This window comes from Chaetodon trifascialis, chromosome 12 (assembly GCF_039877785.1).
Source record: "Chaetodon trifascialis isolate fChaTrf1 chromosome 12, fChaTrf1.hap1, whole genome shotgun sequence".
Classification (NCBI taxonomy): domain Eukaryota; kingdom Metazoa; phylum Chordata; class Actinopteri; order Chaetodontiformes; family Chaetodontidae; genus Chaetodon; species Chaetodon trifascialis.
Window position 1 is genome coordinate 15,436,239 of NC_092067.1, and position 69,501 is coordinate 15,505,739.

The following is a 69,501-nucleotide window of genomic DNA, read 5'->3' on the forward strand; positions in this document are numbered from 1 at the left end:
AGATTAGTCTTTGTATAATAATAAAATAACATATTTCATGCATAGCGTAGCATTTGAGGGGTGATTTTGTATAGAATTGACTTGCATCCTTGTTCTTGATTGTTGCCTGTGGAAAAATACCAGTGCAGCGCAGTACACATTCCTAAGCGTTTCTGGAAGAAGGGGTTAAGATGCTAGTGGCAAAACTACAATCAGAAAATACTCCAATAAAAGTTCAATTATTGCACTGAAAATAAAAAGTGATATACAATGGGTATATATGGGTGTGTGGGACCTTGAACTAAATGTGCTTCTATTCACCTTTGAATAAACTTCCTTAAAGAATTTGATAACAATATTACATTGATATAAAGATGCACAAATGCAGCACCTTTTTACAAACTGCTCGATTATCAGAAACGTTTAACAAGAGGAAACAGCGCAGTTGCATGTTTGCAGGCCTTGCTGTACATGCAGAAAACCTTCCTACTCTGTTCAAATACTGACACCTAGTGGCCAGTTTCTATTCCGTTTGAGTTTCGGCTTAAAGAAACGAAAGTGAAAGAGTTGCATTTCCCAACACAGTGAATCATCTGTTTCTGCTGCCGGCAGCTCTTTAACTCCAACTGTCGAACAGTATTTCCAGTGTTATCTATCAGACGGGTCATGATGGCATCTGAGGACGAGGTCAACGTGTGTCTCATTGAGGACTTTAGGCCGAGGCTGCGAGAGCTTATTGTGGTGCAGCAGGTTCTGAATTATGTACATTTTATCGAAATCGACCAGAAGGACCGGATCAGACAAAAAGAGGCGAACGAGGGCAACAATGTGGCTGCGGATCTGCTAATTAGCGCAGTCATCAAGAAGCCGCACAGCCCCGGCTGGTTCAGGGCGTTTGTGGACGCTTTGTTGCAATCAGGTTGTGGATACGCAGCGGACGTCGTTCAGGCCAATCTGCCAGCACCTGAGGTGGAGGCACAGAATGACTACTGTGTTAAGCTCATTCAGCTGCTGTCTCCCAGCCTAGTGGACATGAAGACTGAAGATGTGCGTGTCCACTGTCTGTCCCATGGCCTGCTGACTGTCGCTGACGCTGAAATAGTAAGTACCACGTTTCTTTTGGAGCAAATCAGCACCTCAGCATGATCCAAGAGAGTGGCCACAGTGTGCATTTACAATAACTGTGGAGTACAACTTGTCAAAACATACAGTTTGTGTACTTTTTTGCCAGTTCACCTCGCCCATGTACATTCATCCCTCACTGTCACTGTCAACATAAATACCTGCACACTCTAAATTTCAATGTATTATCTCATCATTCATTGAAAACACTTTATATTATATTTGTCACTACTTAGCTTATTATTGAGTCTTTTGAGGGAGGGTGTCTCTTTTTTGTACTCCGTGAGCTGTGTGTCCTTTTTCTTATGCAAGTACATTGAGTTCAGTGTTTAAACCGGAGTCAAATTCCTTGTATGTACACTTACTTTGCCACTAAAGTACTGGCAAATACTGATTCTGATCAAACCGAAACTTTAGCTCCGAAAGATGTATTTTCGATCTCTGACCACAAGATGGCAGACAAATGCACACAACTGCGAGCGGGGCCCTGCACTTCACTTTCATTGCATAACCAGTCTACTCCAGTTATTGTGCTCTTTATCCAGATTGAAACCACAACAACAAACAAAGGACGCGCTAGTGGAGCCAGTGAACTTCTGAGGAGGATCGTGAGACGTCGGCCAGGATGGTTTTCAAAATTTCTCGATGTTCTGCGTGAAACTGGACACCAGCACCTGTACGAGCTGACTGGAGGCTCACCTGACTGTGGCAAGCAAGGTGACTAATTATACTGGAGCACACCTCCATCATGAGGAAAGCCATAAATAATGTCTACAGAGTGTTCACAGTATCTTTATTAACACAGGGATTATTGATTAGAGTAACTTCCAATGTCTGATTTATTTATTTCCTCCTAGGTTCAGATGAGAAACTGCCTTCACTGAACAATCAACCTACAGGAAGCGAAGCTGCCACAGAGGAGAGTCCAGAAGAAGCTGAAGGCTGTGACAGCCCACAGTTTCTAGACATCAAAATAAGGGAGAACCCTCAGGATGAAGCCGCAGGTCTGACAGAGCACCTCTGTTCAACATGTGCAGTATCTATAGATATGAGTAATAACAGCTAGCAGGTACACAGTGGTTCTGTGTCTCAGGTTTTCATTTACGTTCAAGCATACAGTGGTTTGGTTTCTCTGTGATTTAGATAGCCAGCCAACAGATTTGCTGCTTTATTTAGATTTCGGTTTCAGTGCCAGGTGTCAGTAGGTCATCTTATAAATATTAGGCCTTAAAAGACAAGAAATAGTCTTAAATTTTAAAATCTTTTTGTCAAAGTGAGTCAAGCTGTTCTGCGTGACAGTCTACACCCCTGATGTTACAAATCTTTAAACCCACCACTGAACCCAATACTGTCTTTTTACTTTATATTTACCCATTGGCAAAATGTAGATTGAACTAATAACCATATTCCTACATAAAGCTTAGGTCTGCTCCCATCTTTCTGCTTGAATAAGAGAAAGACGATATGCCTAAAAATCAGTCTTCAATTTGGTAAAAAGATAATCTCGAAAAAGTCTTAAAGAGGATTAAGTCTAGGGGTCTGATGCCTGTAGACGTCCTGTATGAAGCACTTGTTGAGCACTTTATTGTTTATGATTTGGGGACACTTGCATCATGTTACATATGATCTGTTCTTTCTGGACCAGTTTATTTAAGTAGTGTGCATGATGAAATTTAATCTGTGATATTTTTGCTAATAAAAGCTAAAGAAAAAAAACAATGAACAAGATTAATAATCATCTGCCTTTCTTGGTATCTTTTCAGACCTGTATGCAGCAGCGAGCCCTGAATCCACAGCTCCGCCTAACAACACGGAGGCTTCACAACCAAGTGGGACTGATTCACTCTCACTCACCCTTGATACTGTTTATGTTGAAGAATTTAAAGTATGTTAGTAATCTAAAAAGCTTGGTCTTGTCCTGCCTTGGCAGACCACACACAAAAACCAAACTCGCGTCATATCAAGAAAAATGTACACTGAACCTGTAGATGCCCTTTAGTTTTATAAAGGCAGAATGAGCGCGTTTGGAAGGTGTTGCAAGTGGAGCATTTCTCCATCCTGCATGCTCGACACCAAAGAATATGTTCCATGTGTGCACCATGATGAACCACATAGAGGTCACAGAGGACACAGCACAGCCAGCTCTTGAAATGAAAACCACATGCTGACTCTATAATCTAAAGTAATGTATAGGAAAAGTTTACTTCAAGTCGGTGTGGAGTGGGGGCCTTCCTTTACACCTCTAGGCTTATATCACGCTTAATTTGTTAGATTATTTCAATAGCCACTGCATCAGCATCATCTCTCGTTGCACTGCACTCATATAAAGCTCCTGTCTGACATTGTGCTAACATAATAAATGATCCTTTTAGGGGTAATCAGCCCAGAGCGGAGACGTTGCTTAAAAGGAGAAGAGTGTGGACTAATGAGGCAGTGGAAATAATTATATGAAATAAAGAAACAGAGGAAGCGTCTTTTATTTTCTTAACATGAGGTTACAGTACAGTTTGTCTCATTAGTTTGAGTAATGCCACGGAGCGGACTGCTTGGCCAGAGCGCACGGTTTAAACGGAGCAGATCATATGCAGGATTGTTCCACCAGCCTGTGAAATGAGTTGCATGTGCAGAATTATTTGTGGGTCTTCTGAAATTAACCGAGCTTCACTGCACTGAATCATGATGAAAAATAAATCTGTGGGTTTTCTGTTCTTTTTAAACATAGGAGATTGAGTTTGCTTCTCTGATAAGTTTTGTGTCTGGGGACTGCTGGTATAAAGTCAGAGAGCTACGCAGGCCACTGTTTACTTCTTATTGTTGTTAAAGCTCTATCTCTCCATCAGCACAGACATGTATTTACTTCCATGTAATTGCTTGAAACAGCACTTTTAACCTCTGGCATACCAAGTCTGAGAAGGAAAATTAAAAGCTGTCTGCACTGAGGGGAAAAAAAAGAACTTTCCGGGGGTTTGAAGTCATAACCGAGCGGAAATGTAGAACTTGGAGTTGAGGGAAAAGGATAGCAGAGAGGGGGGTACATGCACATTGTGCATGGTGCCCCTTAGTCATGTTTCATCCCCGGCCTAGACAGAGCGAATGAGTCATAGTCTGATTCAAGTGGATCACAGCAAGTCTGCTGTCCTTGCAAACAGGAAAGTAAGACAAAATGGCGCCACAGTAGACATCAAGAACCAGGAACACATTACTGAAATGGACTTATGAAATGTCACACTCACAAGCAATTTGAGAAAATCTTAATGATTGATAAATACATGCAGATGTTTGGAAATATAACGATGTTTGATTATGTTCATGTTTGAGGTGGTTTAAGTGGCCGACTTTTAATGTGAGTTCCAGTTTTGTAATGAGGTCAGGAAACGTTCAGATTACACACATGTATTTGTACATGAACACTGACATCTTTTACACATATTGGTCTGCTTCTGCCAAAGTTTTCAAACCTATGCACTAATACGGTACAAGAGTGCCTCTCAGTGACATTGTAGTGTGCAGTGTTCATATCTTAACTACCAAATATCGGTCTGGTAGTTTATCGGTGCTCATCTTTATGTAGTTCAGAGTTCGCTGTGGTTTAAAATCAGTGGGTTAACAATGAAAGTGCAAAAAAACAAAGTCTGAATGTGGTGACTCCAGTGCAGATGCACAGAGGATCCTTTGCATTTTTAATAGCAGCATTAAGAAAACATCCCACCACAGGACCCGAACTGCAAACAGTGACCAGCACTGTCTCTTCCTGCTGGTAATGCTGGTAATTGTGGTTTGCTGACATGGTCAGTAAACTTTGTCTGTCTGTCTGTCCGAACCTCTGCTCTGCATTACAGATGGAACTGAGTCAGTAGCAGCAGCCAAAGGCCCAGAAAAAGCTGAAATTGTTCTTCGAGATTATCAGGCGGACGTCGCCAGACCTGCCTTGGAGGGGAAAAACATCATCATATGCCTCCCGACAGGAAGTGGTAAAACCAGAGTTGCTGTTTATATTACCAAAAAACATCTGGACGCCAGGAGGGCAGAGGGGCAATCTGGGAAAGTGGTCGTCCTGGTGAACAAGGTACTACAATCTGGTATACCTGTCCTACTGTATGGCTTTGCTCTGTTATGGTAACCTCTTCACATCCTCTTCAAACCCAAAGAAAACATTCTATCTTTCAGTCAATTTGCACATGTGGGTCAGCTCACCACAAATTACATACCATAAGGTTTAGATATTCCCCTGCACCTTGTTACCACTTGGCTCTGCATGTGATCTACTCTGCACTGGAAAAAAAAATCCCTACTTTCCCAGCTATAAAAAGGACTTGGTAGAGTTTTAGCAGTTTGAGAAAAAAGTGTTTTATGTGAGTGAAAGTGATCATAGTGTTCACTCTTTAACACAGGGAAGAACAGAATAATAGCTGCAGAAAAGGGAGTGTCTGATCCTTAAACAGTGGACAACAAGGTCTTCTAAATTATTGCACAAGCAGTTTAAACCCTGCCTTAGCTAAAGTGAAAAAAGTCCTGTCCATCGGTGCCAGACGGTCATAGTCATAACACTGCAGTTATTCTGATCATAAACAAACAAACCCTCGAATCATCAGGAGGTTTGTAGTAATAGAAAAAATGCAGACGTTTCGATTTCTCTTCGTAGGATCGACATCATTAAGTCTAATGTGCTCTTGTGTCCTGCAGATTCCTCTTGTGGAGCAGCATTATGCCGCAGAATTCCTGCCATATTTGAAGCGCATGTATAAAGTGGAGAGAGTCAGTGGAGACTCGCAGCTCAAAATCTCTTTCACAGAGATTGTGAAGAAAAATGACGTCATCATTTGCACAGCCCAGATTCTTGAGAATTACTTGGAGAGGTCTAACAAAGGAGAGGACGAAGGGGTGAACTTAAGCGGTATGATACAAAAGTTTATACTAATTAAGCACAAGAATGTAAAGAACTTTTCCTTGGCTCAACAATTTCCTTTGGGTTTAGTGAAAAAAAAAAAACGCATTCAAAATGAAATCAGGTCACAACATATCTACATTTTCTTTGAAAAAGGCTTCCTAAAACCTTTACTTAACATCTGTCCAGGCTCAAACCACAGACTCTGACAGGTATTGGAATAGAAAGCCACCCAGAGGACTCAGAACATCTCCCCAGATAATACCTGACAGGATCTTGTCAAAGTCTTCCGGCTCTGCTGTTCACTCTTGTTGGCACTCACCAGTCCAAGGTGGAATAGCCACCTCAGTGGAACATATGCTGTTTGTTGAAACGCCTGAGAGCATGTCCTTTTTTCTTTTTTTCCCAATCTCCTGCCTTCCAGGCCACACGTCTGTTCAAGCCATTAGCGTGTGGCTGATCAAATTCACATGAGAGCTTCTATCACCCACAGTACATCAAGCTGCCACTCCATACTCTTTTCCTCCAGAGATAAATTTGTATCACTCTGGTTAAACTTGTACATGTGGATGATTATAATTCACCTTACTTACACTTCTGTGAAAATACCAAAGCTATATTTGAAGTAGACCGTTTTCCAGCACATGTTATTGTGTGGCTTAAACCGCTGCGTCAGGTTCTTAGAAAAGAGCTGGTTTGTGTGGGAGGATCTCTCTTTCAGAGGGATGTTACAATATGTGAGTGACATTCACCTCTATTTATTTAAGAAAAATAAATAAATGAGACAAAAATAGCAGAGCATGGTTGAGAAAATTGCAGTGTTTCTTAAGATGTATGTAATTTTCATCCCTGGACGATAATGTCTGGGTGAGAAATGCAGAAATGTAAATGTTATTGTTTTTACAACATCAAATCAGTTGCAGTTATATAATCGGAACAGAAGTTGTCTCCGGGTACTTCATAGAGCGGATCTCTGTAAAATTATTTACAGGGATCCAACCATTCCCAGCATGAGCAAGCACTTGGCGACAATGGCAAGGAAAACTCCCTTTTAATAAAGCAAGCCAAGAATGAAGACACTCTGAAAACACTCACTCACTATTTCATTCTGCAGCCATCGTTACTGTGATGAACTGCAGCATTTGTTCCTCCATGCTGCTTTTCACAACTGCCATATTATCCACTTTGTATCCAGTACGTTACAATTACGAGTAGGTTTGTTGTCTTTTGCAGATCTGACGCTGATCGTTATAGATGAGTGTCACCACACTCAGAAAGGTGGCGTCTACAACCACATAATGATGCGCTACCTGAAGCAGAAGCACAAGAACCTTAAGCTGAAAAAGGAGCAGAAGCAGACCGTGCCCCTCCCTCAGATTCTGGGCCTGACTGCCTCACCAGGGGTCGGGGGAGCCACCAAAATGGAGAAAGCTGAGGAGCACATTCTGCGCGTAAATACCATCCTCAGCTCTCTTGTCTGCGCCTATATGGCAGCACATTAGCCTACATGTCCAAAATATTAGCTACACTGTGCAACACTACAGCAACTATTGAGACTACGCCCTGAAAGATCATCAAAGACATGAACTAACTTCTTGATTCAGAGTATTTTTACTGGATCAGGTTACATTCTACAGCTGCTGTTTTAATTGCGTCCACACCTATTCTGTTCACGTGCCACCATAAACCACCTCATCGTGTTTTTAGTTTCACTTTTTCATCTTTTCTTCGTCTAACTCCTACCCCAGTTTCCCTCCCTGAGTCATTTAGGATCCTGTTCATCCAGCCAAGCTGTTTCCAATGTTCCACACTGCCCCTGCACACAGGGCCGTAAAGTTTCCTACTGCCACAAAGACAGAAATTAAAAACAGCCCTTTGGCTTCAACTCTGATTCAGATATGCTGACATGTATTAGAAATACTGTGTCTCACCAAGATTGAGATGCATGATTATGATTAATAATAACACTGTAAATCTGTGTTTCTGTCATAGATTTGTGCAAACCTGGATGCTTCCAAAATCATGACAGGGAGTCTTGGGGAATTCAAAAGAGAACCAAGGAAAATAGTCGTATCTGTTGAAGACAGAAAAGAGGTACATGTGTTTAACAGGAGACGGTGTTATGACTGCTTCTTTATTAACTTGTAGTCTCATTCTTAATACAGTCCCTCTCTAGGCAATGGCATTAAGAGTGTTATATGTTTCTAAGACCAAATATGCTTTTCAGGATCCCTTTGGCGATGTAATCAAGAAAATCATGAATGCTATTCATACCCATGCGGAGCTGAGCCCCACCTGTGACCTCGGCTCTCAGAGTTATGAACAGTGGGTTGTTCAAAAAGAGCGAAAAGGTGAACGCTATTTTTTATGCTCATCTACAGGGGATACGGTCCAGTTTCCCTTTTTGAGAACAAATATACCTTACTGATCTAAAAACTTGTCTCAATCTATTTTAGCTGCAACAATGGAAGATCAGAAGGTGCGGGTCTGCGCAGAGCACCTTCGGCAGTACAGCGAGGGCCTCAACCTCAGCAACACCATTCGCATGCGTGATTCCTTCAGTTTCCTGAATAAATACCACGAGGAGGAGATAAAGAAAAAGACAACACCGGACGAGGACCAGATCATACAAATCACAGATACCGAGAGATTCCTCTTCAATTTGTTTAAAGGTACTGACTTCTTGTGTTTCCAAGAAAACTGAAACAAGTTCTTGACTTTATTGTCGTGACCGCGACTGTTATGTGTCGCAGCATTGTAACGCAATAGATCAGTTATTTGCTTATTTTCTTTCTGGCCAAGAGTTCCATGAAAAGATCAATGTAACTCTAATATCTGTTTGTTGAATATATATAAGGCTAGCTGCTGGTTAGGTAAGCTTAGCATGTAGACTGGAAACAGCTAGCCTGACTGTGTCCAAAGGTAACAAAACATTATTGTTCATAAGCAACAAACAAGATACAGTGTCAGGTAGAAGTGCTCGTAGGTGGATTTTGGCTAGCTCTTCCCCTGTTTTTTTCCCGTCTTTTTACTAAGCTAAGCTACCAGCTGCTTGCTGATCTACATTTAACAGACATAAGAGCGGCATCATTCTTCTCATTTAACCTGAGGCAAGAAAGCATATAAGCAAATTTCCCTAAAACTTCTATGATTCTTTTAACCTTTGATATGACACACAGACGTTACCTCAGTTCTTTGACATTTATCTCTTGCAGAGAACAAGAAGGAGCTGAAGACGCTTGCAGATATTCCAGAGTATGAAAATGACAGCCTGTCAAAACTAAGAACTAAAATTCTGCAAGAGTTCAGCACCAGAGAGGCAGCCAGAGGGATCATTTTCACCAAAACACGTCGCAGTGCTATCGCTCTAAGTCAGTGGATTCAGGAAAATCCCAAGTTTGCTGACATTGGAGTGAAAGCCTCGTATGTCATTGGAGGAGGAGACCAGAGCGTTGTTAAACCAATGACCTCTGTGAGTGCAAATTACATTACAAACTAAACTGCAGTACATTTGCCACCAGCATCCTGCACACTTCAAGTCCAATTCACTGAATCTTCTTGATGTACACTTCTTTTAATCAGGCAGAGCGTGAGGATGTGCTGACCAAATTCAGCAAAGGTGAAGTCAACTTGCTGATTGCTACCACAGTGGCAGAGGAAGGTTTGGATATACCAGAGTGCAATTTTGTTATCCGATATGGCCTCGTGACCAATGAGATCGCTATGATTCAGGTTAGTGACATCAGTTGTCTAATGACCAATGACCTGTGGTTTGTGTAAACGATGATTACTTCTGTGTCCTGTAATGAAGGCAAGCGCTAGACTGTGTTACAGTAAAGTATCAAAGTGGCTTCTTACCATTGACTCTACCTCTATCTCTTGAAGGCTCAAGGCAGAGGAAGAGCTGAGGGCAGCAGTTACACCCTGGTCGAGGTGAAGAACTCTGGGGTGGCTGAAAAGGAGTGTGTAAATGAGTACCGCAAGGGCATGATGGACAAAGCCATCGACAGAATCAGAACCTTAGAGCAAAAGAACTACGACAAACGGGTATGTTCACTTCCAACCTCTCCTGACGGCTAAACCCACAATGCTGCAAGATTGTTCCCAGTGATGGTTTTTCTTTCCTTTCCTCAGATCATTGAGTTTCAGATTCAGGCTATAATGGAGGAGAAGGTGAGAATGAAGAAGAAGAAAGAGAAGGATGTGAGGAATGAGAACCCATCCGAGGTGAAGTTCAGCTGCAGGGGCTGCAACAAACATGTCTGCACCGGTGAAGACATCGAGATCATCGAGAACATGCACAGAGTCAATGTTACATCACAATTCTGGTACCAGTTTCAATTCAGTAGAGTTTTATTATTCTGAACCTTTTGTATACGATATAATAACTATATAATACTGTTTTTTATTTTTTTACAGTGAACTTTTCATTCAGAGAGAAAACACAACTCTTCAGCAGCGACTTCTCGATTATGAGACCAACGGAAGCATAGCATGCAAAGACTGCGGACGGGTACGTGCATTTCAGGATTTTTAGTTCTGTTTTTATTTGTTTATGTGTTTTTTAGGTGGGATTGTTTCAAGAAAGTTTAGTTTTTCGTCTAAATTTTAAAGAAATAGTTTTGGGATAGATTTTGATTTTGGGAAACACGCTTATTTGCTTTCTTGCCAAGAGGGAGATAACAGGATTGATACCACTTTCATGTGTGTCCATTCAGTACAAAGCTGCAGCCTTGAACCTTCAGGCAGCATGGCAACATTTAGATGGAATAGCTTGTCTTTTTAAAGAGAATTTCAAAATAATGGGAAATGAGTCAAAATCAGTCATGAACACCAAAATAAATTTTTCAAAATGGGACAGAAAATGATTCAGAAAATCACATTAAATACAACTTCCTTTTCTTTATTTTAAGGCCATGACTCCAACATATAATTATTATTTAGGAGCTATTTTCCTCCCAAAAGCTTTTTAAGCTTTTTTATATTTCAGCCAAGGGCACAAATGGCATCAATGGTAAGAATTCATTTGTGTTGTCACCACTATGTCATCCCTTTTATGCTGTGACGTCTGATTCCCATTGCAGAACTGGGGTACCATGATGTTCTACCGCGGCATTGAGTGCCCCTGCCTCCACGTGAAAAACTTTGTGGTGACACTGAATGGAGGGAAGCTAAGCAAATGCACCAAGTGGAGTGAGCTCGCCGTCAAGTTTTCTGCCTTTGACTACGCTGAGCACGCGGGCCGAGTGGCTCAGAGCTCAGACGATGAAGAGCCATAATCCATCACAATGCAGATTCGCTAATGATCACCTAAACATGGATTCCTTTTCTTAACTATTTGTCTCGTACAGCATAGATTACTGCACCCATCAAACTGGTAAATGCAGTGCTTCCTTTGTCATGGTAACTGGAGTCACTGGTGGCGGATTTAAGCATGTGCTGCAAACTTGTGTCCAATGAATGCACAATATTTTTCATCATTTAACGAATGTAGAAAATTGTCAAAGTATGACTTTGTTCTGTGTTTTTTTTGTGTGTGCTAAAAACTGAATATGACTGCTGAAATGCTGTAAAAATCATAAAATGTATTTTTATACAATGATTGGGTCGGGAAAAAAAGATTTTCCTCTCAAACCCCTGCGGTCTCATGAGATGGGAGCTGCTGAGTCTGTGATAGCCCCTCAGAGCCCACCTGTCAACACACATGCAGACAAACAAGTGCTGGTGATTTTCCATTAAATCCAACTCGTAATGAGTCACTACTTTAAAGCCAGTCCGACCTGCTATTTTTAGAACATTTTTTTAAGAACTGCTTCCTCATATAGATACCTGTGTGAGGTGTTTTCCTGGTGCATGCACAAACATGCACGTTGCATTGATGACAGAATCATGAAAGTGTGCTGTATCTGTATTTTTCTTCCACTGCATTTATTTTCTAAATAAATAATCCACAGTATAATCAAAAAAAAAATCCCCTGCCTTGAGAGTGAAAAACGCTTTTATCATGACTGTTTTCTTAAGTGGAAAATACGAAAACAAAAGCATGTTGAACAGGGAGGTAAGACTCAAGCCGACTTCTCCTCCTTTCTTCTCACACTTGCTGAGTGAAAAAGCCACTTCCTAAATACCAGCAACTTGTGCGCTCTTGGAAAGTTGTGCAGGCTGCTGACTTAAGGGAGGCATCTCTGTCTGGTGTCGGACTCCTCTCAGGAATGCAGCGGGAAGTGTGTGAAGCCCGCTTCTACTAAAGTAGGACGGAGCTTTAGAGCAAAGCCATTGTTACGTGCTATTTTTGCAGGGAGAGCATGTCAACCAGGCTGCCTGTCCAAGAAGTCACTTTAAACTTCACATCATCGACTTTCGAGGATTATTAAACACTGACGGCTTCACGGCGACTTCTTCATCTTCTGCGTCATGGTCAGTAATCGATTTGCCATCAGCTCCAAAAGTGTGTGTGTGTGGGGGGGGGTTAGTTCTGAAATACCAAAGAAAAACGTGTAAATGCAGGATTACTTACTGTGGACGGAGTGGAGCTTGCTGTTAGGATAAATGGAAAGGCTGCAAAGCGAGAGGCTGCAGCGTCGGTTTGTGTTGTGTGATTTCAGAGGATGTTTTTGCCACTTTTGTGTCACCTTTCGCAGGGCTGCAGCAAGGTGCTGTGGGGGGTGATAGGGGCGGCTGTCGTCATCACGTTAATAACGATCCCTGCAGTTTATTTCAGCAGTAAGTTAACGCTCAGGCCTGTCTGTGCATGTGTTCCTCTCTGTGTGCGCTTCCTGCTGGAGTTCAGCGTGAAATAACCAGAAACAGCTTCACTTCTACAGCATTTACTCTTAACACTTTCTTTTTGCGCTTGGTTGATTCATTTCAGTCACTTTTTCTGTTTCTTGTAAGCAGGCTAATTTTTTAATCATAACTTATTGATTTGATTCAGTAACCAGCTTGTGAATGAACGAACAATGACGATGTGCTTTATAAGTTCCTCTTTTTGGGGATGATGTTTAATAGCATGCAGGTGGTGGTTCTAATAGCGCCACCGCGTGACGCACAGCTGGATGAGTGTTTTGGGTTTTCATCTCTGATTTAACATCAAACTTTTAGACTTCTGTTACAGGCAACAGGATCCAGCAAAATTAATGCATCTTATGCATCATTTCAGAATCTGGTGGTACCAAAAGGCAGTTCACCTTTGAAGATTACTTCAATGACACCATTAGGTGGAAATCCTACAATTTGTACTGGATATCAGGTACCATCTGTCAGATCACTGCTATAATGCAGGTTGTTCTTTTTGGCAGGATAATATATGAATCTTCATGTGTGCAAGTCTCTCACAAGCATATTTCTTGTCTTTTACATCTGCAGACAGGGAGTATCTGCATAAAACAAGAGATGGGAATGTCTTCCTCCACAATGTTGAAACAAAAGAGGAGTCACTATATTTGAGCAATTCAACCTTTGTAATATACACATGTTTTTCTAACAGTACACACAATTTTGTCAAGGCTAAAAATCTCAAATTTGACACTAATATTTCCATTATCGTGTTCATTGTAGGCTCAAGTGGATGCCACAGATTACATATTGTCAGGTGATTATAGATACGTTGCTTTTGAAAGCAACTACACAAAGGTGAGAAACTCCCAGTCGATGTCTGGCTTAAAGTGACAGTTCAGCCCAAAATCAAAATCCTAATCATATAATAATAATAATCATACAATTTCTATTATTATCATTATTATTATTTTTATTATTATTATTATCCTCTTACCTGTAGTGCATCTAGATTGTTTTGGTATGAGGTGACAAGTTCTGGAGATATCAGCTGTAGAGATGTCTGCCATCTCTCGAATATAATGAAATAAATGACACTTGTACTGTTGAAAGTGCCAAAATAAATAAATAAATAAAATTTGAAATTCACAGCAGCAATTTCGCTTTCCAGAAATCATGATACAGATACTCAAGATTATCCGCAAACCTTGTTGTGAGCAGTTTCATGTAGGAACTATTTTCTTTCTGCCTAACTACACCCATCAGCCTTATTACTGTGCAGAGGGAAGTCTGCATCCCCTCACCCCAGCCTGACTTTGCTATCTTGTGTAGATTAGTTAATAGCTACTGCTAGCCAAGGAGGACATTGATGTTTACATTCTATGCTAAACTTCCTTCTGCGCCGTGATATGGTTGGTGGGTGTACTTCAGTAGAAAGAAAATAATCCCTACATGAAACTGCTCACAACAAGGTGTGTGGATTATGTTCAGTAGCCAGGTCAACACAAACCGAGTGCCATTTAGCTCCATGATATTTGAGAAAAGGCAGAATGGGAGAAAAAAAACTGTGTTCTTGATTTTGGGGTGAATTGTCCCTTTAAATCTTTTGAGAAGTTTGATCAGAAAAAAAAAACTGATAACAAAAGTCTGAAAACCAGTTTTGTGTTTGCAATCTGACAGAAATGGAGACATTCATTCACAGCCTCTTACTCCATCTATGACAGGGAGAGTTCGTAAGTTGCCACGTTTTATCATGATAGTATCACTCAGAAACTGCAGGGTTTCATGAAACACATCATCTGTCATTATACGGAGACACCAAACTAATTGGCAGTGATTTACTTGATGTCACCCTAAATTATTTACATATTTCTTTCCAGAACATTCGTTATGCCTGTGAGTCTTCCAACCACCGTGCAGTACTTCTCCTGGGCCCCAACGGGAAATAAATATGTAAGTTTACCCCATGTTATCATGTACTCTTATCGTGTACAATATCACTGCTACTTCAACATCACTAGCTTTGAAATATGCTGCTTTGGTATGTGAGGCAGCATGGGATGTGTTGCATGTTGCAAGATAAATATCAGGCCCTGCAGGACTTCTGTAAACAGTGTATTTTATAAAGTAAAGATATGGATCTGAGGTATGTGTTTGTACTGTATTTGTAATTAAAATCTTCAAAAACTAGTAATACTTTTTTTTTTTTTCAGGCTTACGTCTCAGACTTCAATATTTATTTCAAATCAGATGTCACTGCTGAAAGTGTACAAGTGACCCACAATGGGAAAAAGAATGAGCTCCTAAATGGCGTCCCTGACTGGGTGTATGAGGGTAAGTGTTCACTTTTTCCAGATCTGTGTCTCAGTATGGGAGATGGTTACAGATAATTTTTTTTCTCCACAATTTCAGAGGAAGTGTTTGCATCAAATGGGGCAATATGGTGGTCAACGACTGGAAAATTCTTGGCTTGGGCAGAGTTTAATGACACAGACGTTCACAAAGTGGAGTTCTCTTGGTATGGATCTGAGCAATATCCTCAGACAGTGGCTGTTTCATACCCAAAGGTGGGACACGTATATGCTGAACTGGTAGTCAATATATATTCATATAGCACAAACAATATGTGCAGCTCCCTGTTCACAGTGTCTCCTCCAGAGTTTATCTTCCTCACCCTCTCACAATATATAATTACTTGTCAAGAATGCTACTTTCATTGTGTTTGGTGCAGGCTGGATCGACCCTTACCAAGGTGAAGCTGTTTGTGGTTGATACCACAAACCCATCCCGCCGCACACAGGTTGCGGCGCCCGCTTCGGTTGCTTCTGGGTTTGTATATTCTTTAGCTTATAGTGTCACTTAAATCAAACCGCATTGAAAACAAACCGAGGCAAATACAGCGTCCTCATGTTCTGTCTCATGTGAAAACCTTGTCACTTTCTGTTGCCTTTTGCTCAGTGATCACATTTTGTGCTCAGTGACCTGGCTTACAGACGAACGCGTCGCTGTGCAGTGGCTCACTAGAAAACAGAATTACGTGGTTGTACAGATCTATGACTTTGATGGAAGCAGCTGGAAAGAAAAACAGGTAGCTCTCACTTCTCTGGTTTACTGTCCAGTCAGGAAATCATGAGTGGTTTCATGGCGCATGTTGACTTCATGGTCATGTGAGTAAATGCTAACTAGCTGTAACAAACGTCTCTACTTTCTATAGAAATTTGAGCAAACAAGCAAGACAGGCTGGGTCGGCCATGTAAGTTTCCAAATTGCCAACATAGATCGTGAACTGTCAATTAATTGTTGTTGATTTGGTGCATGACTGTCAAATCTCACCTTTTTCCAGTACGTGCCCTTACCTCTTTTCTTCGCCGAAGATAAACTCAGTTTCTACAAAGTGATGAGTGACACTCAGGGCTATAAACATATTCATTATGTGAGAGATGTAAGTATTCTTCTATCGTATTTATGATAAATATACTGCACAGCAGCTTTCGTCACATATTTGGTGCTGTGTTATATTCACTGAGGGCGTTTTGTTAAGGGCAAAGCAACACCTATTACCTCTGGGAAGTGGGAAGTCATCTACATATCCAAATTAACAAAAGATGCCATGTGAGTGATGATGCCGTCCATTTCTAAGAAAACTACATAAACCTTAAAGAATATCAGAAAGTAAACACACGTAAATCTACCTTTTGTGAAATTCTTCCCAACAGATATTTCGTGAGTAATCAGTATGAAGGAATACCCGTAAAGAGAAATCTTTACAAGTAAGGACTTCTTCTTATCTGTGTTTTATCGCTTCATTTACATCCTCAAATAAGTTAATGTGCATGTGTGTTTGCATTCATCGACCAAAGGAAGCACAAACATTAGCTGAAGTTAATTGGGATCCTATAAATAAACAAGAGCAAAGACATAAAATACTACAACATCAGCCTGAACTGATAGGAACTGTAAGACATAACTGAGGTGCTGCTTGTTTGATTATCAGGGTTATGATTGGAGGCAGCCCGTCTGCACCTCAGTGCCTCACCTGCGGCCTGAGTAAGGACAGGTGTCAGTACAACTCAGCTTACTTCAGCTTTGACGCCTCCTACTACCGGATGGACTGCTACGGTCAGTTACCCATCCAATTCCTCTTAAACAATAAGTTATCCGAGGCCGACGCATTGGGATTATGTCTGACAGGGTGCATCTGTGAACAATAATCTGAGCTAAAACAGTCACATCTAAAGTCATACAGAAGACTTGATGCGTGCATTTTCTATTTTTGTTTCTATCAGGACCTGGTTTACCCCTCTACACACTCATGGACAACCGGGGTTCAGGTGTAGGTCCGTATACTTCACTAAATTTACAATGTCTCACGTTTTAATCCGAAAGCTACTCTTGAATTCTTTCTTACAGCTGCATCATTTTACAGTTTATTCATATTATTATCTCACAAAAATGAAGGCCATCATTTGTTTGTATTTCATCTGCATTCTTAAAAGTTCTTAAAGGTTATAAAGAGCTTTCCATGTGAAAGTAGAAATATTTTTGATCTTCAATTTTATATTAGGGTTTTTTGTACATCAGTGATTTCAAGCATGTTAACAGTGGTTGTATTATCTATTTTCAGAGCTCACCGTTCTTGAAGACAACAAGGATCTGGAAAATATTCTGTCAGAATTTCAAATGCCAACAATGCAGTATGGCACACTGAAGGTTGCAGGATTTGGTGAGCCACTACATGTTTAAAGATCACCTCCAGAATAAAAAAAAAAAAAAAAGACAGCTTTGAATGACAATTTCCACGTTGCATATTCAACCACGGCTTCCAAACTACCCTAATATCAAAAATCATCTCGGACGCACAGGTGTTAAACTGAGATTTAAAAGGAGCACAGAGGAAATGTCCCCCTTTAGTAGATGACGGTGAAACTGCCTTCTAGCGACAAACTCTGCTTGTCCATTATTGCGCACAGTGAAGCTCAAACATCCGAGTGAAGGAACAAGAAGTAAAGCACTTTTCTACCTTAAATTTAGATATATTTTATCATGTAGGGAGATTGAAATGAGGTGACTTATAACATGATATTTTATCATCTTACTGTCGCATATCTTAGAGCAGAAGAAACTAATATTTATCTGATATTGAATGAATAGAAGCGATTGCATTTTGGAAGGAGCCTTAAATATATGAAACATAAATTTGTATTTAATTTTTACCTTTTGTGCCAACAGATCTTTGGTATCAGATGATGTTGCCACCAAATTTCAAGAAGTCTAAAAAATATCCTCTTCTTATTGATGTGTAAGTAGCCAACGCTCCTCAGCGCTCCATCCTGACACAATCCAATGAACATTTGCTAACATTTGATGATACCCGCCACTGTTGACCTATGCAGGTATGGTGGCCCCTGCAGCCAGCGGGTGGACTATCGTTTCAAGCTGAACTGGGGCACGTACCTCTCCAGCTCACATGGGATTATCATTGCCAGCTTTGATGGAAGGGGAAGCGGTTACCAAGGTGATGAAATACTGCACGCAATCTACAGGCGCCTTGGGACGTTTGAAGTGGAAGATCAGATAACAGCTGTGAGGTAAAGTGTGTCTGAACATTCAGTTACCTCTGTGATAACATATGCACCCTGCTGTATGACAGGCAAAGATAATGTCTTACATTCATAAGACATGGAAGGTAATAAACATAAATGTCTGGATTACCAGACATCCAAGGGTTAGGGTTGGGTTTGTTTTTAATTGCTAATAAATGATTTCTGTGTTGCAGGAAATTCATTGACATGGGTTTCATCGACAAAGACAGAATAGCAATATGGGGATGGGTAAGTTCCCGCGTGTCTCACACACTTATTGTTTTTTTCATTCACTAAATTCAATCTATTCTGATCTTCAGTCATATGGCGGTTACGTCACTTCAATGGCCTTGGGTGCTGGAACTGGACTCTTCAAGTGTGGGATAGCAGTTGCCCCAGTAGCCAAGTGGGAATATTATGGTTGGTGCACATATATGCTGTACTATAGTTCCTCCTTTGACATCATTGCTGCAGTGCATTTAGCATTACACTGCCATGACATTACTGGGTTCACGTTACAACTGCGGTATTAATTTTTTGGTTTTCTTTTGCAGATGCTGTGTACACTGAACGCTACATGGGCACGCCCACCGACAACTCAGATTCTTACAAAGTAAATAGAACACAAGTCAGGTCGATAGCAATAATCATTTCACACTACTAGACAATTCTGCCTTGACACATGATGTTACAATACATTTTTAAAATTTCTTTTTAACAGAATTCCTCAGTGACGGCCAGAGCAAAAAACTTCAAAACAGTGGACTATCTATTGGTTCATGGCACAGCAGATGGTACGTTCAGTCACTTACACAGTCACATACAAATACTCCTCCATTTTTGAGCATGCGTTAGCCAACGGTGTACTAGGTAACACAGTAAAGCCTTGAGCAAATGGACTTGATTTGCCTTGATGGAGACTTGAGCTTTGATGTTCAGTCACGTAGTGAAAGCCCTGTCTTTCCTGTAGACAATGTCCATTTCCAGCAGGCAGCACAGATCTCCAAAGCTCTGGTGGATGAGCAAGTGGACTTTGAGGCGATGGTAAATATTGGCCGAGGGAAGTGGGAGTAATGTTGGCCTTGATGGTGTTGATTTAATGAAAGTTTCAAATAGAAAAAAACTGCTCTGTCTTTTATGCCATATTCTCACATTCTAATCTGATTTTGGTGTTAATTTCAGTGGTACACTGACAAGGATCACGCTCTCAGAGGATCAGCTTCACGTCATACATACACCCTCATGAGTCACTTCCTGCAGAAATGCCTTCTCAATCCCAAATAGATGTGAAGAATATGACAACAATTACAGTGAAAGTTACCTTTTTTCCTGATTTGTGTATATTTTATCTTACTGATCTTCTGTCAGTGTCAGGTTGAACTCTGTACATTTGTTCTTATGTGCAATGAATGTTTGATTGCTCGTACAAATGAGCATTTGTATTTTATGTGGAATTATGTAACATTTGTCAAAATATGTGACATTTAAAACATACTAAAAGCCATTGCATGCATTTGTGGTTGAAAACTTTTTTTATGTTGAGCATGGTAATGTAATGTATGGTAATGCACAGCACTGATTAGTTGTCGAGTGTTATCATTTGTGTTGCAGTCAGGTTCTAATGAAAGTGAAATAAATATTGCTTTGACATATAACAGGTCCATTATTGATTGTGTCAGAACATTGAATACAGTTAAAAAGAATTAAGTTGTGCATAATTTGTCCCTCTCAATAAAAATTCATCAAGTTTTAATATTGCCATATGAATGATTAATATTAGAAATAAAATGCAAGTACAGCTCTTCTGTCTGTCTCGACATCATTTGAAAAAATAAAATCAAAATAATTTTTGTTTCATGACAATGAGAGACATTTGAACACAGGTGCCAGTATTTGTCAGTATTTATTTGTCTAGGTAGAGGTCATGTTTGATTGTAACACCTTAAGTGGCAGCTTTTACCACTCAGATGTGTGGTTTTTAACAAAGTCAAATACATTCAGTGGACTGAGATGGAAGCTGACTAATGGGTTGAGAGTAACAGAGGATATGCCAAGGTTTCTGTGATGGGAGGGAGTCACTTGGGAGGATGCTCCTCAGCTTCACTATATAAGACTGAGCACATCAAGAGGGGACCATGAAACAGCTTCAGAAGCCAAGAGAGAACCAATCAACGCGCTTTACAATCCCTCTCCCAGACGCTCGACAGAAAGGAGCACAGGTGAGAATATTTTCACCTTCTTCCTTTCAAACAACCACGGTGTCCACAGAAGATTTCTTTTCTCTGATGCTGTACTGAAATATTCTCTCTGTGTGTTTCTCTCTCTTGCAGAAGCTCAAACGATGAATAGCGCTCACTCATTGGCTGGACTCCTGCTCCTCATCATCATCCAAAGCAGCTGGCAGGTCCCTGACCAGGACACAGACCCAAACGCTATGTAAGACTAACTCTCAGCTTTGTCTCATTCACACTGGCCTGAAACCTCCCTGAGCAAAGAAGAGAGCATTAGGCAGGTCTCACTCTAAAGAGTGTTTAGTGATCTTGATCATGCAAAAAAAAAGTGCATTTAGTTTCCTCACGGATCAATATCTTATGAAGAAACATCCAGGTTTTAACAGAATTGAAGGGTTCAGATATTTCCTTTATGTCTCAGTGTTGTAGCAGAAGAGCAAATACGCCTTTTTAAGGTTAGATAATTTTTCTTTTTGTTTAATTCATCTATTTTTTTTGTTCGTTGTTGTCCTGTTTTGCACTCAGATTATCAGCTGTTGACATGAGGGGAAAAAGCATCTAAAGCGAATTTAAACTATCTTTACATTATTTCAAAATCTTAATGAGAAAACCAGAAAGTTCATTTTAATTTGCCTTACAGGGCAGTTTGTGAGAAGTTGTGTATGATTTCATGCCTTTCTTATTGTTTTTTGTTTTTTTTTTTTCATTTTAATCTCCATAAATTTTAGTAATAACGCTGTGTTTAATAGGACTTGCAGCACTTGTTGATGCAAAACTAAATTTCTAAAAGTCTGGCATAGTGTGATTGAATCTTTTTAGTGTTCAATTTCACAAGAATCAATGAGATATTAATTTACAAAAGTGAGTGTTGATTATGAAACGAAATGAGCGACTGGTGGATGAGAATGATGGAGCAGGATGAACAGTTGTGGTGAAGACTCAAGCCAGAAGCAAGAGAGGACAGCAAAAAGACAGAAAAAAAGGGAAGAGAGGCTGGAGCATGGGAAATGTTTCACATGAGTTCGTGTCACCCTAAGCTTAATTATCTCCATTATTTCTAGGCTTTTGACTGAAAACTCCATTTTGACTGAACCCATTGAGCTCCCAAACGTGAAGAGACATTCAGAGGGAACATTTTCCAACGACTACAGTAAATACCTGGAGACAAGAAGAGCACAAGACTTTGTCCAGTGGCTAAAAAACTCAAAAAGGAACGGGTGAGTGTGCCCTTCTCCTACTGGATTTTTTCAACTTCAACTCACACTGTGAATTGCATTGTATTGTAATGTACAGCAAGTCGAGCCTGTCATATATTGAGAAAACAACAATTATGGCTTTAATTGCCTTAATACTGCAGATTGCTGGGATTTCATAAGAACCATTGTTGTGAAGTCAAAGCCCCAAATAATATCAAAATAATATAACTCTCTTAAGCCTTTTGTAATACAATTACAAATACCATTTCTGAGCCTGTATCAGTTAAATGCGCCTGTGTCTACAGGAGTCTATTTAGACGCCATGCAGACGGCACCTACACCAGTGATGTGAGCTCCTACCTGCAGGACCAGGCAGCCAAGGAGTTTGTGACTTGGCTGAAGACCGGCCGAGGCAGAAGAGAGTAACCTCAGCCAGGATAATAGCTCCCTGAATAATGCACCAATTCACACCGACTCTGTGCTATTATATGTTTCACAATCTGTACTAGCTTCTTTTTCTTGGTCATGCTATTAAATTCCCTCTGCGGGTCTTTCTTGGTTGGAGGAAATGTTGTCAAAATGCAGAAAAGTTACAGTATGTTTGAAAACATGACTCATCAATCATAAATGCTGTGTGAATTTTTCTTCAAGTATTCACAACACGAGTTTTTCACACTTCACATTTTGGCATTTTCATCCTTCTAATAGAAATTTGTAAGAAAATGTTGTGACTACTTTGTTGATCTGAAGTGCGAGTTTCAAAATTCCGTCTGTAGATAGCCTCAATTTTCTTATTATTCAGATAAAAGTCATATTTAGTTTTCAATAAAGAAACGTGTACAATCTATGAGTTCCCTCTTTAAGAAATGTAATCCATTTTGAATTATTGGATCACTCTTGGCAAGAATCTACAGCTCAATGTGCACATGAGCGTCTGCATACATGAATGTACATGAAGCTGATGTTTTAGGATCCACCTGTCCACAGAGAATTAAAGATCATGGTCGTTTTAATCAACCGTAGTTCTGAAGGGTTTTTTTTAGATCTGGCCAAGAAACCGCTGTTTCTTCTGTCATGCTCTCTTAATCCCCCTGTTTATGGAGGCTGAACAAAATCAATAAACACATCGCTCTCCGGGGAGAAATGTGCTGTGGGATTTCCACCAGGTAACGGGATGATGTGTGTCACTTGTCAGCTCATTGGAGAGGGATTTCTCAGTGATGCTCTGACAGCACACCGAGGAGGGTTAGGCTAAATGAAAGAATAAGAAATCATGTCAATCAGCTCGAACTCGTTGGGAACAATGACTGGGTCAACGCTCTTGAGTTCCTCCTGGCACTGAGACAAAACAGTAATTCACATGAGCCAGCAGCTTGACATGCTTCGGGATGTGCCGCCTCTCTAAGCTGTCATCTGTAGCACATCAGACCATCTGTTGATGACAAGAACCTCTGCCCACTTCAGTCTATTTGAAGGCCAAATCTCTGAGGATTGTCAATTGGACATTTATGATTTGCAGCACTGATGATGGGTGTTTCTCTCATGTCATCTCCCATCCAGGTATTAAATGTAGTGTGTGATCGCTCTACTTAATCACTTGACAGTTCATCTGATGTATGAGTAGAGCCTTAATAATGTGTCTTGCAGATACAATGAAAGAATTTATAGCAACTAATCTTTCAGTAATGCTGTTTAACAAGGGCACAAAAACATGCTTAATTAAAGCAAAGCTATTGCAGGAGTCAGGATGATTCAATGCATGTATTCAGTGTGCTTTACTGGGGTCCCAAGGATAATGCAATTCAATAATTATGAGAAGAATAAAAAAATTCAAGTCAAATACAATGAATACATAAAAATATCTAATTCTAATAAAAAATATATATGATAAAAATGAATTGAGAAATATAATAAATGATAATAAAACTAATCTATCAGGATGTATCACAAATTCCTGTTGCGCACCTTTAAGGAACGATGAAGTCACTATCAGTTTATGTGATTAGTTAATGCTTATGGACAGGACAGGAACAGACTGCAACAGACAGTCAGGACTACAGAAGAAAATAACTGGTGCCAACCTGCCCTCCATTCAGGACACACTACATACATGTACAGAGTCATAAAAAGGCCGGAAATCACCTTCTCCACTGTGGTAGGCGCTACAGAGCTCCACACAACCAGACACAAGAACAGCTTGTTACCACAGCTCATCACCCTGATGAGCAGTTAATCATCATAATGACACTTAAACAGTGTTAAACACTTTTTCACCTTTGCACCTTTCACTGCAATGAAACATCCACTTACCTCCACATGATAAATCACGCATGGTTTCAAATACACACTGTGGTTTAACGTGTACATATCGTCCATTACAGTCAGACAGAAACCCTCCTCACTGTATATAATTCATATCAGGAGTCAGGAACCTTTTTCCCCATCAACAGCATTTCAGTTTTTGATAGCATCCTTTGAGGACCACACTCATACTGGTTCTGTTTGGTGAGGCATCTGATGTCAGATGGTGGTGGCGGTGATGACACTCACAGCTGGTTTGGGACAGTCAGCCTTGAGAGTAGTGCAAGAGTCAGTTAAGTAGGCCATTGCATCTCAATGATGTCATGCTGTAGGCTGTCAGGCACGTCAGCTGGTTCCACATTAAACAGCTTGACAGGAGATATGTTCACTTCTTTTTGTTTACTTCTCATGTCCTGAAACCTCTCACCAAATGCCTGAAGGAGTTTTCACACTCAGCAGCATATTCAGATGTCATAGCAGGCGTGCAGTGTTTCCTGTTTCACTTGCTGCAGCTTTAATTTCACTTCAACTGCACCTCACAGTCGAAAGCAGAGAGCTGAGAAGCCAACTGGAGCTTGACGTTCAACCCCGAGAGGTACTGGGTAGTGTCCACCATGAAGGCCACATCACACACACACTTGCGATCACTGAGTTTCCACAAACGGTTTTCCTTCATCTTTATGAACTACTCCAGACAAATTGAAACTTTGGAACAATCTTACTTTGACTACAGCACCTACAAGACACGTCTTCATAAATTATCGTTTTAAATGAGGTTTCAACTTATTAGCTATTAGTGCACTCACCACAAAACTTGCCCTGTGAAGCTGGTTGTTGAGCATCCAAACTCCGCTGAAGACTGTCAGTTTTATCCAGGCGCATCTGTTGTCACAGCTCATCCAGTCTGGCATTTTTGTACCTGTAATGGCGCTTGAGCTTAGCATTCTTCATCACTAACTAACTTTAGCACGCTAGCTTGCCTTTTACGTCAACAGAAAAAAGTTTGTCCACTTCTCCGGAAAAGCGCGACACTCCCCCTCTACTTCTGCTTTGTGGACTCGCGCCATTAAGAAGTGACGTACTATCAAAGCGACGCACTCAGTGTTGCATTCAAGTCACTTTACTAACTTATGTTATTTTCTCTATTGCGCAAAAATGTTTATTTTTGGGGGTATTCATGAATTGCATCGCGGGCCAGAACCCCCCACTCTAACAAGTGTTAATTATTACTGTTTTGACTTGTGTTGTGCATGATTCTGTACCCTCATTGTAATTTTACCCAGTACACAGTATTAGAATTCAGAGTATGTGTTACAACAACAAGACAAAGAAGAGTACTCATACAAATTTATTAAGTTAAAATGATGACAAGATGTACATAATAAAATTGTGTTTCATAAGTATCTTTTAAAAATAAACCCATCCCTAGGTCATTTTAAACTCCATTGTTCAAGCTTCATTATAATCATCAGACATGTAACAGAATTGAAATGTTTTTTAGGGTGCCTTTTATATGAAGCTTTTTAATTTAGAATTCACTAAACTTTATACAACCGTGAAAACAAATTATGATATTGTTCAAATTTACATTTACAATATAAGCATTACACTGACAACAGGAGGCATAATACTGCAAGTCTCTGTTAGGCTACAAGGTATTCTGTAGCAAACATGTTCATTTTATTCCACAAAATAAAGACAGATAAATAACTTTCCACATAAACAGACTATTGACATTCTGGCAAAAAGTGCTATTGCATTTGGTTTTTAAAAGATGTACGTATATTGCCCTTTATCAATCACTCTGAAGTACTCATCCTCATCCCTCACAATCATGGGATTCAGAATAGTCCCAACTGATTGACAGACATCAGAATGTGAATTGTGCTCTTCACGTTATAGGGATTGGTACACATTTATGCATGGCTTATATGGTTATGGTAAAGGATGACCTACTTACTAGATCTTCACATTCAATTTCACATCATATGCAATGTCTATAGACAACTTCAACATTATAGAATTATAGGAAATCAGTATAGAAATAGATAAAGAATATAAGGATATGTTACGACGGTATTTCAAAATGCAAAGTATGTAACAAAATAAATACAAATTGATCCAAAGACAAAAATTTGAAATCTGTCTCTCAACAAGACCAACTTTTTACATCTCCATAGTTTACAATCATGAAGAGGCCGAACATTTATGACACATTAGACAACACAGTTATTCACTAACACACAGAGATTTACAAGACTAAACTTGAAGGATTGATAAACTGCAGCATAAAATACAGATTTGTTTACGAACACAAAGAAAGGACATGGACAAAGACACACCTCCATCTTCCTCATCTTACATTTCTCACCTTGCACAGTTGTGAAATACTGTGAGCATTGTATGGAAAGAAAGGAGAGATGTATAATTAGTAGATATACTAAGCATGTTGTCTTGTTAGAGGCAGTAATATTCTTAGTAAGATTCTTTACTTAAGTAAAAGTAGCTCTTTACCTAAGCGTACTGGTGTCCACACATAATCTATACCCAGGAATCATTGAATTTTAAGTTACTGTACATGTTCATTTCCTTTGTATTTGAGTCGAAAGGATGCTGCTTTTGTAATTCATTAAATATTTTAAATCCATTTTTCATGCCAACACAACACTAGCTAGATTAGCTAGTGGTGGAGTGGTTATGCTGTATATTCAACAATGCAATAAGTCTCACCATAATGCTTTGAGGTCTTTCTCAAACGCCTTAGCTGTTGGCATGCCAAGTATTTCCAAAAGAACCTTTGGACATTTCATCTGTGATATTGATGATGGGTATTCCTCTGTGAAAAGAGAAGCCACACACGTCAGAATTTACTCTCATCTTTACGCAACAATTTAATAAATGTAACAAATTACTTGTGAAACAAATGTAATATAACGTACTTGTACCCCTCTAATGGCACTTGCACTACTCCCTCATCTTCTGCCACTATACTCTGCTCCTCCTCCTCCTCCTGAGAGTTGAATAAAACACAGGTTAAATGCATGTGAATATTCATAAAATGCAATTCAATCAGCAGGCGTGTTGTGTTGAAACAGCACAGAGCTATTCGTTTATGAGAACAACAGCACCTCTTCAGCATCCTCAAGCTTCTTCTTCTTGCTCTCTGGCATCAGGTCATCCAGCCAGCTCAGCTCTCTCTTGGTAAAGAAACAGTCCATTAGCTTCCTGATGAACACGAGAGCCAAGACCTGCAGAATTGATACACAGGATTGAAACATCACAACAATCCTATGTCCTGATAAAGGAGGAGTTCAACGTGTTATTTTTAACACATGTCTGACACTTGAGCCCTGCTGACACTTAAATTAGCTTTGTGTTGAAACTTATGTTTGTTCCTTTGTAATGGTGCTGCAGATGATATAATTGGAGTGTTTACACACCATCATGGGAAAGACAATGGCAGCCCGAGAGGTCTTGATGACCCAGAGCAGAATCAAGCAACTGAGCTGGATGATGGTGAAGAGGTGCACCTTCCTCAGTGGTACATGTCGCAGGTAGATGAAGTCTGGCTGGTGCTTCGCTGGCATACCAAACAGTCTCACACGGTCAAACAGCTGGAGAGAATAGACAACTCTTAAACCTGCAATGACTGACTTTTTTGGCCACTTGGGGAAAGCGAAACAAGTTGTGAGCACAGTATTGACCTCAGTCTGTGGAGGTAATTCCCTGCCAAAAAATAAAAAATACAAATGAATGCAATCCAGTACGCATTCTCTTTTATCTCTAGTTTTGGTCTCCACCAACTCCTGAGAGAAATAATTTTGTCTCTTTAGCTGTTAAATGCTAAACTGTGTCCACCAGCTCGTCGCTAACTTTGTGTCCTGTTTGGTGCTGAGCAGGTAATTTTCTGTGGACTTTTAGAGCTTTTTCTTTTTATCTGATATCAGTTGCCTGCAAAAGGATTCAGATTGGACCAAACAGTAAATTTGAGGGCTGGACATTTAAACAAGGAGATGAAACTCACTATAAAGCTATAAAGGCGAGAAGAGCTGCAGACTGAGGTGATAATTCTCTGGAGGATCATCACTATGAGTAACACCTTTCACGTTGTCATTGGACACACTGTTGTCACAAAAAATATTAATCAGACCAACTTTATATTATCTACCTTCATAATGCTTTTTGAGACGAGTGACTACAATTTATGCACAAGTAATGTAAAAGATTCCTAAATGTGACAAACCCAGAGAGAATTATCATCCAACTCTGCAGCTTTTTAGCATATTTAAGGTCATCGTTTTGGCAATCTTTTCAAACAAAGAAAGCTCTTAAAAACTGACAACATGCTGCCACCCCAGCATCAAGCTGGTGCCCAACCACAAAGCTGAAAGATGTTCTGTGTCTGCCGGGTGTTACTACAACAGACTGGATCTCCTGAACAGCATAGAAGGACACCTGTGCAATAAAAATCTTTTTTTTCCCAAAAGCAATTGTCTTAATTTAAATATAATTTTCCAACCCAATAATAGAAAGTACTCCAAAGTGAAGAAAATTCAAAGTAAACAGGGCAATTAAATAAAAGTCAGGTGTTCTGTAAATGCTGGGAACACACTGGAGGCCAATTAACACTTTTTATCTGGGCAGCAAGACAATATGGAGGCGATTCCCTTTCATGGCTCGGTGAAAATTAACAGTCTACACAGATTATCCAGAACGTCTACAAATTAAAACTTAAACACACGGAAGAAAGCTGTCTGTCTAAGCCTCAGGCACGCAAATAATCTAAAAAGAAAAAAGTTTCATAATTACAACTGCAATTCCGCACAAGTCCTAAAGTATGTGGTATATGTGGTATAATGAAAATCTAATTTTGGGAGTGCAGACCACCATTCTCATGCCTGGTGTGAACATTAAGACTGAGAAACAAAAATAAGCAATAAGTAATTTACTGTGATGCAATTAACTGGCAACATCACTTACCTTTAGAAAGCTCAGACTCAGTGTCAGTCATATGAGGCAAGTGTTGTATCCTTATGTTTCCTCGTGTAAAAAAAGATGCATTAAATACAGCCAAATTCAAATCATGTTACCTGAATGCCTTTGAGAGAAGATGCTCCCATGTAGAGGAAGACTCCATACAACACAGGCATGGGAATGAACTGAAAGCAAATAGAAAATATTATGTCAGTGTCTGTTTTGTTTCAGCAGACCTGCTGCACTGCACTCAGCAATTAAACCAGGAGCATTACATGTCTTCCGGATTAATGAATAATACTGGGAGAATAACTTGGTAATTGACCTTCAGCATGGATGTCATGAAGACAGAGCAGCCCATTAGGGTGAAGATCATGAGGCCGGTAATGCGTTGCTCTCTGATGCCGAGGAACTTGGGCTGCTCCCCAGGAGCCGAGCACTCTGACTCGAGTTTCAGGCTGTTGACGTGGGTGATGGAGAGCACGGTGGCTGCTACAAACCAGGGCAAGCCCATCAGAGAGCACACACCGAGCATCACCCCCACCATAAACAGATCCAGGTGGTACCCACAGCCTTTCTGAAGGGAGAAAGCACCAGCACATTAAGATGAAACAGAGAGATTTTGAAGCACATGTCTCCAAGATGGCAAAGTTCAAAGCCAGGACATGAGAGTACCTTGAGTTTGTTCTCCTTCCTGTTGATGATGACAGCCGTGATCTGCTGATCCATGAAGATGAGGATGGTACAAAGCAGAGCTGGGACCACTGTTATGACAGCGGTCCACCAGGGGTTGGGCCCCAGCGGGTTGATGAACCAACCTCGATCATCTCTGGTTGGCTGATTTAGCAACAAAAAGATTGTCGTTCGTTACACTTAATAAGCAGCCTGTTGAAAACTGATGACGTTACTTTGCAACTTGTTTGATAAAATCTGCCAAACAATTTCTTTTGTGGACGAGCTCACCTTAAATACGCTGGGAACCTTTAGTTTAGGGGAAGGGATCCCTAAGCCGTAGTCAACTAAGACCATGGTTAGGATGGTGAAGAAAACAGCAAAGTCACTGATGATGGACCTCACCTGATGGAGTGAAAAACATGCAAAAATACCAATTCAGTGTTGAAGTTCCATTTATTTTACCCAACATTATCTCAAGCATAAAGCAGGACTACTTTTCCAATTGTCAGTTTCTGTTACGCAGTACCTATATTTGACCACTAGAGTGTCCCACTGCACTATGCTTCATTACCAAAGTCATGTTAAGCAGCTGCAGTAGCTTTGTCATCCTGCTTGGATCATAATGCTGTAAAAGCTATGATAATGTATGCAGGATAGTACCTTTGTGGGGAAGTAATTGCTGAACTTGAAGTCCTTGAGGAAGGCAGACATGAAGACGGTGGAAAAAAAGAGGATGACACACCAGAAGAGGACATCAGGAACGTAGGGCCCATGAGGGCCGCAGGCACTGCCCACAAACTCCCCTCGCTTTTCAATACAATCCTGCAACAACAGGTAGAGGGTAGATATTTATACTCATCACATGATTAGCAATAAACCAGCATCAGCAGATTCTAGGTTTCCACAAACATGGTTTATGAACATCCACAAAAAACTTAACTGAGTGCAAATTTTTTTTGCTTTTATAGTGATTTGCAATGAGTAATCCAATATAATCCAGCCCACATGCCCTTAATCTCCTCTGTTCAGCTTCCTCCATCTGGGAGAGCATGCCACTTTAAGGTGGAAAACCTAAATGTTCCCTTTTCAGTCTGTCTTTGTGGAACTCGAAAATTCCTATTAATAGGAACTATTATTATTCCTATTATGCATAAAACCATCATGACAGATCTGTCTCTTTTACTTTGGCTACTTTTCTAACCCAAGTTGCCTTGGAGGGTACCTTGACCTCCAGCGCTTCCCAGTAGATTTCTGAGGCAGTGACATTGTTGATCTCCCAATACTTCAGGGTGCCGTTGGTGGGGTCAGAAGGCTCAACACATGAACATCTGTGGAAGCACATGAACATCTGGGTGACTAAATAATCCCTCATCTGTCAGGGATTTACAGTACCTCCAAGAAATGTACTCGGTAATTATTCTCTTTTTTTTTTTTTTTACACCACTTTAAATAGCATATTGTGTGAGAGTAAGTGTCCACATACGAGTACATGGTGAGTTTGTCCAGGTTGTTGTTCTTGTTGAAGGGATAGTGCTCTCCCAGGTGGAGAAGTTTCTCCAAGGCCTCGTAGATGAAGATGATGCAGATGAGTGAGGCAAAGGCTTCCTCTGTAAATCGTGTGATGTAACAAACCAGGGAACTGGCGTCTGTAGCAACCAGCACGATGCAAAGGAAAGCTGTCCACAGACCGATACAGGATCTCAGGGACAGATAGGACAAGCCATACTCCCTAAATGGAGATAAAACTGGAATATATCACTGCGGGATGTATTTGAGTTCAAAACACATCATATATAGATTATTTAATGCTTGTAATGTGGATGATTGGAGGAAGTCATTATGACAATGAAATCAAATATATCACAACACTTAATGATCTATAGTCGGCCAGATGTTTGAGAGGTGGTTTGTCCATGATAAACATCAGATAGTGCTATCACAAAATTATGTAATGTGTAGATTAAAGTCACTGTTCATTGAGAGAGATGATTTATGTGTACAGCCACAGAAAATGAAAACATACTTGCAGAATTTGAACAATATCTTTTCAAAAACAAGCACCGGCCCTGTGCTGCCCAGAATGGTGAGGGGCTGCCCGGCAAACAGGGAATAGGCTATTCCAGTCAGTGAGGCTCCAAACAGTGACTCAATTGCACTCTGGGGAATGGGAAGGGACAGAGAGATTATCGGTGGACGGTCAGTTTAAAAATCGTAACCATATTGAGCGACAGCAGTTTGTCTGGTTAAATGTACTGAGAGGTGTGTACAGCAGTGTACAGATAGTCTCAGCAGAAGATCGCGAGCATTAAGAGGAAAGGGGAATGTGATTTACTATGCGTCCTTCTGTTGCCTCGCCCAGCAGTCCTCCAAAGGTGATGACAGGGGACATGCAGGCACAGTAGAGGAAGAGGAAAGAGGCCACACACTGTAAACTGCAAGCATCAGTGTAGTCGGACAGGTAGTGAGGTGCCTTGCGCTTGATGTCTAGAAGGAGACCACCAAACCACCTGGAAATATGAAAAAGAAGTTTCATTTCATTTATTCCTGATGTTCAACTCTTGAGTATGACAGGCCTCTATGATGGAAAAGTCTAGCTGTAAATAGACATCTCAAAGCAGGATGTTTCTATGGAAACCACTTCATAACCACAACTACAGACCAAGTTTACACACACGCAGCTACACAGCATTACAGTGTGCATTTTGCAGAGGAGTGAGATTATTCAGTTTAAGTCTGTGTACATTTAAAAAAACAATTATAATTTATTTGACATATTTTACATTTATTTACCTAAAATTGGTCCACGTGCCATTCATTATTTAATGCTCTGTGTCAACATTAATATACTTTCTATTAGACACATTTTTTGAAGCATTTAAGTACAAAGTATTTACAACATTTTTTTTAAATAACCCAGTTGAAGAAGCACATTTACAAAATCCCATATATCATTGAACTGCATTGTAGGCTCCCCCTATGCTCTTGAAATATTACAAAACATAACAACATAAGTGTAGCGTGAAGCTCTGTTAGAAGTCTAACTATGAATACATTTTCAGCAATAAAATAGTGAGTATAGTGAGTTGGCTGCATGCTGCATGAACCACTTATTTATTAAGCATAATATTTCTTCATCTCCATATAAAGACTTCACACACTCTACACTCCACGTTCTTTCCCTTTGTGATTTCCCACCTTCCAGTGCGCTGCAGTTCTGGACCCCCGTGGCCGCCACTGTCCTCTTCCTCTTCGCCCTCTACTAATCCATTTGGTAAAATGTTGCTTTTCTTCCTCTTCTCCTGTTTAACAAGCAATCCACAGCAGTTGGGTACTTTGAAATAAGTATTATAAGTATTATATTATATTAAAAGTATTATATTAATATAATAATAATAATACTTTCAAATTCTTAACAGTCAGACATCACAGAAATCTGAAAGAGAAAAGGCTAAAAGGCTAAATTCCTACTAACCTGAGAAGGTACATTCTTTGGTGGCTCTATCCGTATGGATGGGTCCCACTCTCCTGGAGGCAGGACTGTCACTTGATCAAGGAATTCATCAATCCCAGCAATCAGATCATTGCGGTCTTTAGCTTTATAGGCAACATCATGGAAAACCTGCAGACAGAAAAATATGGAAGGCCGATTAAAGCTGCATTCCCGACTCAAACCTTGACTAAGTGCAGTGCAGTGCACATGCTGCACTGTACATGCAAGCCTCATCGCTCCCATTACAACTGACATCCTTCAAGATTCATATAGAGTTTATACTTTACAGGTTGGTGGATTTTTAAATGCAGGACTGTCTGCCAACCTTAACTGCAATCAAACAGACAGGCGCAGTCAGACTTGTTTCTTTGGATGAGCTTAACTCCATGCAAACACGTGCAGAACATCCCATACAAACACAGACAGAGCCAAGGGCAGAATATTCACACTCACCAGGAAACAACAGCGTTAACCACTGACTCACAATTCCTCCCTATGAAATATGCAGTTTCATCAAATCTACTCATCCCAAAGAGTGTACAACTAAGTTTGGAATTTGTCAGAGCCCATCTTTTCGTTAGTGTCGATGGATGGCAGCCTAAATCCCAGACAAAAAGGAGGACATGAGGGCTGACTAATTGCCAAAAGCATGTCATAAAAGCTCTGAGCTGTGCTCATGCTGAGAAATGTTCCATCACTTCAGGAATTTGTTGAGTTCTGCTGGACTGTGAATTTATGCAAAGTGTCTGCAGAAAGTCTGAGTACGACATCCGGTTGACATTCAAACCAATCCGCCCTATTTAAAGCATTAATGAATAAATAAACTCTACAGCTAACATGGTAATAAGGTGTTCTTCAGTGGCTTCTCACCTCATCTGTCATTAGTGTTGCAATGGACCTTCCCATTTCATGATACTGGGGCCCTCTGCCCAAGGGCCCTAAAAGAATAAACAGAAACCTAGAGGCAAAAACAGATATTTTCTGTCAAATCTGCATCCAAACTTAGATAAATGTCAGGGTTCAGCAAGACGAATAAGACATATTTGTGGCAGATTTAGTCGAATTAGCCTGCAGTAACCTTGTGGCGATGGGGACTTCTGCCACCCCACTCAGCAGGACCGCCGGTGCAAGACGGACAAATGCCGCCACCGGCTTGTTCAGAAATTCCAGCTCTCCCACTAAAACGTTACACGCCTCAGCCCCTGCCGGGATCTTCTTCATGAAATGAAGGTCTATCTGCAAAAGGACACAAAGTGCAGTGTTAAGAGTGTCATTAAAAGACCATGACACCCTTCTCTGAGTAGCTTATCGTCTAAGCTGCTTTGACCCAGACCGTGCTTTGATAAGTAGAAAAATATCAATTATGTTCGAAAGTGCATTCTATATATGTCATTATTTCGCCCTTTAATCCTCACATTACACTCCAGATGAAATGGTTTTAGTGGATTTTTATCTAAATATAGTCTGGCTACCAAGGCTTTGTGTGTCATAGGACATAACATTCAAATAAGTCACAGATGCGTTAAAATGAAATACAGGAAGATAATTGAGACATGGATGTTAGTTTGACAAGCAGCATAAGAATTCATTAGGATGGAGTATCTTTCATTTCCTATAAGGATGATGGCTGAAAAAAGCTGACCCACAAGATGATCCCCTTACAGTAGCTATACAGCATCTGCGTTCCACTCGTCCTTAATGCAGAGGAAATGTATTGTACAGCATCTTCTGGAATATTAAAGGTGTTGCTTTTTCAGCGATAATTATGTGGAGTTGACAAGTGTTGACTGGAGTGTTGTTTGTTCCTTCATCGAGTTCATATGGCTGCAGGGCGGCTGTTCAGAACCATCCAAAAGAAAATTTTTGATATATTGATTCTTTGTGACTTTTATAAACACTGATATAGAGCTGTTTTTTTAATCCTCACAGTTAATACAGATTATTTTTATCAGTGTGCATCCAGTAAATAATAACATGCAGATTAATAAATCGCTGCTGCAGCCGTGTTGCATTAAACTGTAAAATTGGAGATAAGATGTACATATAGGAAAAAGGCTGCCGTGCATGATTTAGTGCATTCAATTCAATAGTCCACCAAGTAAGCAGAATGTGCTTTATATGCAAATGCATAGTGAAAAGTGTAAACAGTGAAACAGTTCAAATAATGATCTTGACAAAAGGTTAAAGGCATATACATTACAGGGGAGGATTTGATCTTGCTGTGTGTGGTTGTCATGTGGTTATCATCAGTGCTGAATGACTTTTATGATACTTAAAATGGTTATAATCCTAATCCCTTACTAGATGACCGTAGGAGCAAGGGATGTATTTGGGTTGCATGCCTGTCACTCAGTCACAGGATAGTGTGTGTGTGTGTGTGTGTGTGTGTGTGTGTGTGTGTGTGTGTGTGTGTGTGTGTGTGTGTGTGTGTGTGTGTGTGTGTGTGTATGTGTGTGTGTGTGTGTGTGTGTGTGTGTGTGTGTGTGTGTGTGTGTGTGTGTGTGTGTGTGTGTGTGTGCGTGCTATATTAAATCTTTATGACTTTATATTTTGTTGAGTATTCTATCTATGACAGTCATCATACAGTATTTTACATGGTGACCTATTTTTTTGCGTGTAAAATCTTACTTTGCAGTAGAGTAAAAAGTGCAATTGGACATAGAAGCGTAAAGTAGTATAAAATGGAAATAAAGAGCTAACTTTCTAAAAGAGAAACACAGTGCTGTATGTATTACAGTGCAGCTGAACAGTGTGTGTACCATACCTTGCTGAAGTCCACACAACTGTTATCTCTGCTTGCGTCCCCTTTTCCGTCTGGACCGGCTAACTGAGACTGGGAGGAGGTCATGTGATCTGGATAATCCACACAGGAGAATTATGAATCACTTCCAAAACCTTCTCAGCATTTCAGCAGCTGATGATTTCACTAAATATAATGAGGCTGACAAAGTCCACAGAATATCTCTAGAAAGGGAAATCAGGGTGAGGATCACACACAGATCACAAAGGCCGGCTTTCACAGGTGCTGCTGAGGATAAAAGCACCCAGATTTTCATCACGGTTGTTGTCTCAAAAAATCCAGGCTCATGTTAACGTGATTACTGCCAAGCTGCCTGACAGGTCTGGCCTAATTTCTGTATGCATTAAACAGCAGGGTCAAAAATTAACACTAATTATAGTGTTTAATGCGCTCACAAAGCATGACGTGGAGCTTATCTGAGATTGTTGCTTTGAAATTAGCTTGAAAATGCCACAGCAGTGAAATTAAATTGTTCATGATGTGCCACTAAGATTCCTAGTAAACTAGAAAATGATTAACAGTTTGGTGTGTTCTGCGTAACTAATTTTGTCATGTGGAGTGTTGGCAAACCTGAAGCTTATGAAATGTAGCTGGCAATGATATAGGCAAGTAATGCTTCCAATTACAAGCCAGTCCTGGACTAAATTTAGCCCAAATTTCAACCAAATAGTTCTTGTACTGTGAAGATCAACAGAAAACAAATTTGTATATTTACAGAATGTACTTTTGAACGTTGTCTTTTAATCTTAGCTCAACCACTTCAACCCAACAAAAGCAGCCTATTTCGCGTTGCCAGTATCAACACAAATCATGAGAATACTCCCCTCTACAATATGTTATTTAAGTATAAGCTGGTGAAGGGACAGGGGCATGCTGTATAAACCAGCACCTGTTGACTTCAGTGGGGCTGTGGCAGGTGGGTGGGCAGATGGTGGGTGGTGGATAGAATCGGGAATCAAGAAACGATGGGAACATACGCAAGTTCGGACCATATGCTTAAAGGACACACACACACATATTGCACAAGTATCCACACTTAAACACTGCTGACCAGATTCATAAGAGAATCCGGTAAAGCAGTGGTTCCCAACCTTTTTGACCCCCTCAGATAAAGTTATATCTACTTCCCCTTTCTCACAGTTTGCATAAAGCATGTCAACATGTTCTCACTCCAAATTCATCACATACAGAGGTTTGGTCAGGACCCCGTGGTGTCACTTTTTAAGGCACTTGGTACCCCTTGGTACATGCAGGGTAGTCCACTCAACTTCTACAGACAGTCCGTTCTCACTCCCAAAGTGAGAAAAGTCTGCCTGTGGAGGAGTTGGAGTGATTGGATGAGTCAAGCACAGATGACCAGGTCTGTGTCCCATGTGAAACCAACAGGGAAGTAAAGGAACAGATTCAGAACATACTTACTTTAAGCCAATCTGTGATCTTTTCCTAAACATAACCAAGTTGTTCTGATGCCTAAACCTAATCAAAGACCTGTCTCAGAGCATCAGCCATTGTTCTCAGCAAGCTTTATTTTGAAAGTCTGCCGTGAACTTCAGCTCTGCATGTTGAAAAATGAGGCTAAAGTGGTACCCAGTGATACCAAAGGTGCCTGACCAAGCCTCTGCATGTGCCAAGTTGGGAATGACAATGTGTTGTTGTGACCAGCTCAACCAAAGACTGATTTTTCCATCTCAATTTAGAAAAAAAGTTAATATACATGTTGCATAACAGAAATGTGTTTTCTGTTTTCCTATCCTGGTAATCATCTCCTGTCCCCTCAGATGTATCTTGCAACCTCCAGGTTGGGAACCATTGCAAATGAAGACGGTACCACCTCTTGGATTTTCTCACCATGCCTGTCCAGGTGGAGCTCTGATGCCCGTCGGCCCATGTCAGCAATGGAGCGCACGATTGGCAGGCGATTAGCCAGCTTCTTCTGGTTCTGGTGATGGTGCTGCTTCAGCAGCGTTTCCCGCACTTTCTTTCTGAGCTCATCTCCCAGTGGTGAGTATAATTCCTGGTGGTCCAAGACCATGTCTAAGATAGACACAGACATGCTATTTGGATTCATGTTAAAAAAAAAAAACAGTGCTTCAAACAAATGAAAGTACAAAGTCACAGTGTTAAGACAACAAATTTTCCTCCTCAGGTGAGATGTAAACCAAAAGGCAAGGTACAATTCAAGGAAATGTACTTAGAAATGAGTCACCAATGGAATGTTTTCTAAGTACAGAGGTTCTACGTTGCTGAAATTGAAAACAAAAAAAAACCTGTCACCTGTTGAAACTGTTACCTGCAATCTCCTCTATGGTATTAGCCCTCATGTCGAGCAGCACGGTGCTGTTGATGATGCAGCTTCGCAGCTCAAACAAGCTGTGTAGGGACAGAGTGGCTACATAGGGTTTACTCCATCGTTCTCCTCCATCCTCAACGTCCTCCTCGAACTTCAGCCACCTGTAACAGGAGTTGAGTACCAGTCAGGAGAGGAGAGGCCAGCAGACGACAAACTGGCCAGCCATCTGTTCGAGCTGCAATAACAACGCTCACATTCTGAGTCCTTCTCCCTGCACATTTAGCTCTAATACATCTTTCTCTCTCTCTCAGTTTCGCTCATTTACTCCCCTTCCTTATTGCCTCTCATCAGGGTATCACTATAAATAAAATATGTCTGATTTACCATTTTAACAGAAGACCATAATTCATCTGCTAAATAAATTCTACATCTTGATTAACGCTGACAATTATCAGAGGAAAAAAGAAACAAACAGTCGATTCTCCTCGCAATTATACCAATGAGTTGCAATTACTTAATGTAATGGGAACACAGACATTAGACACACAGCTACATCTTTCATCAGTGTAAGTGGGATCATGGGCATGGCCGGTCCATTCAATCAGAGCTTTCAGTAATCACATGCAAGTCATGATTGTTTGTAGACGCTACGTATGAGTCGTGACAGCCTGACAGTACCTGGCACTTTCCCTCCAATCAGAATCTTCTCCTTCTCTCACACAGATTTCATCCATCTCTGTGAAGAGGTCATGAGGAATATGTTCCTCATCATCATCCTCCGTGCCCAGCAGGAACTGCACTCTCTGGCTGGGAGTGTCTGGGAACGCAAAGAATTACAGTGAATGGTTGGAATACAATAAGTATCTTAAGTTAGTGAGAGATAACAGGCATAAATGCTATTTGTCTCTGCTATAATGCAAGCACATTCATGGAGATTACCATAAACAGGAGACTCCCTTCCCTCCACCAAGGTGAGGGCCCGGTTGCTCATCCTCTTCTTGTGTTTGTTTCCATGGTGACGGTGCCTGCGATGGCTGCGGTGCCTGGTACTGCCCAAGGGGACGTGGACCCCGATGTAAAGAGTCCTGTGACCTGGGGACACATCCCACACTGGTTAGAGGAGGATCAACTGCAACCTGTGTGTGTGTGCATGTGTGTGTGCGCGTGTGTGTGTGCGTGTGTGTGTGGGTGTGTGTGTCTGTGTGTGTGTGACTGAGGATAGGGTTACAGGTTAGGTAAGGTTAGGTTAGGTGTAGGGTTAAGAATAGGTAAATAGTGGTTATGGTTAGGGTTAGGGTAAGTCTCCAGGAAATGAATGTAAGTCTATGTAATGTCCCACAAGTGATAAAAACACAACATGCGTGCGTGCGTGCGTGCGTGCGTGCGTGCGTGCGTGCGTGCGTGCGTGCGTGCGTGCGTGCGTGCGTGCGTGCATGTGGTTGTGTGCGCTTTAAGAAGCTTTACAGATAATCATTATGATTTCACTGATCATGGTTTAGTACTTCTTTGTGTTACTCCATTAAGCTTTATATTATTTATTATGTGTTTCTGCTGCATCCTGAGTGTTTTTACTGTGATGAAGTGCATCACAGATAATATGTATTAATATAATACTGCTTACTGCTGCTATATAATGCACCATGCCTCAGTGAGCATCGAGTTACTACCACCTGTTACAGCTGAACAATCATTAACAAACTATCAGGATTACCTTGCCGACATAAAAATAACATTGTTGGTTTTCTCATGATGATATTTGACAATAATAGACACAAAACAACAAAGAAGCGGCTGATGGAAAAGATGATTCACAGGGATAAAAGGTTTTTATCTTTCAACAGCTCCTTTTACTGAAAAATGCATTGAAACAACCACAATTAATAATGCCTAGTTCACTTCTAAAAATATCAACAGAAAGAGCAACAAGCCACAATAATCTACCACACCACCTTCATGAAAGCACTCTCTTAGTAGCCTCCTTCATAAATAATCATGTTGGCCCCAATAAAGCATGAGATAAAATCAGATATATGCATCGTGATCGGTGCAAATAAATGTTTCTGTAATGTGTCAACTTGACACATAAAAAACATGTCCTGATATAGTCATCTTTTCCCAGACAAACAATAATAGATGAATCAATACGCGTTCAAAATGAGCTCTAACCAAAATGAAACAGTAGTGAAAAAATAGTGGTCTTCGTCAGCAGGGGCATCTGATTTTTAGTGTGAAAGTGTGAAAAGTTGCAGCGTACTGGCGATAAGTGATCTGATATGCAGAAAACATTACGACATCGTGTATGGCATGAAATTAGTGTGATCTAGTGAGATTTTAGCAGATAGTACAGTATCTATACAATCCTCTTCATGAAGGCAAAACATGAAAGCATATTGCGTGACTTGAGTGCATATGGCTATGACAAGCAAAGTGTTAACTTACACTTCAAATACATGTTGTGTAAAATTTAACGTTGCAGTTACATAATAATGAGAGATTTATGTTTGTGTCTACTGTTTGTTGTTTGTAAATTAGTGTGCATATACTCATGGCTCGCTGCTGTGTGAGATTTGTGTTGCCTGGTTGTTCGTTCAGCTATCGTTTTTACCTTCAAAATGCATGTATGCGTGTGTGTGTGTGTGTGTGTGTGTGTGTGTGTGTGTGTGTGTGTGTGTGTGTGTGTGTGTGTGTGTGCGTGTGTGTGTGTCCATGATTGTGTTTGCGCAGGTATGAAACAGCAAGGGAAAGAGAAAGACAGAGAGAGCATGTCTGTGTTTGCACTCGTACGTCAGCCCACTCAGTTCACTGCAGTATGACATGAAGATTCAGACAACCCCATACAGCACATACAGTGATCTCCACAATGATTGGTACAGCTCTGCCAAAACACTGGGTGAGATGCGTGACACAAGCAATTAATTAAGATTTTCTGGAGCCAAAAAAACATTAGTTTTTTAAGTTTAAATCCAAAACATCTTCTGAATACTGTCAGTCAAAAAGCACTGGATTAGTTACGAACAGAATTCTCATATGTTTTGCACCACTTGCACCAGTTTTTATTTGACAGTTTTGTGGTTTTCTTTGCTGTTGAGCTCTGGAAATAAGCTGCAGAGAGCCTATAATTAACCCGAGAAATACTGCATCGAGCCTTGAAACCTTTTACTGATCAAATAAAACTGTATGTTCTCAGTTAAGGTGTCATCTAGTATCTTATGGCACGTTGTTTGCTAACCTACTAAAGCAATGTGTATTAGCCCTCACACACAACAGTCATGCATAAGATGCACCCACACTTAGAGTATCTTGCTGTACATGAAGTCTATCTGCATTACGGCCATATTTGATAAATGACCATAGTGGCTTTAAAACCAAAAAGCTGTTTTGTTCTGGCCTTTAGTTACCCAAAGTCACTCAGTCGCATTGTTTGTATCTTTGTTTTGATTGTCCACCTTTTTCAGCGGTTATGAAATTATTGATGCAAACTCAGCTCACCCACAGTTTTCTAACTCCCACTTTGCTCTTCTCTTTTAAACTACGAAATAGCTGTCAAGAGGAAAGCAGCAGTTGCAAAGACAGAGTAGGCGGACTCAGCTGCACCAGCCTTTCACTGCTTGAAGCGTTTTGTTATCCAGATGCATTCAGTGTCCGTTCGTGTACCTTCCAGATCCTCCTTCTCAAAGTTGGTTCCCTGTTGGGATCGCGTTCCTCCTCTGTCCACCACAGCCTCGTCATCACCCCTCTGTTGGACACACAGATGCACACAAACGCATATTCAACATTATAATTAAACATTATTCAAAAGCACAGTCATTAATTACAGTATCTTATCAACTGCACAATGTATCCTGAACATCACATGAAATTAACTGTTTGTTGACTCAGTGTCACCTCACAGTTGAGGGCATTATGAACACATTATCCAACCAAATAGCACAGTTGGCACAGATACTAATTGCACCAAGCTTTTCATAATGGGAACAATAAATAACCCACCCACAATTAAAGATTCACTTCTGTACAAGGTGCTTCCTTTGCTCTGACCTGTACTATTTTGTTAATGGGACTTGAACTCAAAAGGTGAATGGCTGCTTGAGTTTATTTACAAAAAGTTTGATGAACTAAGTTCATATTCTCCTTAACTGGCCTTTTGCTTTTTTGTTTTCGTTTTGTTTATCCATCGTCTGCCACCCACACTTATCCAGTTACAACACTTCCAGGTACAAAGTCAATTAGCAGTTAGCAGTTAGATTTTGTGACAGCTCAACAAAAGACCTGCAGCAGGACATGCAGTTATTGCTTATAGAGGAGAAGAGCACATGGATCTGCCTGATGAGAGTCAGATCACTGCGAGAACCAACATTCTGTGGTGTGAATGTCAGCCTGCTTATGTAATACTCGTGAAAGAAGATGAGAGGGAGTAGGTGGTAAGAGGGAAAACCAACAGACATCATTATTTGTCAGTACGGGCAGAGATAAAAACTCTACTTTTCAGCATTGCGCTTCTTTGAATCCGAAGACCAAGATATTCTCATAACTCGGTATGAACGTTCACAGCTATATTGCACAGCCTAAAACAATGAATGAGCACACTAATGAGGGCGCTAGGCAGCAGAAAAGTGCCATAACCAGCATGGAGAGGCTGTGGTGGGGTAGTGTGAGGTCACAGGTCACCACTGTAATTCTTCAGTCAACGTGCAAGATGAATGTCCGTTATGGTGAAAACAGGAAAAAGCTGGAAATTTGAGGCAAATCTGTGAAGAAGTCAACAAAATCTGACTATGTTTTTTTTTTTTTTAATCTAGGTTACTATTATTTCATTGGATTAAAATTATTGATGTATGAATGTGTGAATCTGGTACATGTGGAGCTAATTTACATTATTTTCTGATGCGCAGCTTAATCCATAAGAATGTATCATCATTTATTGCTTTATTTATATTCTATATCAATAATCTCAGTCTGTAAAGTAACTAGTAATTAATGTTGTCAATGTTTTTCTTGCCTTCCAAGATGTAGTCGAGTAGAAATTTAAAGTAGCATAATATGGAAATACTCAAGTACCTCAAAATTTTACATCAGTACAGTACTCAAAGTACGTAAATGTATTTAGTTACATTCCAACACTGGGGCAAGTTATGAAGATTTTCTTAAAAAGCTAATTGCGAGCTCTGTCTATCAGATGTTTGTTGATGGGCAGGTAGACTGCAGTGGATTTGTCTGCTAAAAAAATTAGCCCTATCTGGCACTAACTCATTCAGTGGGAGACAGTCCCAGAGGGTTCCATAGAGAAGCTCAGAGAAGCAGCTGTGCACTTCTGCGCCTTGCAGAAAACATCTCACTTTTCATTTCGGTGCCCATGTTAACAAAGCAGCTGCACAGCCCGCACGAGCAGCACAGCTCGCCTATTTTTTACTTTCACATTTCTCAGCAAAAATAGACCATGACAATGATCTGCTGATAATGACGAGATATAAGGTATTCTTACCTTATCCATAATACCATGTTAACATGTTAATATGCTAAAGTTAAGCTGGCTGAGAGAAATTCAGTCACACACAACTGTGGTGCTTGATTGAAAAGTCAAAGTGTTGGACTGACGGACTCAACGCCACTGCAGAGCAATACAGGTAGTGTGGTTAAAAACAGATTGTAATGTATTTACATTTTACACTTTAAGCACTTAGCTGATAAAGATGTAATGTATATATAATTTAAGAAGGAAAATCACCACCAAAACCACCATTACTACAAACAATTATCAAACAACGTTCAGATCTACTGAACAACCTGTGAAAAATGTGACATATAAACACTGCCAATATTTAGACACGATTACTTATCGGAACTGGGCACCGTGCTGTTGTTGATTAGTGCACCAATGGTGTGGACTTAAGAGTAAAACTCATTTGGCACTGTCATTTACTGTAAATCCAAGCAGCAACAGCTGGGATTGAGAAAGCAAAACAAACATACAACTGCCTTTACTGCTGGACAGAGATCTGCAGGATCAATCCTGTCTGCTGGAAATCACAAACAGATTCAAAGCACTTACTACAGTAAGTATTTTTACCCGGAAAGCTTGCTTGATATGACCATCTTGACCGCCAGTTGACCATCAGGGCATTATGATAATGAAGGGCACTGCTGTTCACAGATGCAGTGCCACATGGGCCGACCAGGCCACAGGGCTGATGTTCATAATCTGTCTACAAATATACAGGACATGGATCAACATCCCTGCTCAGATTAAACTGCCAGTATTTGTTACGAACACACCAGCCACATAAGACCATATTAATTCTGCACTGTGCTCACATACAATGGTTACATTACTAAAAACTGCCCCACAGTTACAATCAATCACAATTTTCTACAATTGGTAACGCACATTTTTCAGTATTGACTTCACTGAGATTTCAAAACTCTTCACACAGTCTCACAACAAGTCAGTGTGGACTTAACTGTGGATCACTTTTCATTTCCTCGACACAAAATGCATTCAATGACCACAACTTTTAAAATTCATGAGCTGTTTCCTCGCTCGAACTCTGTGTAGTGACACTCCAGTTTGCACATGTTCGCATACTATTTTCAAAACCGTTAACATTTATGTTCAGACCCTGACATAACATAAAATTACTGTAAACTGGACTGCAGCTTGCTACATTCTGCAAGATCTTTATTTCTTCTACCTCTTCTTCATCTCTTCTACTTCTATTCTTTTAAGGAGCACCTGTAAAAAAAAACAATTTCCCCCGGGATCAATAAAGTCTTAAGTAGACGCATTTATTCCTAATTAGGAGCCACAACCCCAATTCCCCAAAAAGTGGGAGCATTTTTGACACATACTCAGTACAAACATCTAATGTTCTACCTCATCATCACTGATTTTTTGTAAATATCTGCTTATTGTGAATTTGATGCAGCAACTTGTTTCAAACAGGTTGGGACAGGAGCAGCAAAAGACTGAGAAAGATGCGGAATGCTCCAAAAACACCTGTTTGGAACATTCCACAGGTAAACAGGCTCATTGGTAACAGGTGAGAGTGTCATGATTGGGTACGAAAGCATCCTGGAAAGGCTCAGACACTCACAAGCAAGAATGAAGCGAGGTTCACCAGCTTGTGAAAAAGTACATGGCCAACTAGTTCAAGAACATTTCTCAAAGCACAATTGCTGAGAATGAAATAGTTAAGTCATTTCAACATGTACAATATGTAATTTCATCAAAAGATTCAGAGAATCTAGAGAAATATCTGCGCATAAGGATATTACTACATGGGCTTTAGGACACTTTGGAAAACCTTTGTCAGTAAACACATTTCGTCGCTGCGTCTACAAACACAAGTTAAGACTCTACGATACAAAGCAAAACCATATGCCAACAACATTCGTCAACATCGCCAGCTCGTGTGAGCCTGAGCTCAAAAGTGTGCTGTGGTCTGATGAGTCCATATTTTTCGTATTGTTTTTAGACATCATGTCCTCCAGGCTAAAGAGGAAACGGACCACACAGACTGTTACCAGTGCAAAGGTCAAAAGGCAGCATCTGTGATGGTGTGGGGGTGTGTTAGTGCCCATGGCATGGGTAACCTGCACACCTGTGAAGGCACCATGACTGCTGAAAGGTAAATACAGGTTTTGAAGCAACGTGTGCTGCCAGGTAGATGTCCCTGCTTATTCCAGCAAGACAATGTCAAGTCACATTCTACAGGTGTTACAGCAGCATGGCCTCATGGTAAAAGGTACCAGACCGGCCTTTCAGTTTAAAACTACAACAATTAGTGTCCTCATTTCCCAAACGATTAAAGTTTTGTTTAAAGAAAAGGTGATGATACACAGTGGTAAACATGCCCTGTTGCTGCAAATTTTGAATGAATGTACATTTACAAAAAACAATAGAGATTATCGGTTTGACCAATAAGTCTTTGCATTGTATTCAATTGAATATGGGTCCAAAAGGATTTTCAAAATGTTGCATTCTGTTTTTATTTATGTTTTTCATTGTGAGCCAACCTTTCTGGAATTGGGCTTAGATGACATGGAGAACCTATTTTCATTCCTTGATGACCTCCATGAAAGACTTGTGCCAGGTGAAGAAAGGTGGAATCCAGAAGGTTTTGTAACTGAGTGGGGAACAATGTGTAAGGTGTGTAGTTTTTCTATTGCATAACTGGAATTACTTCAGTTTCATTTAGTGGGCTTGGAATTACTCTTTGCAAAAATGTAAACCAAATAAAGCATACTGCAGCATTTCTGTGACGTACACTGTAAGGCAGCACAAACCGTCCTTTTGTTTTAATGGGATTTTGGTTTATGCTAAGCAGCTTAATTCAAAATCCGTAAAGACAAAAGTGATGTGTGATCAGTTGTAAGAAAGTGGACTCAGTGTGTAGAAATATATGTTACCAATGATAAATTGCAATATATTCTCTTCCCAGCAGGAAACCCATCTCCAAAGCAGGACTTCATATAAGTGCACCTCAAGTCCACTTCAACCAACTCCCATGATGGTTCTGTACGAAACCATATGAACAGAGTCACACGCAAAGCTGTTTGGTGGGTTTGATGTTTTTGTGCCATTTAAAAGGGGTTGATTGAACATAGAGATGCTAGGATGTAACATTAACACATAACCACGACAGATCTACTCACCAACAAAATCTTGTTACAGGACTGGCAAACTGCACAGCTGAAGTGATATCGCAGGATGTGGCACATATTTGGATCTGATCCCTACAGATGGCTGTGGCATTTTTGGAACCATCAGTGGCAGCAATATCATTAACTGCACAGGCTTTCGTGTGGCACTGTAATCCTTAAATGTTTCTGCTATAAACTTCAGCATCTCTAAGAGGACACATTAGTAGCCTACTACATTTATTTAGAGATGCTTTGAGGTGTTTTAGCTTTGCGCTCTCGCTCTGACAGACTTAATATCTGCATCCATCTTCACACTGCAAGACTGAACAGCAGTGGTCAACAGGAGGAAGCTCTTTTCCACTTTTTACTAGGATTTTACACCCATGTTGCCCTCTGTGAACCACATAGTTCCCTCAATCAAACAGTACTGTACACCAGTAAACCAGTAAGTACATCAGCCATGATGTTACAGCAGTGAAGAGGACCATCAGGTCTTGTCCTACCTGTTTTTTGAGGAGCCAAGGAGCCTCCAAGAATTCGGAATGCATGAGCTTTTCCTCTGTGTCCTCCACTGTATAATCAGTGCAACGCAGTCTGAAAGCTGAGCTCTGCAGTGTAAACTCCTGCTGCCCCGCTCACACCATGCCTGGTAGCCGCTCCTGATGCTCTTCTGTTGTGTCAAACAACTGTAATTTTGATTGAGCATCTATCGACAGAGCCACCAGTCTCTCATCGTGAGACTACAACCGTGACATCACTCCTGCTGCCCGGCAACATCTAATCAAAGACGAAGCTTGAGTCATACCGTGCCTCCTCTCTTTCCTCTTTGCAAGTATGCAAAGCAAAGCTAAAGATAAGCTTGTCATGCCGCTTGCTTGGTTACTCCATGCGTTTCTGCAGCTCCACCAGTGACTCTGTATTCTACCTGAACTCTTCTGATCTAAGAAACCTCAAAAATGTATGTTTTATGTGTTAGTTTTTAATTTTACTGCGATCCTCATAGTGACAGAAGCCAAAAAGTCCAAAGAATGTAACTCACCAAACTTCTACGCCCGACTGATGAGCCAAAGGAAGAATTGACCTGAAAGATAAAAAAAAAAGATCACTGTAGGAGGATTCATATATAAATATATGTATACAAACATAGGAATATTACATCGTAATCAATCTAGGGAGGAATCAGCCACTCAAAACACTTTCACAATAAAGGCTAACTCTCAAATGTTATTTTTAGATTCTTAAATCTTCAGTGACTTTTAAGGTCAGGTGGCGACCTCGCATTTTCAAACCCCGGCCATGTGGCTCTCAAAGCAGAACCAGAGCAGAGAAACTCTCAGTCTAAAAGCCTGTCTGTCTAAAACCTTCAGCTAAATGGAAAAATCTGTTTTGATGTGAACAGCAAATGGATAATGACAACAAATCTTCCCCAAAATGACCAAAGACCAGTGGGGACAACTAGCCCACGTGTCTCTGACAACATCCTGAGAGACTTTATTTTCTGTAAGATTTACCCGTTTCTCCAAAAAATAGTGTTGTTTTTGTGAGGATAACTGTGAGAGCTTACTGCTGCAGTATACATTTGTACAGTCTGTAACTGTGTCAGAACAGCTTGACTCCACCATACTTTTATGAAAACCTTAATCTATGTCACAGTTTCATTCCAACAATGACACAAGGTCACTTCTTCTTAATTTAGTGCATTAATGGCACATCTGCCATGACAGGGATCCTGCATACAGTACAAAGTAATGGGACATCAGTCATTCCACCAACAGCGTTTATGTTGCACAGTGAAACAGCGTCATTGCAGCATAAAAGCGGAGCCAGTCAAAATGTGCCTGCTCCGATTCAGAAAGTAACTTTCACATCACGCTTCCGAAGACTGAGTAACATTTCGGCTCACTAAAAATAGATTTCATCAATGATGCAACATCATGCTGCAAGCTGACATGCTGTCAATCATCTTTGAGAGAGCCATTTTCCATCGGTTCCTGCAGGTGAGCTGCAGTCGCTCAAAGCTCCACAGGTACTTCACCCCCCATGCATGAAGAGATATTAAACACCCTGCCTCCTGAGGAAACTGCACTTTTAACTTCATCTTTTGAACGTTACCATCACTCTTCTAGCAGAGCACAGCACATAAATTCAACTTGGCAGTCGGATGAAAAGGCTTCCTGAAATATTCATCCACATAGGTAAATATTTGTCCCCAGAGATCATTGCTCTTTACCGTCGGCAGCAGCGGCTCTATCTGAGCCCCTTGGTCCGTGGTGTCCATCTTCCCTTTCTCAGCAGTGATCAGAGAGCTGGAGCAGAGACCTCCGCTGTGTGTAATCCCGGCAGGTGTAGCAGTAAGTGAGCGACCACACAGCGGTCACATGTTTATGTTGATCGTCGCTCAGCGGCGCGGCAGTGATTTGAGCCTCTCGTGCTGTCCTCGTTCATTAAACATGCGCGTGTGCGCCGCGTCACTCATCAAGCGTTTAACCTTTGCTTCAGACGTGAGCAGACTCTCGTCTGATCAGCAAAACCAGCCATTTTTGTTCTGTGTGAAATGTTACTGGAGGTGTGCAATATGTCATTGCAAGTTATATAACAATTTCACTGCGGTTTTTATTAGACTCGGTGGGGATAAGATTACTCACGAGGACTATTTTAAGCAGAAAATGCTGCACTCCAAACTGTCCTGTCTGTCCTATTGTTTTCCCCCAGATCTTCCAAAATACCAGGTAAGAACTCGTTGGTGTGATTTCTCATAAAATCCTCTTGACGTTCACTCCCCAATTCACTGATCTTGCGTTGGAGGGTGTCCCATAAAACCTAAGCTGCTTTTCTGAGTCTTCTGTCAGCCTTCACATGAACTGAGCAGAGGTGTTGCTGCTGGATCAGCACCCCTCTGCGGATAAACACAAGACAGCTCAGAGCAAAGGCAGAAACCCAGGGATCGTCCTCAAGTTATGACATAAGAAGTGATGAAACAATAAAAAGGTCAGAGAGACACATTTAGTTTTGGGGTGTAATGGCAGAGCAATAAAAACACGCTTGTGATTTAATATACACAATAAACCCTTCTGGATGATGAGGGTCTCTAACTTTAGACCTGAAACTTCTCAGAATCTGTATCTATCAAAGTATTGCTAAAAGACTAAATATACAGGCTTTCACCCTTTGGAGGGTCCTACCCGATACATCTGGGTGTAGGATGTGTCCATGCATTAAGTCTATATAATGATGAGTGTTATTGATAAGATAAGATAAGATAAGATAAGATAAGATAAGATAAGATAAGATAAGATAAGATAAGATAAGATAAGATAAGATAAGATATAGCTTTATTAGTCCCACAGTGGGGAAATTTCAGGCATTACAGCAGCAAAAGTGGATAGCAAACATGGATAGCATGCATGAGTGTTATCTGACTTTTTCATCTGTCATATTTATTTGTCAGTCAGAGTGTTTACTGGGCTGATTAGAGCTTGTGGATTGCAGCTGAAACCCTTTTCTGGCACCGCAGTGGAGCGGCTTTTTCAACAGCAGGATTCCTTTAACTGATATAATAATAAAGTATCGCCATCTGGTGTAGCTCTCAATCCATGCTGTCCCAGTTGAATCCAGAGGCAAACCGCAGTAATTGTGATGAAGTCATAAATAGAAGTTTGTTTATTAATAAGTGATCTTCGGATTTGTCATTGCTGCCCCTGGACTGGACCCTCCTCCTGAGAGCCACATAATGAAAAGCTGTTTGATTTCAGGACCTGCATTCAGTTATCGCCATCTGCTGTTTATCCCTGGGAAGGCCTATCACGGACTGACACGCGCGCACACACACACACACACACACACACACACACACACACACACACGCTTTATGACAAGCTGAATGCCGCGCGTCTCACTGACAGCTGTGAGCTTCTCCTTCACTCTGAAATCCCAATTATGTGCACATTGAGCTTATTATGTATCAGCTTTAATTATTTTTTTAACTTAATTAATTTGATATCAGTGTTCAATAATGTTTCAAATGAAGCAATTAAAAAACAGATGATGGAGGCAGAGCATAAATACAGCTTGAATCATTCAATCAGCAATTAACCAATCAATGTGAAATTGATTTTAGTTATAACACACACACACACACACACACACACACACACACACACACACACACACACACACACACACACACACACACACACACACACACACACACACAACACACACAATGTGTCGTGAGGTTTATCCTTACCCCTGTTCTCTGCGGGTCTCTCTGGTCCACATTTTCAACACAGGCAAGACTTTCTTTTGATGTGTCACTTCCGTTGGCTGCCGAACAGAAAACTTGTCAACTTCACAGTTTTTTCGGTGTAACTATGACAAAAAAAAAAAAAAGTTTTCGCCCTCTTAGATTGGCAAACAAAGTCAGTCCAACCAAATGTTATAACAGTCCTTATTGTTGAGTCAGACTGAAATATCTAGAGTTGATTTATATTGTTAAGAACCACCTGGATCACTGTGAATTGTGACGGATATAAAAATTGCACATTGACGTATAACAGTCTGGGTCCATTCACAGGTTTTCCCATTCTTAGGTAGACTATCCAGTTTTTTGTGCCCTCGTTAATTGAACTCATTTTTTCTTCTTCTCTCTCTCTTTTTTTTTTTTTTTTTTTTTTTTTTTTTGCTGTGCCGTTTTTGCCACGTGGAAATCTCATTAAATTGACACACGAGAACATGCTCTCCAATTTAAAAAAAATAATAATGTCTCACATGAGACAGGATTGTCTCTCTTTGGCGTCATCTGATTTGGAATATTTCTAATTGATCAGTAGAATATTCTTAATTCTTAGCTCACTTTTCTTTGAAGCACCTTCACAGTGTCCTGATAAAACCGTGTTGAATTACTGGAAAGACGCTCCACGTGATGCGTTCACGGAACACAACCAAATAAATTATCTGTCTGTCCAAGCACAATTGAAATGCGAACAAATTTAAGCATGCCAGTAATTAAAAAAAAAAAATCCTTACTTGTCCTCATGATAACATCATTTATTACGTTTCAATCACATTACAGCAGATACAGAGATTTTCACAACAGCAAATCATACAGGCGATGAAAAATAAGAGGCTGCGAGAAGGAAATAAAAAAAGACTCTAAGTCTACATTACCAACATGTATAACTTATTGAACCACAGGTATCATGGATGTAGCAGTGATCAGCAACGTCATTGGTAGCCTACATCTTTGATAAAGTACAAAATACATATTTTTTTCACTGGCAGGGGTTATTATGCCAGTATATGCTACACAAGAACATTTCATGTACAGATTCTCAATATCTTTCTTTACTAACAGCTCAGGCTACTCAACAGAAGAGGGTTCGCTTTTTTAAACACTACTTAGGAATCAGATTTAATCTATTTTGTGTACATCCAATCACTATCACTAATAATTATGTACATTATATTCATAATTACAGTGTTTTCTTACTTAACAGTGTGGAAACAAGGCGCCCAACCCAGAACAGAACAGAACAGAACAGAGTATTCAGTAGTGGAAGAATTTACATTTTTTGGCCTTAAACTGCGGAGGTGACTGTCCTTTTCATCTTTTATTATTTTTTACTGATTAACCTGTAGATAGATAGATAGATAGATAGATAGATAGATAGATAGATAGATAGATAGATAGATAGATAGATAGATAGATAGATAGATAGATAGATAGATAGATAGATAGATAGATAGATAGATAGATAGATAGATAGATAGATAGATGGGCTTGTCATTGTTTTAACTGTGAGGATAGAAACTGTAATAACCAATGTCCTTTGTACAGTTTTTCTCACATTCTCTCGGTGCCAGCAGCTCTGATTTTAACGGGGACACTGTCTCTGAAACCGGCGTTGCAGAAGGTGAGATCCTTCTCCTTTTGGCCTGTTCAAAGATACCAGAATCGCTTGAATCGATGGACTTAATGGAGGACGGCGTCTCTATCCAGTTTGACTCTGATGTCATGTCTTTGGGTTTGGTCTCCTCCGTGCCGCCGATTGGTGACCGCTCCGTCGGGATGGAGTCTCCCTCCTCAGCCAGGTAGTTGGTGCCCGCTCTGCCACCGATAGAGTTAGTGGGCCAGCAGGAAAAGACCGAGCTGGATTTGCTATTCACGCCACAGTACTGCGGCGGCGTGCGTCCTCCCCAGCCTGACGGGTCTGCGTAATAGCCAAGAGGCCGGTTGGAGCAGCCTGCAGTCGGCAGGGGAAGAGCCTTCACTCCGGCCGCTGCGTAGGACAGCAAGGTGGCCGCGTTACCGGCGAAATCAGCGGCGTCGTATGCCGAGGCAGCAAAGTCCAGTCGGTTGTTGGCAGGGGTGACAAACCATCGCTGCGGGGGGGTGGCAACAGTGGGCTCCTCGGTTTGCTGCGGGGATAGCAAGCTGTTGCCGAGTGGGACGCTGCGCTCCGTGCCAGGACCAGTCCCCATGCCAGGGTGAAAGCGAGATTTGGCATAAGTGCTGACAAATTGGTCCTGCAGGAAAGAGCTAGGCATGGCATATCTCGCACCCGGCACGATCTGTGAACGCGGAGAGTCACCCGGTGATGGAGTTAGGCGGTCGATGTCGCAGCCTGTGTAGACACTGAAAAGATGGAGAGAAAAACAGAGAAACAATTCAGTTACTAAACTGCGCGCTACTTGTCTAACAATCAAAGAAATGTAGGTCATTATCCGTTTCACCAGCGACTTTATCCAGTTCATTCTCACATAAAACTCATATTTACGCAAAGTGTTTCAGAACTGGCCTGCTGCCTCATACAAATAAGACAAGCATCGACACAGGCAAAGTGTCATTGGCAAAAAGTTATCGCTTTGTTTCACATCTGAATTTTACAGATCAATATTAAAACTGATCGTTTATATGGAATTAGTTTCAGTGCAAGACAAGCCGAAGCACGTGAACGACGAATATCAATGCTGCCATCAGCAGACTATAAAGGGATCATTTTTAACGAATATTTAGGGGTTTTTTTCTTTGCAATATTCACATGACATTTCTGGCTGTTAAGTTTAAAAATCCTGTTCGATTTCAGTCAATTCAAAAGCACAAAACCATTTTTAGGACCATGTTCGATTAATTTTCGAAACCCCCTATAATATGGATAACAATTCACCGAATATTCAGCAGAATCGTAGAAGTACATGTAATATTTTTTATGAGGAAACCTGATTTTTGATTTAGACTTTTTATGGAGTGGAAAAACAGCAGCATGTTATGAAACAAAGACGCCACAATTAAGAAAATTACACTGGAATAAAAGTGCAAAAATGCTCAGAAGAAAGAAAAGCTTACGTGTCATAGTTGTCTCGAAATCCTTTAGCAAACGGATTGTGGTCAATTTTCAACTGCGTAATCTGTGGGAAAAATAAGGCCCCGATTAGAAAACAAAGGTCAACGCAAAAATAGCATTTCTTATTTAATACTGAGTCTCATTTTTTTGTGAGAAACTGGGCCAGCACGGTGAAGTCATTCCCAATCATGCAAGAATTTGAGCCTTTCTTCCCTCAGTCCCATTAAAATCCGCATCGTTTTACTTTGTTTCAATAAAAATAAGTAAAATAAATAATGTTTAAAAATGGGGAAAATTCTGCCTCTGCCTTTTTTAATAATAATGAATTTCTTAAAAATGGATAAGAGCCTTGTGCGGGGCGCGTTTGCAGCAGTGAGGAGTCAAACGTGAAGCGCTCGTACGTCGGTATTCTGGTAAGCTGTGACGGCGATGAACTGCGTTTCTGTGAAGGTGAAAGTCTGGACTCTTCCTGGTTGGCTGGTGTCCTCTGTCCCATCCTCGTTTACTTCCACCACATGGAGCCTGGGCTGGTACTTGTGGAGAGACTGGAGAACCACCATCTGGAGATTCAATGAAAGACGCGCGTCTGAGACTCAGCTTCAAACTTTGGATGGATGATTAAAAGCAGATAATAAACTCATTTAGTTCCATCTTATCATTATTGTGACTGCTGTTGCGCTGTAACTGATACAGACAGTAAGACAGCAAACTACACCAGATGGAAAATTATTATTAGGCTACGCAATAAACAAGGAAGAAAGGGGAAAAACATTGCATTCTTCCAGCTGGTATTACAGAAAAACCCATAAGAATATTTGTCGTTGAAGCATTGGATATGATGCTGTCTCACCTGTCCCGTGTTGTTGGAGGCACCTTTGTTGTTTGTGAGCTTTAGCTTTCCAAATGATATTTCTTGACGCATCCAGTGCGCACCAGTATTTGGTGAGTCCGGATGCATATAAACCCTGTTTCCTAGAAAAATGAAAAAATAAATAAATACAGATGAATGAAACACATAATAGATGGTTTATTATTTAAAATAAATTACTTTGCCAGGAAATCTTAAATCTGATTTTTAAAAAGAAAAAAAAAACACGTACTGAGGCCAAAATGTATCAAAACATACATATTACACACATATCATGGAGTTTAAAACCTCACTGTGCAATAAATAGCGGAATAAACAAATTATAATACCTATTACATTTGTGTCTGCCTTTCCACATGGCACCCACTTGCCTCCTTGAAATCGCCAGTGATTTGGATCAGCAAGTATAACATCCACAAATATATTGTAGTGCGCAGTTGGGTCAAGGCCAGAAATGTTGAAGCTTAAAAACGGGAACATTCGTCTGTGGAAGATAAAGCAGCACGGATTAAGAAAACGCCTCTTATGACTAAAAAAAGGCATACAAATCACATCAGATTCCCCGTTTTTCTCTTCAGAGCTTTCCTAGGTGTGATGCCGAGTCCGATCTCGTTTTTATTTGACGAAATATCGATTCGATGTTAATACACGTCCGTTCTGAACTTTGGAAGCAAAAGCTTGTTGATGTAGCCAGAAAATGGGCTAATTCTTTCAGGTGTGTGACAAATGAGCACTTACTGTGCGCGCACTTACCGTCCTTGCTTTGTGATGATCATCTCTGTCTGGTGCCTGTGAAACTTCAGCCACAGGGCCCTGTTGCACAGATACACCTGCGCTTTCCCCGGAACCAGTCCTGCTTGCGCCGTGGAGAACTGGTAAAAAGCACCTCCTTGGTAAGTGTGTCCATACTGTTGCGCATAAGGGTAGCCCGCAGCCGGGTAGCCTTGCGGAGACGTGTTGGTCAGAAGGCTGTTGTAAGCTCCATTCGTTATAACCGGGTGATGGGCCATATAACGGCTGGGACTTCCAATAGAGAAAGCCGGATGCGCTGGTCCATGCTGGCTCGGGTAAGGGAACATGGCACTGGGAGCTGTTGAGATTGACTGTGGCTGGGTGGATGGAGAAAAGATGCACCTTTCTCCTGCAGATCCATCGAAATTATGACGGATGTCAGAGACTCCGTGAAGATCAGGAGAGAGTTTGCCCCTCTGGACGTCCCCTGATGCGTCCTTGGAGTCGGGAAAATTGTCTGCCTCTGACTGATTCGTCATCTCCCTGGAGTTTTTTTTCAGAGGTGAACTTCTCTCCAGGTTGTCACTTGCACATATAATAGGATGGTCCTGCAACGAAAGCTCTGATCCATCGGAGCTCGAAAAGCCACTGCCCACATTCATAAATTTCTTGGAGAGATCACTCGCGGGCGAGATGCAATTCTCGACCTGCATAGCTCAATAGGAAGCCACTATTAGCTCAACATATATCACAGGCTTTTGCACACGCCTTTCCTAATCCAACACTATGAAAACGCCTTGCTATGACTTGAAGTACCGAAGGCAGCAAATTAGCCAATTGACACCATCCTGCAATCAGGAAGGGTTTTCTTTCCATCACTCTCTCTGCTTTGCTAATGAAACAAGTATCGCCATTGGTTAACTCAAGGCTGTAATTTAATTAGACAGCTCTTAATTAGAACAATCTGTGGAACGCTGTGAGCAAAGTGATTTGTTTGTAGTGTGACATGGGCCTATATTTGCTTAAAACATATGGACACCGACTCTTTCTTATCATTTTTATGAACAAAAACACCCAAAAAATAAAGATTTTTTTATTTAAAAAAAGGATGATGGTTTTAAAGATTGTTTTCTGACGGATGCAATGTCAGCTGCGTTATTTACCTATTTATCCGCGTTATTTACCTATTTATGTGCTATGAGTGCCAAAGTATGTCTGCCGAAGAAACCAAGATATATTATTAACACACCAAAAATGACAGTCCATGACAGGCAGCGCATCTGATGCCATAAAATGTTTGTGATATAGCGTGAAATCATGGCGTCCCACTGAAGATGTGTTTATGAGTCCCAGTGCTGGTTAATATTTCATGCCCTAAAGTTATGAGCCAGCAGACTGATAACAGGACTGCTGTGGCAAATGCATCTAACAGAAAGTAAAGGAAAATCTTAAGACACTAAACATGTTTGGGTCGCTGATTTAAGATTATTTTAATGGACTACAATAACAGCATTCTGTCTTTTGGCGAAGTTATTTTAAGAGTTGGAGGCTCATTAAAACTCACATTAAGCCTGACTGCTTGTACATAATGAGATCTGCAGAATGGAAAGCATTCCTCAGAAAATTATATCCAAATAAAGATCAAATTTGATGTCAGCAGGTCTCTGAGAGAACTAACAATTAGAACAAAGAGCGAAGTTTTTTGTTAGTTCAAGGATAAGAATTAAAATAGAGAAGAGAAGACCCTCAAAATGTTCCATCATTTCATTAGACATTTCCAAAACCACACCAAGTCCTCACTGAAGTGTCATGAAACTTTTGTCAGTAAGAGAAGAAGTTAAAATGACTCCCAAGTACAGAACAAACACCCTCCTGTTTAATGTACCAACAAGGTTATTACCAAGTTAACACAAACCGCTTTATAAAGGGAGTGGGTTACTATACAGTCCAACCTCTGACTGTAAGAAGCTTTTTAAAAAAAATAAAATAAAATAAAATAAAATAAAATAAATTGCACTGGATTTATGCATTTCTGATTCATTGGGCACCTGAACAATAAATTCAATACAGGTCACAACACCATCATTTGTTCAGCTGTAGTTTATGGAGATTTATTAAGTTGCATTATATTAAAACAAGCATTCAGTGTAGACAAAATATTAGAAACAATCTTTCGAGATGAAGTACAACATTACTGGCAAAGCCTCGAAAAGTGGTAATTCCCATTCGTGGGTAACTTTTGGTTTAGTTATACTGCCATTAACCAGTAAGTGTGCATTGTGCCGGTCTGAACCAGACAAGGTTAAGAGAAGCCCGATGGAGGCCTATATCAGTGGTAGGTACAGCCACCAGTTTGTATCTCTAATGAACAGCCATGAATCTCTGAAGCTAACAAGAGGGGTCATTACAGTAGGGCTATAGGGTCCAGCAATCTATTCCTGTGAAATATGCAAGCACAGGCTTGTCTGTGCCCAAGCAAAAGAGGCCACTCTCTGCTCTCCTCATTACAGGATTATGGTTCACTTCCATCGCTGATCTTTAATAAGCAACATGGGCTTGTTTTTTTCCTCCTGAACAAACCAATTGTTGAACACCCGTGCAGCAACTCAGTTTGTTTCCCCAGGTGCTTTGGTGCCTGTTTATCAGACTAAGCCCTGTCTTCCTATTGGCTCAGCTTGCTAGTGGACATCACCAAAGGCAAGGGGGGCTGAGCTGTTGTGCCCGTGGCCAGCCTTGTCCCTTGGGGAGATTCAGTGCAGGTTAGGATCTCTGCCACCAGCCTTGTAGAAACTCCCCATTGAGCAGCTGAGCTTAATGCACCAGGTCCCTAAGAACAGTATTTACGCTCTTTCTACTCCAAAATGTTTATACCTTTTAACTTCAAAATGCATGCATACATCTACAATTTGTCAGTGCATGCAGCCATATTTTAAAAGATGGTCCTAACCTGAATTGCAACAACATTAGAAAAATCCTTCAATAACCTGTGAAAATACAAAAATAAGTATGAAAAAGACAGTTTTTATAAAACTGCTTCTGCTTAGTATTGTTCATAAAACAACATGCTTTTTTTTTTCCAAGCACTGTATCACCATTTTTTATTGTTGTGCCAAAGAAATCTGCTTGCCACCTGGGTCTAATCTAATCAATGTGAATGACAAGGAGAGAAAAAGCCTGAAAGTGAGCACCAGCTTAGGGACTTTACCTAATGCCCAGCACTGTCACTTCAATGATATGATCACAGCACACAAAATGACAACAAAATTATAGCCAGCAAGGATATGGGGACATAGTGTGCTACTCCAGTCAGGTGAAATTGCTTTTTCCGACTATGAAATGGCTTGTCTCTTGTCGGATGGGTAAACATTTCCTTGTCAGGCCAGTAATAAGGAATGAGGCACACTGGGCTGAGCTAAGAGGATAGAGCCAAGGTTATTTGGGATTCATGACAGGTAGTGGCTTATATTACAGCGGCACTAAAAATTTCATGGGAATGCATTTAAGATGGCCTTTAAGTTATTTATATGTTGTTTGCCAGACGTCACATTGCAATTTCCATCAATAAATCAAAGTGAAGTATTTCTTCCCTTCTTCCTGGCTCTTTGATTAAAACAAAAACAAAAACAAAAAAAAAACAAAGCCTGTATTTATCTTAAGTCCTTAATTAACTAGCATGACTAATCTGGTCAAGTGTGGTGGTGCTTTGTGCCATGCGAACATAACTATCGCCCCCTGTGGTTTCCTGCCATCAGTGATCTGCTCTGTCAGAGGGAATCAGGGTGCTCTCTAACAGAAAAGACAGCTGGAGGCCTGCTAAGGGGCGGAGTGGACAGTTGTGGCTTTTAGACCCTTATTAGCTGTCCTCCCTGGACACACCAAGACACGCGTCTCCGCAGAAGTGCACTCCTACACCTGCTCATTATTGATGTCCTTTAAGGGTCGCCCATTGCAAACCAAACCCAAACTGTGATTCTCTACCACAAAGCTCACAGCAAATTAACCTCAGGACAGGTGATGATGATGTTCAGAGGAAAAACAAGGGCTCCTGTGCTAAGACCTGCACCAAGAGAGGACTCACCTCATACAAATATTCATACATGTGCTTCTTTATCTTCTAGCTGATTAAAAGCCAGCAGGTTATTTCTCTGTTCCTACAGTATTTACCACTTTACTACTTTCTTACTGAGGGAACAAAGTCACACTGCTTAGCCATGCATTTTAGGCTTTATTACACTCTGCAGGAATATAAATGACAGAATGACACATAATTATTATTTGAATTCTTTTTTTAATACTTTGATAGCATTTGTTTCACAGTGCATTTATTCACAGTTATTCTTTCGTGATCTCGCTGCATATCACTCAAATTCATTGCATGTTTTTTTTTTTTTTTTTTTCATTATTCAATATGCAGTTTGTTTCAAGGTCCTAACCACGGTCCTGTGCGAGCCATCATTACTTTGATATTTCCGCACCATGGTAAAGCACACGTTGTTGGAAGTTATTTTTATCTCTCTATTCTTGTCAGTTGTTTCTACATCACAGGATAATGACAGTAAGGTAATTAACACACTCCTATGGAAATAATAATTTGATGGGGGAATAAACCATGAGCTATCCATACTGTACTGCTCAATTTGAGTCCCCCCCCCCCAAAAAAAACAACAACAACAACAAAAAATAGAACAATATGAATACAGATGATGGTATGTAAAATTCACGCATAATTACAAACGTGTGAATTTTGTCTCCTACCAATTCTTGTAAGTAACACTTGTGAACTACTTTAATCCTCCGGGTACAATCCCTGAGAGTGCTGCCTACAACTGCTTCATGCTCTCTGATGTGTATTATTTGGCTTAACAAATGTTGACGATATAATGTCAGGAAGCACAAAGTTAGTGGAAAGGCTAATGTCCCTACGAAAACTTCTTTTATCACCTGCTACTGACCCGTTATCAACTGTTTGGTTTGTTGCTAGTCTCTTTAAAATTTAAAGAGCCTGTGTGACCAGAGGAGTGCAGCTGGGGTTTGTGACCATTTTGTTACTTCTGCTGCCATGCACTGTCAGACGTGTGCAAGTGAAGAACATGGCCACTGTCCCCAGTAAGCCCATGGCATGAAAAATTCAGACTAACTCTACTTTTTAAGCCATTTCTGATGAAAAGCACACAGAAATGAAACTGACTTATGCCAAATGAATATCATTGAATGGCTGTGATTGTGAGGCTGATGTTTGTAACTTTGAAATTATTTATAAAACATCAGTTCCATTTTAAGAGGAGCCATGCCATGAAGTGTGCACCTATTCCTCTGAGAATCCTCCGAGGCTTCCCGAGCACTATCAGCATAAACCTGAGCAAAGAAAACAGAAGGCTCCAATGCTGTAACTTAAGCTGTGCCTTTTGTGATGTGAGCCTTACGTTGCTTAGACAGGATGAAAATAAGTACTAATTACCCAGTCACAGCTGTGTATGGTGTAATCGATAACTAGGCTGACAGGATGCTGAATATTTAATCTAAAAACAACAACTCACAAACCTGCGATCTGATTAATCAACATCTGAGATTTGGCACCTAATACATCTCTAATTAAATCCATGACAAACTGATGACTGACCTGCAACAGAGGCATTTTTAAAATAAAGCACAAATGCTGCACAGCTCCCTTGAAATAAAGCAAAATTCTCCATTTGAAGAGAAAATATTTGGGGGAGAATAGGAGCAAACAGGCGACTGTCGTGTTACAAGAATAATCTTCATTAAAATCGCAGGCAACAACACCAGGCCAACACGCAGCTCATTGGGAATGCAGTGTGAAAAGAGAGGCCCACAGATTATCACTCTACGTAACTCATGTTTAATTTATCCTGCAGCAATATTGTCAAGAGCTCGAGCAGTCCAAAGAACTAGACGCTGATAAAAGCTGGAATAAGACGCAGGGAAGCCCAAAAATAACGCAGGCTTCGAGTAAAATGTCGCAAAATGGAGAGAACACACTTGAGAGTGGAGGCATTGGAGACATCTTTGATATGTTTAGCACAGCTTCACAGCAGTGTAATATAGCTGCTTTAGGATTGTTAATATTTCAAAAGACGACTTCTAAATGGAGTTGACGATAAAGTGTTCACACAACAAGCAGACATGATACACAGCACTTAACCTTTTGCTCTGATTTGGAGTAATTCAACAAAGACCTGCACCTTCACTACAGAGCATCGAACATCTGGGCTATACGAGCAGAAAAGCAAGAATAATCTTACATTTGACCATGAGAAGTAAACCTAAACCAATTTCTGTGTGCTGTATGGTGTGCTTTTTTCCTCCTCCTCCTCCTCCTCCTCCTCCTACTCCTACTCCTCCCCATGGCTGAGTGAAATGGAATTGCCTCTCACATTCAAAGACAGCTCTAGGAAGGTGATAATAGAGCTACTCCCTGCTGTCTGCAGGCAGGAAATAGGAAAGTGGCATATGGGGCCAGGAACCAAATAGAGAGGAAATGTGACCAGGCAAGGGAAGGAACTACAGGAAAGGTTAATGATCAGTTCTGAATTCTACAGGGAAGACGACCATGTTCCAAGTTGAGAGGAAAAATAAATGTGACATGATTTATGTCGCCGCCGCTCACATCTAGGCTGTCACAAACAAACACGTGGAAACCGGTTTATTTTCTTGACAAAACTTTGCCAATTGTATAAAGGAATAAATGCAGTGATCCACTTTTTTGGCTACATGGATGTTTAATCCAGGCAGACGCACACGTGCTACAGAACACTGGTTCAGAAATACTCAGAGAAAAGAATATATCACACAGTGCCACTGTTCCATTAGAAAGATGAGAAATACAGACAGTACCGTATAATAAGGAAAGAATCCATCTTCGCAGCCTCACTATATGCTCCAACGAGTGTGAACTACTGGCTGGTGTCCTACCGATGCCTTTATAGCAGCCGAACACGTTCTCCGGCCTGCTGCATCTGCAAGATCCGCTCTTTAAATGACCGGGAAACTACAGCGCTACTCTGGGACTAAATTAGACATTGGACACTGTACAGTGATTCATGTATGAGAAAAGAAGACACAGGGAGGAAAAAAAAGGAAAAGATAAATCATACAACGACTAAAAGCGTTTGCAGCCAACGTGAGTGAAAACATGAAAATTAGTGCCGTGGGTGCAATGCAGTGGGTGTGTTATCATTAGGGGCCATGTAGGCTGCATTAGCAGGGAGGGAATATGCTTTCAAATTTTCACCCTGTTACCACACCTTGGTTGAAAGAGTTTATGGCCTTTCACCACAAAGCTGGATTTCCACCCTTTAACTATCAGTTACATCTTTAAAGAAGGAATCAATTTTGAAGCAATTTGCACTTGGTATGAGCTGCTACTGAGTTTCTGATAACATCCATTGTAAGCTGTCTGTTAATTATCGGAGGTAGTGGGTGACACACACACACTTGAAGGAAATGTCATGTGGAATTTAGGGGTTTTGTACAAACAGCAAGACACATATACACAGAATAAAGATGACCAGCAGATTAGATACGAGTCCTGGCATATACGAAAGTCCAAACAGTGGATTCAAATATTTTGCTGACACAGATTGCTGAAGCAAACAGCTGGACACTACAGACAAAGCAGCATCACATGGGCCGGCTTTTTCCAGATCTGACAGCTAGATCATTTGAAGCTGACGAGATAACACTTAAATGCAAAGGTGACATGACAGTGTCTTCAGAGCCAGATGGATCAATACTCGGCTTGGCTCGTCAGGATCTGAGCAGTGGTTCTGCAGCCATGGTGTTTTTTTGTTGTTGTGTTTTTATTTTTTTTATGCTGCCGTTTTGAAAATAGGCTATCGCTGTCTGGCACAATGTCTGGTACGTTATCAATGAGCAGATTTCCTTTCTTATGCTGCAACTGAAATATTGATACATTCAATTTAACAAAACAGCCCAGGAGTCCAGAGGAGCCTCAGAACCTTTTACTAATTTTTTGCTAACTAAGCTAAACTATTTTTACTGACTCGAGCTCGAGGACTGATCTGCAAGGTGCGATAGGAGGAGCCACTGGCACAGCCATAAAAAGACGCATATTCAGGTGACTGAAAGCTCTGTGCAAGAAGGTTTAATCAAATTCTAAACTAAGTGGTGGCCATAAATACAAGACTGAAATGATCAATGATCCTTCAACTCGTAGTCGCAGTCAAAAGGCGCTCGAAGAAGCCCACTTTTCCAAATCGTCCCCCAGTGAGACGGCCAAGAAGTCCCGTAGATCAGTTAGAAAAACTCGGCAAGTTGCCTTGGTGACCATCCAGGCTGCACCGACTGGCACTATCTCTATTTTTTTCCCCCCTCTGCCATCCACATCTATACACTTAAATAAAAAATCAAAGTCTATCTTTCAAATATTCAACAGTCCCTCTTCCCTAGGAGAGGTAAGGAGCATTGTTGAATAATGCAGCCAGACAGGGATCTCCCAGAGCTCGGCTCTACAGGCATCGCTGAGTAGGTCTGATCCCACTTGAGTAGCATCTATCATGGTGACATCACCATTCACACAAGGAGATATGATAAGACGGTAGTACACTACTCTACTACTTGAGCCAACTCTAAAGCAGGCAGTGGTGTTACTCATTTAAACCAATCTACTGGCCATCTGTTGATGCTAAAATCATGGTCTGACTGCCATTTCTAAATCAAACACCATCAGCATGCCTTTATTGCTTTCTGCTGAATGTTAACATGTTTTGGAGAGAAAAAAAAAATTGGTAGCTTGCAAGACACTCGCATATTCTCTTTTACCTTGTGTGATTCCGGTGGGTGTGTAAACGTAAAAACCACAGGGACAAGCAAGAAAACAACATCTACATGCGGCAGCAGCAGGTCTCTACCTTGCAGATTAGGGCACTGGGAGCACTTTGCAGGGTGTTGTCACAGGTATGACGAGGGAGAATTGCGCTTGCTATCCCCAGGTTACACAAGGTGTGAACAAAATATGCAGCCAATTTGTTTTGTGCAGAATTAGAAGGGGGGGGGGGCATTACAGGAATATGCTTTGGCTCATCGGTCTCCCATTTGCTTTGGGCTTGCCGTTTACTATGTGCACCTCAGGGTTTTATTTTCTGTTTTATCAGCGCTTTAACAATCTCTGACTCGATCATAACAAATGTTCTCGGAGGTATATCTGAACACGTATGTTCCGGTTCAAATGGTTATTTTAACTGGACCGTGAGTGACATCAAATCAACAACTAAACACCGGATCCAGCATCAAAAAGAAAACCCATCCAATCCAACAAGCTCAATCAAATCACAAGGACAAAGAGAGAGTGTGAGCATTGGCACAGGAATGACTGATCTTGGGGGAATTGGCAAGACCAACAGCAAGCAAGTGTATTACATATGGCGTGCCATTTTCACAGCTTCCACAAAGAGAACACAAAAAGTGTTATATCTCACTATCTAAGACTAATAAACAACAACCCAGATATGCTGAATCTGTTTAGTACAGTAACAAAGACTTGAGGTAAACGGGGCTCGTGGAAGACTGTTTCAGCTCAGCGAGATGATGAGCCGGGCAGTCTGAGCGACGCAAAGGCAGCAAATGAAGCCGTCCTCCCACTAATTCTATGAGGTGTCAGTCAGGAAACTGGCCTGCCAGGATGACTTTCAGCTCTAATCAAGCCAGATGGTTTCTTAACACTGAATAAATGAATTGATTTGTATGTAACATCTCTAACAAGGTTCATATTATTCTACACATGACACGAAGGTGGTCAGCACAGGGAGAAGAGAGCCGCGGTCTGCTGACTTCGCTGCGAGTCTCTTCGGTCCTGCTAACATGAATGTGACTAACATCTTTGCAGTGTTTGTATGTGTTAAGTTGACAAAGTGTTAGGACAAGGCCTCTGTTGTCATAACTGTACACAGCTCACACCTCCAGTGTTATCTTCTGCGTCCTAACCCACTACCATTAGATGGATCACTTCACTTTCCCTGCGGTGTGAACTGCTATCAATTATGCTGCCATCTTTCAATTATTGTATATTGTTAAAGTACCTGCTAATGAATTGTGAAGCTAGTGTTATCATGTGATTGTACTGGGCAATAACCAGCTACTGTACACTTAGGCGCCTTTTTCAATTAGATCTGCGTGATGTTTTTTGCGATCATTAAGCACATTTGGTGTAAGAATGTCCACCTTACACTTAGCCAAAGGTGTTTCTGCAGTTGTTGTTATTAGCCAGCAGCTTCTCAGGCCTCATGCAAAGCCACTGCTGCATGTAAGAGGACTCCGAGGACAACACAGTAGTGCCCACTGCGATTTTCACGGGGGATTTTGATATTCACACCTGCACAAGGTGTTGTTTGGGAGTCTGATAAGCATGTGTGAAACCAGAGGGTTGACTAGAATGGGGACCTTCTTTGAAGGGGACAGATCTTTTTAGACATATCTATCGAGGACAGTTGTATTTTCATGTGTAACAATAAGAGGAGACAAAGCTAATCAAGCACGGTGTATCTTAGCTACCAGCCATGTGTCTAATTGAAGCTGTGCATGGCCATATGGGCATGTGCGAAAAATAGAATGTCCAACAACTACATAAGGATTGAAGCAGCACGTGGAAAAATAAAATATTTCCAACATCATTGCCAGTCTGGTTGTCAGTGGCTACGCTGCTCATGATGTGAAGGTTTATCTTGAACAATTCATACAAAATTCTGCTATGAAAGAACATTTACCGAGCGGTGTATGAGGCAAAATTATTTTCAGTGTATGAAGAAAGCACAGACCTCATCATTACAAGATCAGAGGCTGAAAAACAAAGTGCATGAGAGCTGCTCCTCCTCTCTCTACATCGGTGATGTTCAGAGGCAGCCTGTTATTGGAGGTGTTAATTGGCAAATTCAGTACAAGTCAAGAGCATGTTCCCTGTCGTCCTCGCCCAGAAAGGCTAGGTCATTAAACCGAGAATGGATTCTTTCATGCTGCCTTAACCCTTGAATTGCAAGTTACCATTCTGCAAACATCCCCATGCTCCAACACACCCCCATGTGTCAAGAAGAAAAACAACATAGGAGGATGACATCTCAAGAGCCAGACTTTCAGTCGTACAATTATTTCAAATTGGCAGTCAAATGTCTTCAAAAAGTTCAGAAGTTTACAAATGTCTGGCACTCCAACCCTCCACAAGTAAACATAAAAGTAGGCTCTGCTAGTGGAGGCTGAACAATGTGATTTTCAGAACAATGGCATCATCAGACTCCGCCGATCGGTGCTTTTGTGTTCTGTGTATTGAACGAGCCCCTCATCCGCCTGAAATGTGAGCCTCCTTTGGGGTTCTGGGTGCGATCTCACCACTGCCTCTGTCATCACTTGCTGTGACTGCCAAATCTCTGCTCCAGAAATCAGGGCTCTCAGACCAGCACTGAAACTGAAGCAAACACAATGGAGAGGGGCTGTTCTGAGACGTTGCGCAGGCAGCGATGGCTTCAACACATTTAATCGAACACAAAGTCAGCTCCACCACTTCTGCACAGAGAGCACGAGGAGCCCAACGCATGGCAAGACAACTGTGAGGTGATACTCGCAGCTCGCAACGCCATGAGAGTTGGCAGTCTCTCATGCCAACGGTGACCAGTGCACAGACAGTTGAATATGCTTCTCTCCTAAGTTGTTAATTATCGAAATGACATTGATGTGAAGAGGGCATTCTAGCCAGGTGACCTTAATCCACTTGCTATCTCTCTGTTTTGTTTCAATTTGATTAAACCCTTTAACAATCTCTTTTTTTTTCCCCACTCGTGTTATATCTTCTTGGCAATGGCACGGTCTGATAAACATTGTTTAAATATTTAGAAGAGTAATTGTTGAAAATAAAGACTTAGTGGAATGGTGCCTCATCTGTCTATTGCCTGCTGGTTATAACCTACTGAGTGGCTAATAAAGAAAAAGGTATGTTTGTTTAATAGATCTGATATATTTAAAATAGCATTAATGTTTGAATATTATATTTTAAGCACTTATTTCTTGATACTAATTAATGTCAGAAATCACACATAGACAGATATGCGATGTCTGTATAAAAGAACCATTTTATATTATATAGCATTGGCATATGCATAATTAAAGGACAAATACATGATTTTTGAACACATTAAATTCAACTATAATTACACACAACTGAAGATTTTGAGATAAAAAGTGAAAAGAAAGTGTTTTCCGTGTGTTGCAAACCCCAAAATATATGTTTTACAGCTGTGTCTCAAACTATTATGGACATTAAAAAAAAAAAACCTTCATTAGAAAACAGTGTCCAGTGGAGGTTAAAAAGCCTGACAAACAGTTCAGTGTAACCAGCTCCAATGTTTTATTTTGCTTTGGATTTTTTGGAGCTAGCACTTACATGCACAGCTGGATTATGGATTGCACATTTTATGTAATGGTACTCGCTGTCAATCAACACTGCATTCTGCAACTTTTCCATTAAATACTAATGTTTTAGGCTGTGGTTAAAAGGCATTCTTACACCACAAAATGAGTGTAGATTTTAAACAGAAATGCAGAGCTGCATCCTCCATCTTTAAACACCATTGTTGTTTAGTGACCATGCTTGTAGCCAAACATGACAGACAGTTCACTGTGAATACAGCTGAACAGTATGTAAGTATATACAGTATGTATATACAGTATATACATGCTGCATACATATGAACTATTTTGTATTTTAAATTTAAAAAAAAAACATCTGAACCTTCCTTTAATTACGCTATTTTTTTTCTTCTCTGTCATTGTTCATTTTCATTAATTTAACTTTCATTTGCATTTATAGACACTAAGTGCATTTATTAAGTGTCTTAGACATGTGGGTATGTAGTCAGTAGGCATTTACATTACAGTGTCACTGTCTAAAACGTGTCTAAAAACTTTATTCAGATTTCTATTTTATTGATTTCCTTTTTTTCCCAGTTTCTCAAATGTGGTGATTTGCTGCTTTTCTGTTTCTAGCGTGGTAAATAAGGCTATATGTCTTTGATTTTTGGTCAGACAGCAGGAGGAAATGTGAATTTGAATGTCAGCTCAGACTGTGTGAACATGCATATACTGTATTACACCATTATTCCACTCAATGCACTTAAAAACACTCCATCAGCTCATGTCTCATCGGCTCTTCTCTGCATAGGATAACCTATAAGCTCAAATAAACCTGGCAGAGTGCCAACAGCTATACTGTCCGTCAGCTCCCTCCCTCTCTCCTCTACTTGAAAACGACCGTGGTCCCCTGAAGCCAGTGACTTCCCTGTCTCCCCGAACTCAGCACCGACTGGTGGTGCAGAAGCACTGCTGATTAGCATGCAGTAATGATGGTGAGCTGGGCTCCATTGTTCTAACACCTCCCCTCTCCTCCGCACCAATCTGTCACCATTCAGTGGGCTAGAGCTGCCTCAAATGCCTCTCTCCACAAATGAGATGGATAATTAGTTGCCCCTCACGAATGCTGCACTCTTCTCACCCCTGATTGCTTTCACCTTCTTGCTCCTGGCAATTTTGACACCTTGTAATCAGCCTGCTACTTCTCCATCTCAATCCATATCCTTTTCCCTTTTTTTTGTCCTCTT

The 69,501-nt window shown here is 40.7% G+C and overlaps 5 protein-coding genes across 6 annotated transcripts; 3 read left to right on the plus strand and 2 right to left on the minus strand.

Annotated features, from left to right (window-relative positions):
- Positions 1-580: 580 nt before the first annotated feature.
- On the plus strand, positions 581-11,947 carry ifih1 (interferon induced with helicase C domain 1). The gene is made up of 16 exons (XM_070976467.1): positions 581-1,080; positions 1,647-1,818; positions 1,959-2,105; positions 2,865-2,930; positions 4,941-5,167; positions 5,785-5,995; positions 7,220-7,437; positions 7,979-8,080; positions 8,214-8,337; positions 8,443-8,658; positions 9,202-9,458; positions 9,569-9,718; positions 9,872-10,033; positions 10,121-10,314; positions 10,406-10,499; positions 11,071-11,947. The coding sequence occupies exons 1-16, from the start codon at positions 646-648 to the stop codon at positions 11,263-11,265; spliced, it is 2,970 nt and encodes a 989-aa protein (XP_070832568.1). The 5' UTR covers positions 581-645; the 3' UTR covers positions 11,266-11,947.
- Positions 11,948-12,176: 229 nt separating this feature from the next.
- Positions 12,177-19,657, plus strand: fap (fibroblast activation protein, alpha). Its single transcript, XM_070975970.1, has 26 exons — positions 12,177-12,403; positions 12,628-12,709; positions 13,146-13,235; positions 13,352-13,446; positions 13,544-13,618; positions 14,441-14,493; positions 14,641-14,713; positions 14,974-15,094; positions 15,173-15,327; positions 15,492-15,589; positions 15,719-15,848; positions 15,975-16,013; positions 16,104-16,202; positions 16,302-16,372; positions 16,477-16,530; positions 16,755-16,879; positions 17,047-17,097; positions 17,385-17,483; positions 17,990-18,059; positions 18,154-18,348; positions 18,537-18,591; positions 18,663-18,762; positions 18,897-18,955; positions 19,064-19,136; positions 19,313-19,386; positions 19,525-19,657. The coding sequence occupies exons 1-26, from the start codon at positions 12,401-12,403 to the stop codon at positions 19,624-19,626; spliced, it is 2,241 nt and encodes a 746-aa protein (XP_070832071.1). The 5' UTR covers positions 12,177-12,400; the 3' UTR covers positions 19,627-19,657.
- Positions 19,658-20,483: 826 nt separating this feature from the next.
- gcgb (glucagon b) lies at positions 20,484-22,787 on the plus strand. The gene is made up of 4 exons (XM_070976199.1): positions 20,484-20,561; positions 20,673-20,778; positions 21,635-21,790; positions 22,075-22,787. Exons 2-4 carry the CDS (start codon positions 20,684-20,686, stop codon positions 22,193-22,195), a joined length of 372 nt encoding a protein of 123 aa, XP_070832300.1. The 5' UTR covers positions 20,484-20,561; positions 20,673-20,683; the 3' UTR covers positions 22,196-22,787.
- A 2,616-nt stretch (positions 22,788-25,403) lies between these two features.
- Positions 25,404-49,854, minus strand: slc4a10b (solute carrier family 4 member 10b). Of its 2 annotated transcripts, XM_070976756.1 has the most exons (26): positions 49,170-49,854; positions 47,979-48,020; positions 41,954-42,035; positions 39,239-39,391; positions 38,978-39,116; positions 38,300-38,460; positions 37,858-38,043; positions 35,974-36,062; positions 34,288-34,445; positions 34,080-34,167; positions 33,192-33,338; positions 32,915-33,018; positions 32,052-32,226; positions 31,743-31,876; positions 31,203-31,448; positions 30,942-31,047; positions 30,380-30,541; positions 30,008-30,121; positions 29,720-29,881; positions 29,370-29,621; positions 29,161-29,229; positions 27,511-27,684; positions 27,199-27,318; positions 27,010-27,080; positions 26,801-26,906; positions 25,404-26,460 (listed from the first exon to the last, which is right to left on the minus strand). In XM_070976756.1, exons 1-25 carry the CDS (start codon positions 49,215-49,217, stop codon positions 26,831-26,833), a joined length of 3,258 nt encoding a protein of 1,085 aa, XP_070832857.1. In that variant the 5' UTR covers positions 49,218-49,854; the 3' UTR covers positions 25,404-26,460; positions 26,801-26,830. The 2 variants fall into 2 exon arrangements, with proteins under 2 accessions (XP_070832857.1, XP_070832858.1); XM_070976757.1 differs by lacking the exons at positions 47,979-48,020; positions 49,170-49,854 and adding an exon at positions 47,443-47,683.
- A 2,110-nt stretch (positions 49,855-51,964) lies between these two features.
- Positions 51,965-56,648, minus strand: tbr1b (T-box brain transcription factor 1b). Its single transcript, XM_070976758.1, has 6 exons — positions 55,904-56,648; positions 55,480-55,634; positions 55,133-55,254; positions 54,684-54,842; positions 54,285-54,346; positions 51,965-53,573 (listed from the first exon to the last, which is right to left on the minus strand). Exons 1-6 carry the CDS (start codon positions 56,593-56,595, stop codon positions 52,730-52,732), a joined length of 2,034 nt encoding a protein of 677 aa, XP_070832859.1. The 5' UTR covers positions 56,596-56,648; the 3' UTR covers positions 51,965-52,729.
- Between the last annotated feature and the right edge of the window lie 12,853 nt (positions 56,649-69,501).

What these genes read in the sequence shown, in the direction of transcription:
- ifih1 (XM_070976467.1), top strand. Translation starts at nt 646, where the DNA reads ATGATGGCATCTGAGGACGAGGTCAACGTGTGTCTCATTGAGGACTTT. An exon ending in ACCTGACTGTGGCAAGCAAG is followed by an intron (nt 1,819 to 1,958) that starts GTGACTAATTAT and finishes ATTTCCTCCTAG; the next exon opens with GTTCAGATGAGAAACTGCCT. An exon ending in CTGTTGAAGACAGAAAAGAG is followed by an intron (nt 8,081 to 8,213) that starts GTACATGTGTTT and finishes TATGCTTTTCAG; the next exon opens with GATCCCTTTGGCGATGTAAT.
- fap (XM_070975970.1), top strand. An exon ending in ATATTCATTATGTGAGAGAT is followed by an intron (nt 16,203 to 16,301) that starts GTAAGTATTCTT and finishes CGTTTTGTTAAG; the next exon opens with GGCAAAGCAACACCTATTAC. An exon ending in AGCCAAGTGGGAATATTATG is followed by an intron (nt 18,763 to 18,896) that starts GTTGGTGCACAT and finishes TTTCTTTTGCAG; the next exon opens with ATGCTGTGTACACTGAACGC.
- gcgb (XM_070976199.1), top strand. Translation starts at nt 20,684, where the DNA reads ATGAATAGCGCTCACTCATTGGCTGGACTCCTGCTCCTCATCATCATC. An exon ending in GACACAGACCCAAACGCTAT is followed by an intron (nt 20,779 to 21,634) that starts GTAAGACTAACT and finishes CATTATTTCTAG; the next exon opens with GCTTTTGACTGAAAACTCCA. An exon ending in AAAAACTCAAAAAGGAACGG is followed by an intron (nt 21,791 to 22,074) that starts GTGAGTGTGCCC and finishes CTGTGTCTACAG; the next exon opens with GAGTCTATTTAGACGCCATG.
- slc4a10b (XM_070976756.1), bottom strand. Translation starts at nt 49,217, where the DNA reads ATGGACACCACGGACCAAGGGGCTCAGATAGAGCCGCTGCTGCCGACG. An exon ending in TACCATAGAGGAGATTGCAG is followed by an intron (nt 38,044 to 38,299) that starts GTAACAGTTTCA and finishes TGTCTATCTTAG; the next exon opens with ACATGGTCTTGGACCACCAG. An exon ending in AGGTTCCCAGCGTATTTAAG is followed by an intron (nt 29,882 to 30,007) that starts GTGAGCTCGTCC and finishes TTGCTAAATCAG; the next exon opens with CCAACCAGAGATGATCGAGG.
- tbr1b (XM_070976758.1), bottom strand. Translation starts at nt 56,595, where the DNA reads ATGCAGGTCGAGAATTGCATCTCGCCCGCGAGTGATCTCTCCAAGAAA. An exon ending in GGCAGACACAAATGTAATAG is followed by an intron (nt 55,255 to 55,479) that starts GTATTATAATTT and finishes TCATTTTTCTAG; the next exon opens with GAAACAGGGTTTATATGCAT. An exon ending in CAGCTTACCAGAATACCGAC is followed by an intron (nt 54,347 to 54,683) that starts GTACGAGCGCTT and finishes TTTTTCCCACAG; the next exon opens with ATTACGCAGTTGAAAATTGA.